We start from the raw sequence: 72,089 nt of genomic DNA on the forward strand, positions 1-72,089 counted from the left end.
GGACCATGTGTTATGTCACCTCCCTGCCTCTGCTTACTCTCATGGATCAGAGGTTGAAAAACGCCACCCTAGAGGATATTCCAGTTGTATTAAGCACCTTTGTGTGGGACAAAGACACAGGCAACACTTTTTAGAAATAAATATGTTTATTCTAAAATTAATGGAAATAATTGAAATTATAGGGGAGAATGTTAAAGAAAGATTATGAAAAAGAAGAAAGCACAAGTAGGGCAATTAAGACTCCAACGCAAGAAAAGGCTCTCAAACACTGGACTTTTGCTGACCCAGGCTCGAGTTGGTGGCTATCAAATTAGGCCTCCGTCATTACTTCCATCACTACTGGGTCTAGCTAAAATCAGCTCATTGCTACCGAGAATCCAGAGAAGGCAAAGGGGCTCCCAGCTGTAAGGAGTGGGTACCAGTATCCAGACACCACTTCTTCAATGGGCCAGGCCTCCTAACCAAGCATATCTGGCCCTTCTTTCTCTAGGGTTTACCCCAAAGCAGGTAGGTGCTCAGGAACTGAGTCATTTGGCAGAAACTATAGCAAAGGTGGCCTTCCTCGGCTTGATTCTGGCAAAGTCTGAATGGGCTGAAAGAATGAAAAGCTGGGTTATCTGAATGATGGCCTTCAGAACCCGAATAACCCTTTGGAAAGACTTCTCACTTCTTATTCCTAATGGAACGAGATGCCCAGCAGTGACATGTGCAAAGATAATCTGAGGGGTTCTACCAGCTCCCAAACCAAATGCAGGGCTTGAAGTCAGTGTCCTTTGGTTAGACAGAGCCACACTGCCCAGGTGGCTGGAGACTACCGCAGACAGCTCAATGCATTGTTAGGGTGTAAGCAGAAGTGGATGATGAAGATGACAGAAAACCTAAGGCAGGGCCCTGGCCCTGGGAAGCTAAAGACCTGAGTTCCAAACCACCTTAAAACAGGTATGACCGCCACTTCGGTGGAGCTGCCTATGAAAGTGCTTGGAACTGAGCCGGACTGCTGCTCCCCCTTGTCTGCCTATTGGCCCTAGTATCAGTGGTCACACACAACCATCTCGCCACAAGGGGGGGGGGGTCTCTCACCAGCAGGCAGTTCACGAGCTGCCACCACCGGATCTGGGATCTCACATGTGTGCCTAAATAAACAAATGAATGCAACCATCCACAATGATTAAGATTTGGGACATTTAATTATTTAATTGCTTTTTAAGAGATTATTGCTGCAATTAGGAAGGGAGCGTTGAGATGGGAAAAGGGAGGTTAAAGACAAAAGCTTTAAAAGAGGCAAGTACCATTTTCCAAATATAAAACTGGTAATATTAAAAGTGACATGGCAGTATATTCACACGACTATGTACTTCTAATGCAGAAACAAGACAGTATAGTTTTTGCAGAGGCCAGCGTGACATCTGCGAGCAACGTGATATCATTAAGACATCCCGCCCACCTCTGCCAGACTAGGTGTTACCACACGTACAGATACACGGAATGGAAAGCCCACAACTTTAAGTCAAACTCAGGCTCATGATCAGAAATTAAAGTGGCTACAGTAGGTCCCTTTGAAAAACACCACTGCCCCCCGTGGCAATGCTGCCACAGCACAGAAAAAGGTCCTGGGGAGACACTGGAAGCAACAGCACACTCTCTAGGGCATATGCTTCTCCATTTCAGCAGCTGACAAACCACAGTGGTGCCTGCTGGGTGGTTCTGGGTCCCTGGACTTCCTCCAACATAATGAATGCACTGGAGACCCAAGAGACAATTCATGCGCAGCTCCGACCACAGCTCCTCTCAGGAGGTAGCCACCAGTTCAGCAACTGGAGGAAATGACTCCCGTGTCCAGAGGATCTCAGCCTCTCCCCCTGCACACGCACACACTCACACCCCGCCCCCAAGCCCTGCAATGACGTAGCCAGCCAGTCACAGTTACTGTAGCAAGTACAGTGCTAGAGAACACTTCAGACAAACGTGCTAAGGAGCTTGGAAAGTCTGGTCGTCTTGGCTCTCCCAGCCAGCATTCTCAGTGAGGGAGGCTAGAGGATAGCAGCCTGAAGAGGCTGAATATTCAGGAGTCCCTGAGAAGGGTAATGGAACAGAGGAAAGTTTCTCCTGACTTATCCTCAATACTCCCCTACCCAAATAAAAACCTCAAAGACTGACCCATCTCCCCTAGGACCTAGTCAGGAACAGCCCACCACTGCTCACTGCTGAGGAAAAAGGCACACGATATGTCGTCATCAGAGTAGGACAGTGGCTCAGCCTAGATCAGGGCCCCATGCAGGGCAGACGAGGGTAGGAAGCAGGCGCAGGGTTTGGTCCTGTCCCTGCACCACCCTGAGCAACTAGTCTTATGAAGGGATCCCAGACCCTAGACCACAACTGACACTTGCCATCATGTTTTCCTATTCCAAAGTTTATCTCGTCCTAGACAGGGCTGAGAAGCGTCCAGTACCTGAGGCTAAGTTGCCAGAGTACCTTTGGGAGCTGAATAAAGGAGGAAGCGGCAGGAAGAACACACTAGTGGAGACAGAAAATTTTCCTTGCCTTGGGGGCTTTCTCAGGCCCTCCTCACACCCACCTAGGGTAAGTCAAGGCAACTTGTGAAGGTGCTTTGAGCTGTTCCTTCAAACAAACATATTCTCATACATGATGGCTTAAAGCAATGGGGGAGGAGGGGACCACCACCAACTTTGGTGACATTTATTTGAGTTTGGGTGCTCATCCTACTCTGATACTCAGAAAATTTTGCAAAAGGGTCTGGCTTGGCATCATCACTAGCCCAGGAAAGGGTTCAGGTGTGCTCTGAACACTGCCAATTCAGAGAGGCAGCACCAGGGCCACAAAGTCCTAGATTCTCTGGAAACCACGTTCTCTTCCTAGTCCATGGAATAAACCAGTGGGAGCATAATTTCAAACAAGAATCTCCAAAGATGGTAGCAACCAAGTATCAAATGGGGACTGTAATCACACAAGAGGACCAATGGACCACACCAAACCCTGCCTTGTAGACTGAGCAGATAAGCCTGACCAATCAAATCCTGCATAGTAGGCACAATGGCCTGGTCAATATGTGTCCTAGAAACACAAAACGAGTTGCAATAAAAGTGACTCTAAGAGAGACAACTAAGCTACTGAACAAGGAGGGCTGAAAACGCCTCCTGCTTGTACATCCCATGCCCACCCAGAAGACATCAGCCTCCTCGACGCTTCCTATCCGACCAGCCCATCTGCCTGAGATCACAAACAAAGCCTTTTTTGATCTCATAAACTGAACTCAGCTTCCCTAAGGAATCAGGTCAGGTCAGAGCTGCCCCACAATGACTAAGTGAAGTTGGAAGCTAGAGGTTAGAGAAGGAAATGGTTAAAACAGTTGCTAGGGTAATATTTAGAACAAGGGCAAAATAATTACGTAACGGAATCCTTCAGGGTTGTCACTTTAAAAACCACAAAAGGATGATAAAAACGAGGAACAAGAATCCTGAGGGTCAAGCTGTCTCATGGTCTGTCTCACTGTGCTCTGTGGAGCAAGACCAGATGTTGAAACTGTGTGTGGCCTGTCCCACACCCTGAGAACCTTCTGGAGGCCAGAAGCCCCTCAGAGCTAGAAAGGGTTTGGGTTCAGCGGGGTTTTGGAGAACCATTCATCTGGCTGCCCTGAGTTACAGTGTCTGTGCTGAAAAGGCTGTCCAAGAAGACCGAGGACAATTCTGCCACCAGGTTCCTGTCAACGGTTGTCTGGGCCATGCCGTAGATCGCACCCTACAAATCCAGTCAAAGCATGGTAATTAGTGACGAGGGGTACAGGAACAAAGACGAAGCTGGGGTTCTGTTCTCCTTCTCCCCTCGTCCTTGTCTCCCCTGTGCCCTCCTCTCCCCGACTCCATTCCCACCCAGGAACCAATCCATCAGAAGACAGCTGGCACAGTAAATTTTTCATGGGTACTTGCCATTCTGCCTTTCTGCCCAAAGGAACTATCCTATGGACTTTGCCATAGAAAATTCAAGAGAAAACTAGTTTATTGCCTTTCCTGTGTCAAAATTTTCCTTTCAAATGGACAACACCACCATCTGCCTTTACAGCACTTTCAAATTAACAAGGTGCCTTATATATAGTATATCTCATTTAAAATTAAAAAGCCCTGGGAATGGGTGAGGCAGAGGCCACCAGCTCCAATTAAATAAGGAAAGAGGTTTGTGGATACAGAGCAGAAGAAGGAACAGACTCGAGGTCATCTGATTCTTTCAAACTGTCACCCACACCTAAACTTGCAGAGGAAGGAAAAACCCAAAGTGTCCCTACCATTCCTGTGGTCTTCGCTTTAGGATTCTTCATGATTTGAGTGACAGATTCCCGGATGTCCTTTAAGAACTGTATGGCTACTCGCTTCCGGGTGTGTACTAACGTGATGCAGAAATGAATACTATGGGAGAAGAAAGAGACAGACAGAGATTAACCTCAGAAAAAGAAAAAAACATCCTAAAATAAAGCAGCCCCAAATACAGGAATTTATTGGTTGCTTCTTCATGTTATTTGTGACAAGTGTAGTCATGAAGTTGTTCCCAGTCCTGGGACCCAGGGCTCTCAAATACATGTGTTGTCAAGCATGGGCCAGCAGGAGGGCTTCTGAGCGTGATCAAGAACCATCTGGATACAATGACTACAGCTGCTGTTCTGTCCCACCCCTCCCCTCCAAAACTGTCAACTGCTAGTCCTTCAACCATGTGACCACCGAAAGGATGCTTTTATCTTAGATGATAAACCCTCGTGGGGACAGGGCTGTAAGGCTGGGGTCTTGAAGGACTTCAGGGCAAACAAGGAGCTCTAACTCCCCTGGAGGGAGACTGGGGCACAGAGGGACTGTGAAGAGGCAAGAGCCCAGCTGGGGCTGGCAATGCGCCAACATGTGACAGGGCACGGGTACATGGAGGACATGGGGAGACCTAGTCCACTGGAGTGCAGTGTTTATTTAGAGGCATCATGGAAAATTAGGTCAGAAAAGCATATTAAAGAAGACACTAGCGCCTGAATGATTAGAGTCCCTCTGGAAGGTTCTGAGCTGAATATCACTCAGGTACTGAGTCAGTTTATAAGAGCAATCTGATGGCTGTATACAAGATGGACTGGTGAGTATGGAGCCTAGAAAGAGTGGGGTGGGGGATCTCATGACCGACCCCACGTCTCAAGAGGCTGCCATCTTGATACTGTTCAGTATCAAGAACAACTCCAGGTGGCAAGACAGAAATCCTGCAGACACCACAGCTGCCACTAATGTGCTGGGCTCTAGGAGTCAATCTCTGTAGTTCAGGTCACCTTGCTACCCAAGTCGTTCACAAGTCATGCAGCAAAGGAAGGGAAAGAGGCTTCTTCAAGCTTACCTGGGTGGGAACTGCAAGTGGTTCAAGTTCCACCCCTTCGCAGTCATCAGGTTAAAGAGCCGGTAGATGTCAAAATCCCGGGAGCCCAGAGCAATGACTGACAACTGAGGATTCCCAAAAACAAAGATGCCTTTGATGTTTTCCAGTCTTAAACAAACAAAGGAACAAAAAGGAAATTCAGCCACAAATATTCCTCTGGTCATCATCTCTCTAACCTTTTGCCTCTGAGGCATAAAAGATGTACTTTAAAAAAAATCCTGGAAAAATAATTCCTCCATCTCTACAGTTTAAAAAGTCATCTATGTAATCCCTAAAGCAAGAAATGGTACAGCATTTCTCAACAGACAGATCCATCAGAACCCTATGCGGGCCTTTCTCAAATGAGAAGCACCTACTGGCCGCTTTCGTTCACCCTCGAGATTCTGAAAAAGCCTCCCCATCCCGGTGACAGGCAGAGAGACAGGCAGGTAATACATGAACAGATAGGCAAAATAAAGCATGCGGCCCAGTTCTAGCCTTAGCTTAACCCCAGATTTCATCACCCCCTCCTCCCCACCCCTTCTGCCCCATCTCCAATTCTTTTCTCATTCCAGTGACTCTCCAAGTGTGATTCCTAGACAGCAGCATCAGTATCTACAAGGAACTTCCTGGAAATGAAAATCCTCACACTCCTATTCCAGACCCAGTGAATCAGAATTCCAGGAGTGGGGCCCAGCAATCTGCATTTTAACAAGCCCTGCAGGTGAGCAGGATGCAGGCTCTAGTTTGAGAACCACCGTCTTAACCACTCACTACACTGTATATTAGTACTTGGTAAGAGCTGCAAGTTATTAAACACACCCTTGGAGACAATGTGGCCTACAAATAAAGCCCTGACCTGACCCTCCAAGTCACAGCAGAGCAAGGGAGTTTATCCTCCCAGGCCAGCACCACGCTGCTAAGCTGCTGTCCTAAACCCCTTGTTTCTCAGAGGATGGCAAATGGGCTGGGCTACAGGTGCGTGGCCAGGCAGATGCCTTGAGCCTACTCTACTAGCAGACAAAGCAAGAGACAAGGCAGATCCCGATCTTCCACACATACTCGGACTTGAGGAAGCGAGCGGTTTTGATGATCTGTTTGGTGGCTTCAACATAGCCGCTCTCACCGAAGTGCATCAACGCGGCCCAACAGGCAGCACTGATGCCACCAGGCCGTGAGCCCGCGATGGTCGGGGAAGCGTAGATGCCACCTTGCCAATCTGTGGCGACGAAGAACTGATAGCTCCGATACTTCTTGTCACTGTACAACACCACTGAGGAGCCTTTGGGGGCGTAGCCATACTAAGGGGAGAAGCAGATGGGTGAGTGCACCGTTCAAGACGCAGACCTGTCCAGAACTCTCATCATGCAGACTCCTCCTTCAAGTGTCAGCTTGTCTCTGTTTCCCACTCATGTCAAGAATTCAAACTTAGATTGTTAAAGGGTAAAGAGAACTTAAGGGATGGAGTTTAAATCTCTATTTTAGGGATGAGGATTCTGAGGCCCAGGAAGAACAACGTCTTGCCCAGTTAATGGCTTTACTTTCTTTCTCTCACGCAGCATGTGGTTTTCCTTATTTAAAACATTACTCCAGGGTAGTATGTCAGCATGGAAACAAAGATCAATTTCCACTGGAAGCCAGGAAAGGATGGAATTCAAGTCACCTGGAGCAACTAAAATCATGATTTGACTCCCTTCTCATCTTTTGTGGTTAGTATTACACTTCCTTTTTAAAAACATTGTGCTCAGAATCTAGAAGCCACTTAATCCAACTTTAAAATAAACTACATACTTCGTTTCCTTGCAGCAAATGTGCCCTCCTAGTTAACTCTCAGTGAGGCTAACACGGAACTAACCTCACTCCCCGACCCACACAAGGATGGCTGGTAAGAAAGAGGGCACAGGAGCTGTCTGGGTGCCCAGGCAAAATGAAGTCAGATCCCGACTGACGATCTGTTGCTGGTGATTCAGAGTTTGAAAAAGAAGTCTTTACTACATTCTAGTTTAAAGCAAGCTCTGAAAGTGCAATCAAAACAAGGCGCACATTCCTGAGGCTGCTGCTGCTTCCACATCTGGATACGTTTAAAAGGGTTCCCGACTGATCTAGACTTTGTCTCAGTTCACCAGGGGTGGCAGCCATGGACATTTCAAACATTACAAGCTGAACATTCCTGAGCATGTAAGTTCTTCCCTTTTTCCAAACATACACCTGTCACTGAGGTGCAGGAGCCAGTGGCACGGGAGCTGCAGCATTAACATAGCTCCGCTTAGGAATTCCAATATCAACCTCACCTCCACCATCCACCCCACATAACCTCAAGGCTTCAGGGAGCTTTTCTATAAAGGCCACTACACTAGCACGTCCCAGTTGCACATAGTCAGTGGATATAGAAATTCTCTTGGCCATATGACACACAGATAACAGGTTCCTTTTCACTACTGTTTGTCATCTCTATCACTATACCTTGTCACCTGAATCAGCTGTCCAGGTGAGAGCAAAGAGCCAGACTTAACTTTATATTTTGGGGGGAAGCTAATGCTTTAACCAATTTATTTTGTTGATAATAGTCAAAATAACCAACTGTCTACTCTGACTAACATCTGATCTCTGCCCTTGCTCACCTTATGAGTATCAGCTGAAATGCTGGTCACACCTTTCACCCGGAAATCGAATGGTTGCTCCAGTGGGTATCCTGCTTTCTCCATAAAGACGATGAGGAATCCCCCTAGACAAGCGTCTACATGAAGAGGTATTTTGTATTTGACAGCCAGCTAGTTCCAAAACAGAAAGACCATAAGAGAATTTCATTTATTGCCCTCTAACAAAAACTTTGCAAGATGTGGGTGGAGAGGTGGGCTATAACCACAAGGCCATTATATACTCTGTCTTCCATCTTTAAAAAAAACTGGCTATTTTTGACACTCCTAATAAAGCTCAACTTTCAAATGTAGTTAGCCTTCAAAATAATTCATCTGAAATGTGATACCTATTTCATATTTAAACATGCAGGCCCTCAAACTCACTGCAAAATCAGGCAGGATGTGAGCAGCACTCTGACTCAGGCTGCCTCTGGAGGGGGAAAGGTCCTGCTTTAATAATGGCGGGCGGGGAAGGAGGGAGGGCGTGCTATGGGGCAGCATGCTGAATACCACCCTCTGGTAGGCATGCTTCTAAATGCAGATTATTTCCTGATCTGAATCAAAAGTCAGCACTCTGTTAGAAAATCCAATTTAAAGAGTCTTCTTCCTTGTATTACCCCTCCCCCACAGCAGCAGCTAGTAACTTTCAGAGGCTCCAAACAGAGCTGCAGGGCTTAACACAGGGCTGCTGAGAGCTATTCATCACTACTGTGCTCGAATCTAAACTCCGAATCGCTTCTATCTGCCAAGCACTGCAACATTAGATTCTACTCTAAAATCTCAATTGATTGCCTAGTAGCCCGTTTCTCTCACGTACCTTGGCCACTTCAGGGACAGGATCTATCACACCATGAGGAAACTGTGGGGTAGAGCAGACGAGCATGGCAGTGTTCTTGGAGATGGCTCTTCTCATTGCCTAGGGGTTTAAAGTTTAAAGGAAAATGAGAAGCCACATTACAATTACTCTTCTCTTCCGCTGCCAAGAGCAATCTAGGCTACCATTCGAGTTTCAGTCCACTCGTGCGCCCTCCTTCACCTCTCCAACCTCGGAGAAAACCGCCTCCCCACCACGGTGGCAGAATTACAAACACGGCCAGATGGGTCCATTTGGGGAAAATAGTCTGAGAGCACAATACAAAAACAGCAAAATCATTGTGGGGGTAAAAAGAATATTGGGCTAAAAGGCAAAAGAGCCACACGTGAGGCCCAGCCCCACTCACCAGCAGTGGAACCTTGAGGCAACTACTTGACCTCACCCAGTCTATGTCCTCATCTGTGAACTGAAATAACACTAATAGCTCCTACGACCTCCCTGGGCTGTCATAAGGCTCAAATGTGATTCTACAGCACTCTGAAAACTGGAAAGTTCTACACAAATGCAAAGCATAAAAATAATTACTAAAGGGATATTATTCAGCCTTAAAAAAGAAAGAAATCCTGCCATTTGCAACAACACAGATGAACCTGGAGGACATTATGCTAAGTTAAATAAGCCAGGAATAGAAAGACAAATACTGCACGATCTCACTTATATGTGAAATCTATAACAGTCAAACTCACAGAAGCAGAGAGTAGACTGGTGGTTGCCAGGGGCTGGAGGATGAAGGAAATGAGGAGATGTTGGTCAAGGGGTAGTGAGTTTCAATTATGCAAGATGAATAAGTTCTGGAGATCTAACGTATGGCCACGTGACTATACCTAACCACGCTGCACTGTATACTTGAAGTCTGTGTAGAGATCTAGAAGGTAGTCTTAAGTACTCTAATCATGAAAGAAAAAGAAGACAGAAAACAGTAACTATGTAAGGTGATGGATATGTTAAACAACTCGATTGTGGTGATTATTTCCCAATGTATACGTATATCAAAACATCAAGTTGTACACCTTAAATATATGTAATTTTTTGTCAATTAATTAATCTATCAGTTAATACCTCAATAAAGATGGGGAGTGGAAATGCTAGTGCTAATAAATTGGATAGTTTACTTATGAAAAAAAAATTACTATTATAATGGCAACGGTACTCATCAGGCCAATCAAAACCAGAGCGGGAGTCTTGATGCTCATTTTACAAACAGAGAAGAGCACGCGATGGTGCTGAAGCAAAACTCAGGTCTTTAAAGTCTCAAGTTAGGGACCAGATCATCCTCCTACGAGAATTCCTGAGTCTGTGAAGAGACTGAAGCTGCAGTTCACCACCACTGCCAGTGGCAGTTTTCACAAGTTTGGCTGCTACCATCAAAGGCATTTCGAGCCCATCTGCGTGTGACACGGAAAAAGACGGTCAATCAGGTGCTCTTCTTGCTTTTCACAGCCCAAGGCAGGCAACGGCCCTTCAGAGGAACTCACCCGAACATCCACCTCCATCATTTTGTTCAGTGGAACCCGAATAATCTTCATCCCAAAATAATTGGCTGCTTTGTCAAATGCAGCATGGGCACTTTGGGGAGCCACACTAAACGACATGGAAGAAGAGAAGAGAGAAGAATGAAATTCAGATCAAAATAGGGCTCAAGAGAGAGCACAGCAGCAGCTAATCTAAATCACCAGAGTAAATGTCTCATTATTTTTCCTCAGATTTTTTTAAAGTGCTTCTATTGTTTTACTTTTCTTTTTAAGCACAAACAAAAAGAAGTCAACTGATTCTCTACAGAAATCTTCTCCCTACTATTTAGGAAATCATTTTGGCAACAGGAAGAACAACATGGAACTAATCCTACATTGGGGATCCACAGCATAAATCAGGGCTGACAGGCAAAGGATGAGGGGCAGGGATTTTGGATCAGATCAACACAAGGCAGAGCCTTCTACGGTTGGCTATCCAAAGACCGTCCCTCAACGGGGAACAAGCTTCCTGACACGTTCAAGCAGAAAACATAAGACTGCTTGGCAGGGATGTCAAAGTGATAGTCAAGCATCAGAATAGTGGTCCCCTCCATCTCTGAAAGACCATGATCCTATGAGAAACTAAAATCCCCATTTTTCCTACATACTTGGAAGCAGCACTTCAAATAGTAATGAAAAAGGAAACTTGTCACAGTTAAGTAATATTTGCTTCACAGTTAAGTAATATTTCCTTTCAGACTTCTCTCAATTACTCCACTCTTACAACTGATCTGTTCCCTTTAAGGGAGAAGACTCTCTATTACTGAGTAAGCACAAAGCCCAAGATTTACACACGAAGAAAGATGGCAGCCTGATTTATTCTCTTAGGCTAAGTAAGAAGCATAGCATGAGATCATGTGCAGCAAAACCCTTAGTCACCGACACTTGTGGGAAAAACATTAACCTAAAAGATGTGGTATAAACACACTGTACAGGGAGAGGGTCAAGAGAAAACAACACAACCAGATGCCAAAACTACGTCCATGGAGTGGCAATAGGGGTAAATCTCCAAAAGATTTTTGAAATTTTTCCTCCCAGAAAACACCCCTCATGCTGAAATGTTCTTAGGGAGCACCCTGACGCAGCCTATTATGTTTTAGTAACTTTCACTGAACTAAGACAAGTTGAGAGCTGTCCATAGGCTCCAGATAATTTATAATAAATATCACAGAATTCAGGGATGTAGTCCTGTAACTCTGTTACTTTTAGAAAAAGAATCTCGTTCTTGTTTACAGTATATACCATACATAAACTTGGAGGGTTGGGAAAGGGAATGATCTTTAAAATTAACTGGCTGATCCACCTAGGGTTTTGCTGAATGTCAAGGGATAAGGGTCCAGGGCACAAGACAGGAGCAAAGAAGACTGGCATTGCCAGAGGAAGAGAAGCAGTGGAAAACAGACTGTCAGGCTGTGTCACACAGCAGTACTCCCAACAGACAGATCCAAAAGGGGGAAAAGACAGCCACACATACATACATTTCAGGAGTTTTGATCCCGTTCTCGAAGGCCAGGTCCCGATAAGCTTTGCAGGCCATCAATATGCTTTCTGTCCCCCCAGAGGTCACCTGTAAAAAAGAAGAGGTGCCATCTGTGGAGGGGAGTTAGAGAGAGCTATCAGCATGCGCTTCCTGCCTTGATCTCGTTGGTGTCTGACGGAGAAACAGATGAGGTCTTGGATGAATGCTGCAGAGCAGACACTGCTACGTCTTCCAGAAGGAAAATCTGGCTTTGTTGCTAAGCCCAATCTCGGTTCAGGAAAAGAGGAGACGCTACTAAATAAGAATGAGCAGAAGCTCTGCACTGTATGCACAAACTCACATCCGCCCAGACCGCACCTGTGCACACTCCACTTACATTTCCGTACCCCATCCAGGTACAGATAGGACAGGGCATTTTACACCATTCAGAAGCATCAGGATTACTGACTCTGATGTAAATTTTCAATGTCCACTGAAGAATATGAAATTACAAAGTTACAATCCTAGTAAACTATGCAATACATTAGAAGACCAAGAGACATTCATACATTCCAAAGTGAACTCGTGGTTTTGACAAGTTTGAAAGACAAAAGTAGAAGCCTCTACTTAGATAAAGTTTGTTGTCTTACTTATCTGAAATCAAAACAAAAATCCTCATTTTTTAAATGAAGTAAAATGTTTTCCTGAAGCTAGGCCTAGCCCCTCTGATACAGGCGAATTCTTTACCAGAGTTGACACAAAAATACTCAGAGGTCGTTTCATTTGTCCTATTTTCCTCACTGGACCACAAACTCATGAAGGTGGAGATCAATCTGTTCATGACAACAGTCCTAGCACCTAGCCTAGTAGCTGACATCTAACAGATCTTCAATTAACATTTCTTAATGCCTGAGTTGACTCAGTACACCACGACCAACACAGCACACCATACCCATCTGGCTATCCTTTGATAACATCTAAGAATGAATCATTTCAAAATGAACAGAAAAAAGAAAGCTAGGTGAATATTTTCTTAGATTTATCATCTCCAAAGATTCATACAACCTTAGACAGTGTTTTCATTTTACAGGTGAGAATGGAGCCCCTAACAGACTAAAGTGATTCGCCCAATGTCGTCCATTAGCATCTGCTAAGAAGTAAAACTTTCTATGTTTTCATATTTAGTGTAACTTAATAAGAGATGGAATGAGAAAGTGATTACTGAAATTTAAAATAATATCCACATATAGGACAAAAATACTACTGGATACAAAATCCCAGTGGTCAGGAGTTATATGGCAGATTAGCTGAGAAAAGTTAGTTGTTTTTTGATTCAGGAAGTCTTCATGAAAATGTGACCATCATCCACATGGTAATGCAGTGTCTTGGGCACCGGACCCCTGTTTTGTAGGTCTCTGCATTTCTATGTTAGAGAAGACAAAATGCTCACAGTTGGTCAGCTCTGCAAATCAGCAGCATGTCCTGCGGTCTAGCATAAAACCTCAGAATGTCACATGAGCTGTGAAGAAAGTCAAGAAAGGACTAGCAAAGTCCAAGTCTGCAGTGCGTCAATCTCTTACTAAGGCCCAGTAATGACCTAAGCAAAAATGTTTCCAAATCCCCTAGTCACCCACTTCACGTGACCTATTTTTAGTCCTGTAACTAATCAAATCAACATCATTATTTATCAGGCAAACAACAGTGTACTTTTCACTGTAAAAGCAGGAACACCTAAATTCTACTCCTAATTTTTATTTCTGATTCCCACATTCTGTGTTTAAATATGCTGCTACTCTCCCATTTCCCTCCATCCTCCGTACCCAAAGAAAAACAGAAATTTACCTGTGAAGTAAGAAGATACAGGTCTCGTAACTACTTATGCGAGTCAACTTCTTTCAACAGGGCCCGCTGGCGTAGTGGTCAAGTTTGTGCGCTCTGCTGTGGTGCCCCGGGGTTCGTGGGTTCAGAACCCCAGGCACGGACCTATGCACCACTTATCAAGCCGTGCTGTGGCAGGTTGTCCCACATATAAAGTAGAGGAAGATGGGCACGGATGTTAGCCCAGGGCCAATCTTCCTCAGCAAAAAGAGGAGGATTGGCAACAGATGTTAGCTCAGGGCTAACTGTCCTCACCAAAACTAAATAAATTAATTAAATTTAAAAAAATTAGGGGCCGGCCCAGTGGCGCAAGCGGTTAAGTGCGCGCGCTCCGCTGCGGCGGCCCGGGGTTCGCTGGTTCGGATCCCGGGCGCGCACCGACGCACTGCTTGGTAAGCCATGCTGTGGCGGCGTTCCATATAAAGTGGAGGAAGATGGGCACCGATGTTAGCCCAGGGCTGTCTTCCTCAGCAAAAAAAAGAGGAGGATTGGCGGATGTTAGCTCAGGGCTGATCTCCTCACAAAAAAAAAAAAAAAAAAATTAAAAGAAAAAAACTCACTCTAATATAGGATATGTATGTCAGAAAACAAGAGTCGAACATGGCCTATTTGGAAAACTTTCTTTTAGATGCTGTTTGGATCCGATGGCATCTGCACAAGCCAAGACTCTTTTCTGCGGCAACCTAATTTCCTTCAGTATATGGAGGCACTTCTCATCCATTCTGAGGCAAATGAAGTTAACACAAGGAAAGCTAGTTTAAGGTTTAAGAACAATGAACGAGAATAGCTTAAGACCTTAGTTGGGAACAGGCTCAAGACTGCCCAGCCATTTGGCTTCGTCTTCTTGTTTCCCACATCTGAACTCAAGAGCGTTCTTCACCAAATGTGGCTCATCAAGAGAGACAGAGACTGAAGAGACAGAGAGAAACTCAAATAATCCCAGAGGTAATTAGTTCTCTTATAAAAATCTAAGTATTAGAAGAGACCGGGGACCTTAGACTCTACCCTCCTCCTGATCCTGACATAGCCACTAGAAAAGATCAGAATAGGAGAGGCATAGTTTAATTGTAGCAATGCAAAAAAACCCCCATGGGTTGGACTTCCAGATTAACAAAGACTGAAAGTACTTCACAGATTCTCTCTCCCCTAATAACTGTAAGAATGAAGAAAAAAAAGGAGTAATAACCTGCAATAACGACAACCAAACAAGGAAAGAGATAATCTAATGCAATAAACTTCAAACACTGACAATGAAAAAAAGAAACAAGTTTCGAAAGCACAGCAGAGAGCAAAACACAGTGCCTAACCCCTCTTTCAAGCCCTGGAGATTGTCCAGTGCATCAGCAAGATCCTGAGAATTCTCAGTAATACCCCCTAAATCTTCAGAGAAGCAAGTGGAGGGGGTTTCCTTATCTTCTTTCCTTATCTTCAGATCAGTGAGTGGTGGACATGGCTGGTAGGGAGAAATAAGCAAAATGGAGAGAGAGAACATCAGGACTGGCTCCTTATTTTAAGGGAAGACTTGAGGGATACAGGATGGGCTAAAGAAATCATCACAGCCCAAAGGGTATTATTCTCTCCCAACTAGGCAGAGTGAACTCTGGTAGGTAACTTTTAACAAACTCTCAGAAGAGACCTAGAGATTCTAATACAGGTGAAACAAAGCTTCAGCTGAGCCCTGCCCTCAACCAAATACTCTCAGACAAGAAATCACCCACCATGCATCAGAACAAATAGAATGTCTAGAGAGTCACCCAAGCATGAGCTGAGATGAAAGAAAATGACATGGTAACTACATAGACATATAAAAAGAAAACAAAGTAGTGTGCAAAATAAAGGCTCAATTCAGAAGGTAACAACCTAAGGACAGAAGGAAATTCCTCATGACTGTTTCTCCCTATTGGACAATATCATAAGAACATGAATTCAAGAAAACAAGAGTTGAAAGACTGGACACTGAAACAACAGAATGAGAATGCAGACCTGAAAAAACAAAGTACCAAACAGCATCAACAAAGAATTAATAAATATATTAGGAACAACAAGGAGCAGAATAAACACTGCTGAGAATAAAATACTAACTTCAAGGAGAGGTTAAGATAAGTTTAGTGAACCCAGGGCCGGCCCCGTGGCTCAGCGGTTAAGTGGGCGCACTCCGCCCGGGTTTGGATCTCGGGCATGCACCGATGCACCGCTTGTCGGGCCATGCTGAAGCTGCGTCCCACATACAGCAACTAGCAGGATGTGCAACTATAACATACAACTATCTACTGGGGCTTTGGGGAGAAAAGGGGAAAAAAAAAAAGGACGAGGATTGGCAATAGATGTTAGCTCAGGGCCAGTCTTCCTCAGCAAAAAGAGGAGGATTGGCATGGATGTTAGCTCAGGGCTGATCTTCCTCTCACACACACACACACACACACACACACAAAGTTTAGTGAACCCAGATAACAAAGAAAGAGATTGAAAGATAATGCCATTCCACCCTCGGAGAACTATGTCCATCTGGCTAGTCAAAGAAAAACCAAAAGGCATTCAGAAGAATTATGGGGATGGCTAGAAATCTGTGAAACTATATTCTCTAAGGAACAGCTGAGTATCCTAGGAAATACGTGGGAAAGAGAAGATTCAAGGGGAAAGGCTTTCTAGTACACAAAGGTCTCTCACATGGAAAAAAGACAATTATGGAACTTCTACTTCCAGCAATATAGATCACATACCTTATACAACCCTCCCATCTGCAACAACTAGAAAGCCTGAAAAAACATTTAAAAATTTTTTACCTCCACCACTACGCTAACATAAAGGAATATACCGAACCCCCAAACAAAGCAAAATCAAGAATCCTACTACATAAGGGAGTGCCAAAGCTGGCTTTAACTTTAAGGGCTGCTGCCAACCCCTAGAGCCCTCAGACTCCCACTCGGACAAATGAACAGGAGATAAATTCAGGGCCTGCCCAAGGGAAGGGGTCTAACAGGAGACGGCTAAAAAAACTGGGACTACCTCCACACTCTTAGCGGTACAAGAAATAAACCCCACTGTTGCAGAAGGGGACAGCAAGAAAAACTGCTTTTATCAACCCTGATGTGCAGGTAAAGAAAAATAAGAATCTCTCAAGAATGTATAAGAAGACAGCTTTTTTGTGAGTTTGTGGTCTGAATTCACACTACCTCTGTAGTACAAAACTACAAGCTGAGAATTGGACTTAAACTGGTTCCAGTGTAGCAGCACTTCCCAGCAACTCCCCAGCAACTGGCAGAAGTAATTACAAACCTCCTCTGGAAGAACTTAACCTCAATCTAGGCCTCACAGTTAAGTTCCCAGGAAAATAAGTGGCTCACAGTAACAAAAAAAAAAAAGACAAATATAAGGATACAAGACAACATGAGTGAAACCAGCAGAAATAGACAGGTAAGGCTCAGGAATAATGGAATTATCAGACAGACATATAAAATAATTATGTGCAATATATTTAAATAAACAAAATATAAGCCAAGGAAAGGAGCTATAAAGAACAAGACAGATTAAAAAAGAAATTCTCAAGAATGAAAAATAAAAAACAGTAAATGAAATTTAAAAACTCAATGGAAGAACTAAAGAGTAGATTAGACACAGCTCAAGGGGGAACTACCCCTCTACTTACCGCCTAGCTCCCACAATTATCAACTCACAGCTGATCATTCGTCTACCCAACCACTCCAGCCATGGCTGCTAGTGAGAATATCAGATGTTCCAACAGTTAGTTTACAGGTTACCTATTTTTTTCTGGCTGCTTTTAAACACCAATTAGATGTGTGGTTAGCCCTTCTCACTCTATGCTGCATGTCTCTTAACCTCTTTTGTATTTTCTATTAGTCTCTCTGGATTTTATTCTGGTTAATTTTTTTTTTTAATAATTTTATTTATTTATTTGTTTTCCCCCCAAAGCCCCAGTAGATAGTTGTACGTCATAGCTGCACATCCTTCTAGTTGCTGTATGTGGGACGCGGCCTCAGCATGGCTGGAGAAGCGGTGCATCGGTGCGCGCCCGGGATCCGAACCCGGGCTGCCAGCAGCGCAGCGCGCGCACTTAACCACTAAGCCACGGGGCCGGCCCTGGTTAATTTTTTTTTTTTTTTAATCTGCCGTATTCCATAAATTTGACTTATGAACCATGTAAATATTTTATATAGTTATAAAGGAACCAAGACTCCTTGGACAAATAGCTGATTCTGGGTCTGGAGCAGGAAATGTACAAGGTGAACCTGGAATATTTCATCAAATAAAAATATTTTGTCAAAAAAAAAGGAAAGAAAGGAAGCTTTCAAAGACTACTTGAGTCATGGAAAAGGACCCAGGAGCCAAAATTAAGAAGCTCCCACTGGCCAAAAATGGGGTAATTTGAGCATTACTGAGTAACAACTACAGTGGACTGAAGCATATACAGTATTCTACAATTGATCTACCCTACTGCTGACAGACATTTGAGGTACCAGTTTTTAGCCATCATGAACAGTGCTGATATCAATATACATCTATCCTGACACACACACGTGCTAGTTTTTCTAAGATATATCCTGAGTAGCAGAATTTCAGGGTCATAAGATTCGTGTATCTTCAACTTTACTGGATAAGGCCAAACTGTTTTGTGGTTAACCTATGGTCTCTTAAAAGTTCATAAAGAGTCTAATGGCACAAGAGAATACCTACGGACTGTCAGTATATTGTCATCTCCCCTCCACGTCACCCCATTCGTCTAAATGCCATAAGGGAATCCACTGCTAGATTATGGTTGGTTCAATTTTTAACACCTCTGGAATGTTTTTTGGAAAAATGAATGCCAGGAATACTGGTTTTGTCAGCTACTGAATATTTGAACATGCTGATTTTTCATGGTGCCAACATAAAAGTAAAAGAACACTGTTACTGGAAAAAACAAAAAAGCAACTATAAAATGTTCTTGTTTTTAGATGGGCCCTTTAATAATTAAATATGCAGACTTTATAATGATTATACAAAAGTATCTGATAGGATTAGCACCTCTAGGTTACCACTACAGCATAATGGGTCACATCTGACTATCCTGCACAAGCTGAGATTTAGTTTTTTCCAGAGAAGGCATTATCAGTTTGTAGTAACAAATCTAAGCAGAAGTTTATCAATCACACTTTAGGAAAACTAACAAACATCTACTGGAAAGAATAGTTGAAACAAGGAATCCTCATATGTGTTTTTAATTATAATGATACCCTCTTCCTTTATTCCTAAATCAACTAAATGAGATTCAGTTTATAGCAAAATAATCAAGTAAACTTCCAGCTCAAGTAAAATGAGAAGTATATCAAAAAAACTATAAGATGGTTTGACAAAACTATATAGATAAATGGGTAGTGAGGTGGGTGGGGGATAAAAGAGAGGGAGGGAGGGAGAGAAAGGAGCAAAGAGTGCAGATGCAGCAAAATATTTACATTTAGAGAATGAGGGTATTCTTTAAACTATTCTAGCAACTTTATGTCAGTTTAAAATTTTTCAAAATAAAAAACTGAAGAGAAAAAATATCTAGGAAACACATATTAAAATGTTGATACTCTAGATTACAAATTACAAGTAATTTTTAAATTGCTGTTAATCTGGATCCTTCTACAATAATCACATATTGTCTAATAAAATGTTAATAAAATCTCCTACATTAAGCTACAAAAATAAGATTATTGGATGCCACCTGCACATACTTACACATCCACAGGAGTCTGGTCCCCCATTGAAGAGGGAACAAGCTATCCTCACAATCTCTGCCTCGATCTTACGTAGTCCCGGGAAGATGTCTGGATGCAGTGGATTACTCCAGGCAAAATTGCCATAAGCCTGCAAAGAAATGCAAGCAGACAGGAAGTAAGACAATTACACCGTATAGGACAAAGAATCATGCACTAAACAAAAGTTTCTAGGTATCAGGCACAACACTAAAAACTGGGAAAATGGTAAGATATGTTCCCCAACCTAAAGAAGATCACAATATAGTGGAGGAGACAGACACAAATAAATTATTTTACAATGTGGTAAGAGAGGAAGTATAAATGTGGTTAAAAGCACAGACTAAAACATCAAACAGATCCAGTTTGAAATCTAGGCTTTGCTTATCACTTCTAGCTGTGTAACCTGGGGTCAAATAACCTCTCTGAGGCTCAGTTTCCTCATATGCTAAAGGGGATAATTATGGTACCTATCACATAGGGTTCCAGTGATGTCAATAACACGAGGCATGCAGAGCACTTAGTAGAGTGTCTGGCACAAAGCAGCTACTGTTCTAAGTGCAATACCAGATGTATGGACATGATAGTAAGGGGCCTTAAAGAGGGAATGACGGACATCCCAGGTGGTCTGGAGCTGTCTGCTGAGTGGAACCTTGAGCGATAAACAGGAATTCATCATTTAGAACAGGTGGAATGAAGGAGGGAAAGGAAGCCAACGTAAGAGCAAGGTGTGTACTCGGTGAAGACAAAAGGTGGAGTTAGTGTTTACGCAGGAAAGTAACAGGAGTGGTTGAAAAAATAAGTGAGAGCGGGCTCCTGGCCGGACTTGTATTTTCTCCTACATAAGCAGCTTGCCTTTTATCCTGGAGGTAATGGGAAGCTACTGAAAGATTTTTAAGCGTAGATGTAAGATCAGAGCATGATGCCAAGATATAACCAAGCAAAACCCGTAATATTCAGTAAGGTATGAGCAGTTTCATAGTTATAATAAAACACCAAGACCTTAGAGACCATCAGTCCAATGTTAATTTTATATGACAAAGTGGAGTGTAAAAACTAAATTTGATTAGAAATGGAAGAAGCTAAAGGCAATTCTAAAGTCAACAAAAAATGAGAACTATGTGAATTATAAGTGGGACTACTGCTCATTCTCAGATCATCTGATTTGAGACTCAGGTAGTATAAGAAATTATGACCAAGTTTCCATCCTTGTATCTTCTTTTTTGTGTGTGTGAGGAAGATCAGCCCTGAGCTAACATCCGTGCTAATCCTCCTCTTTTTGCTGAGGAAGACCGGCTCCGAGCTGACATCTATTGCCAATCCTCCTCCCTTTTTTTTTTCCCCCCAAAGCCCCAGTAGATAGTTGTATGTCATAGTTGTACATCCTTCTAGCTGCTGTATGTGGGACGCGGCCTGAGCATGGCTGGACAAGCAGTGCGTCGGTGCGCGCCCGGGATCCGAACCCGGGCCACCAGTAGCGGAGCACACGCACTTAACCGCTAAGCCACGGGGCCGGCCCCATCCTTGTATCTTCTTATCAAACAAAATTTTGTTTGTCATTAATAACCTCAAATTTCTTGTCATTAATAACCTCAAATGATGCAACTACCTTCCCTAGTAATCTGCCTTCTACACAGGGCATCTATAAGACCTGGAGACACAAGTAATATTTTACTTTTTTACAGACTGAAGATGTCTTTGACAATATTACACATACTCGTCTATGTTTGGATGAATAGAAACTTCCTAAACTTCTTTAGTTTTATTTTAAAAATAAACTTTCCTTAAGTAACTTTGTTTTTTAATTACAAAAGTAAGGAGGAAGAAGTGAGGTAATATAAACTGGCAGAGAACACACACACTCCCCTTTAGTACTGGACACTCACCTTCACGAGGAGTTTGGTGAGCTCCTCCTCCCCGTTGTACACTGCTCCGGAGGCCTTCCCTTCCTGCCACAAGACATCTGCAGAGAAAGTTAAGACCACCAGGTCAGTACGCAGGAACCTTTGGGAAGACAGGTTCTAATGAAGAAGAAATAGGAAGAAACCTCTCTGGGTACAAAAGAAAAAAAAAAGTTTGAGTGGAAACCCAAAGGCATGCATATATTAAATCAAGAAAAAGAATTCCAATAAAGAGCCATCACAGCTCTTCGAGAAGATAAACAAAATAGACAAACCCTTAGCCAGGCTAACTAAGAAAAAAAGAGAAAAGGCTCAAGTAAATAAAATTAGAAATGAAAGAGGAGAAATTACAACGGATACCATGGAAATACAGAGGATTATAAGAGCCATCACAGCAAAATAAAGATGAAAGATTAATTACTATCAATAACAGTGTGAAAGAGATTTTAACAGCATCTAGGACAATAAAGATAGCCCAATAATAACGTTGTCATCACCCCCAACCGTTTGCTAACGCAGAAAAATTTTCCTTGATCTATACTCGTTTCCTGTTCTCTGTACAGTTCAGCTAGACCTTATTCTGCAATTGCTTCCTTCTTCTCTCTCTCCCCATCCAGTCAAAGGAAGTGTGGGAACTGTTATCAGCAGAGTTAGCAGAAAAAAGCGAAACAACAGTGTGAAATTTCAGCATACCATCATCAGAGTTGGAGCCAGGGAACTGAATCCCTGACTAAACAAACCATGATGCGATATGAACCACCAGCATCCTGGTCTCAGGGGCCCCTCCTTCAGACGAGCCTGGAAACCTACACAGAATTAGCCATCTGCTTCCAGCGACACACGCTGCAGCACTCAGGATCAGGAACACAGTCACACGGGATAAAGCTCAGAGGAAACGTTCCCAACCAGAATTTAAGGCCCGACTCCACTTCCCGTCTGAGGTGTTCCCCCAGAGATATTCTACATCACGCCTACAAATCTAGTGATGTGAGTGTCTCGGGTCCTTTTGTACAGCATGGCTGTGCCCTATTGAAAGTGGGTAGTGAAAAAGCTATTACAGAAACACATTAACTGAAAACTACAGCCATGGGCCCTACAAATCTAAGACCTTCAGCTCCAACAAGAGAGCACAAGACTGAGTAGTGAATATCCAGACAAACCCCTCATTCTCACACAATCTGCCCAGCTGTGGCTTGCTGCCAGTTTTACTTTCCCTCTTTCCTTAAAGGACACTGGTCTGTACCATGCATGTCTTCAGACCAAGAGGTCTCCAGCCTTTCAAAAACAGGATACATGGTTTCATTTCCTGTTCTTTTACTGGTGCTACAGAGTATGGCAATGGACAGTGACTTAAAAACGGAAGGGAAGGAAATCTGGCGGCAGCAACCAGTCCTCATAATCACGGAAATCTTTAATATACACATCTCAGAGTGCTAATCCCTGCTTTATATCATCTACAAATCCTGGACTGTATCTAAATTTTGTACCATCCAATGTCAAAAACTCAACAGATGTCAATTAGAAATTTTAAAATGTATTTGTTGAAATGCAATGTGGCATCCCGAATTGGATCCTAGAACAGAAAAAAGGACACTAGTGGAAAAACTGGTGAAAGAGGAATAGAATTTGTAGTTAACAGTACTGTACCGACATTAATTTTTTAGTTTTGAGAAATATACCATGGTTATTTTAGATGTTAACATCAGGAGAAGCTGGGTAATGGGTATATAGGAAATCTCTGTATTACCTCTGCAAATTTTCTATAAATCGAAAATCATACCAAACTAAAAAGCCTATTTCAAAAAAGTATTTGTAATATGATCTTACTGTGTTTGTGTTAATAATTATAGCTAACATTTACTGAGCACTTACTGTAAGCCAGGTATTATATGTACATGTATGATCTCATTTAATCTCTATAATCATTCTTTTAGATAAGTACTATTATTATTATCCCCATTGTAGAGAGACAAAAACCAAGGCACAGAGAAGTAACTTACCCAAGGTCACACTTCAAGTGGCTAAACCAGGATGCGAATCCAGGCGATTCCATGGGCTGTACTCTTAAACATTAAGCTACCTGGTGCATTTATCCTTCTCATGCATATATGTACATGTGTATGTGTATTTATTACACAAAACACTATTAACATTCTGATATATACATACATATACCTCTCATCTATGTTTATCTTTTAATGATGGAATTATAGTGACTTTTTCTTTTCTTTTGTGCCTTTATGCAGATTTCACAATTTTTATAATGAATCTGTATTTCATTTGTTTTTTTGTGAGGAAGATCAGCCCTGAGCTAACATCCATACTAACCCTCCTCTTTTTTTTTTGCTGAGGAAAACCAGCTCTGAGCTAACATCTATTGCCAATCCTCCTCCTTTTTTTCCCCCAAAGCCCCAGTAGATAGTTGTATGTCATAGTTGCACATCCGTCTAGTTGCTGTATGTGGGACGCGGCCTCAGCATGGCTGGAGAAGCGGTGCGTTGGTTTGCGCCCGGGATCCGAACCCTGGCCGCCAGTAGCGGAGCGCATGCACTTAACCACTAAGCCATGGGGCCGGCCCTGTATTTCATTTTTATTACATATATTCTCTTTTAAAAAACAAATGTATGTTTTATTCAGACTTAGAAAAGGAAACAGAACCAAGTTCCACTGTCTCTGCAATTTGCTCTCTGAATGATGAATCTAAACATAATTTCTAAAATATGAAATTCAGCCTTTGAGACAGGGAGTGAGACCTCCTAAACATATACGTACCAAGGATGAACTACTCTTAACCTATGCAAACAGAAACAATGACCAAACGAGCCACAGGAAGGAAAGAGAGAGCACGCATTTGCCGAGAATCATACCCAGACAGCTGTAGTCCTTGAGCTTCTCCAGAACTGCAGACGTGCTCAGACCTCGAGAGGGCAGAGCTTTCACGTATTCTTTATCCACTTTCAGGAATGACATGTTCTTGCTAATATCATCCTTAGTCTTGTTCAACTTATCTTGGATCTGCAAAGGTAAGAAAGACAAAGTTAAAAAGGAGACGGAAGAATACAGTGGAGAGAGTAGAAGAACCAGTTATGACACCAAGTCAACTGCTCGAGGCTGGGCACCGCACAGATGCTACAGAACAAGGATGGTGTTTTTTCTTAAAGAGATAAGGTGACATTTTAACTGTTTAGCTATTTTCTGGCATGTGCAACAGTCTCTTAGAAGTGCAAAAAGTCAACCTTCTCTGAAGGTCAAAGATGCACTCAATCTGCCCCTGCCCTTTTCCTCTGCCATGCTGACATCACCAGGGCTTTACTTGGGTTTGCATCTGCTAAAGTCAGCACCTCTCGGAGGGCAGTATTTGGACCCTGTTCCTACCCCAGCAGCAGCTACAATGTGTGTGCTAAAGAAACAAAAGTAGAGCCATGAACAGCAGCCATAAAATAGGCCAAGCAGCAGTCAAATGGATTCTGGTGTTTGTGCAAGTGATGAGCTCCTTCAATAGACATGCACAGAGCACACCAGGAACTGGGCAACTCCCCACATACAAGCCCAGGCCATGCTGGGAAGTACCAGGAAGACTGCATTCTGTCTCCTCAGGTTGTCCACAGCTTGTCCTGTGTGATCTGTAAGTGCTAGAAGGAACTAAGGTCCTTTTTGCTACCTATTTATCAACTATGGTTATTCCTCTTTCCTCCTCACAGCAACAGCTTCTGAGACCTTTCCTTTCATACATTCACTTACTCACTAAACATCACAACACAAACATGTTGAACTACTACCGTGGGCCAGGAAAACACAGTGAATAAAACAAACTTAGGCAGTATACAGTGAAAACAACTCCTGTTGTCATGAAACTTATTTTTAGCAGCAGAGACAGAAAATAAAAGGTACTGAAAAGTGCCGGGGGAAGAAAACAAACCCAGAGCAGAGTTGGGAGGTGGAAAGGCAAGGGCTGCTGCTCGTGACAAGAGACTCTTGGGTGCTAGGTCTGGGGGAAAGTGGCGACGTGTCACAATTTGTGTGTGTAATAGTGATATGGTCTCAGCAATGTTTGTTAAAGTTTGATGCCCTAGATCTCACGCCAAACATTTAGATTTCCTCATCTCTAGCTGTGGATGATTAGCATACAGGAGGAGCTTCTTGGCTGTGGCCCTCAATGAAACCACAGGGAAGCCCCTCCTTTAAAACATGTCTCCAATAGGCTGACAGGCAGGCACTGGCAGGTAGCAGAGCCCACACGACTCTGAGTGGGCAATGCTGCAGCACGTGATGGACATGAAGATATTTTTAAAGTTGTAAATAAAGAATTATGCCGCATAAATGGTTACCACGCAACAGGAGCAAACTCTGAAAGCTGAGCTTCATGCACAGACTAAGCTGTTGGAATAAAATAAAACAGACAAAAAATGACAGTGAGAGGTATATTAGAAAAGCACAGCAAGTATGTCCCCATTCCCAATTCTTGCCTCAGAACCTCTATCACATTTTAATTTTTTCACAGCATTTATTTCAAAATGAAATTCTTATGTACCTGTTTATGTCTTTATTTTCTGTCTTTCCTATTAAAATATAAGTTGCAGAGAAGAAGCACTTGGTCTTGTTCCCCACTGTATCCCCAGCAGCCAGAACAGTACCTGACATGGAGCAGGTACTTAATAACCACGTGCTGAACACATGAGTGTAAGTGATGAATGAGAGAGGGATACACACACACACTCACTCAAAAAAAGGAACTTTTTGTCTCTCAGCCTCAAAATCTGCTTCTAAAAAATGAAAGGTGATTACATAGTTTCTAAGTACCTTCCAACTCTATTATTTTATAAATTTAAGAATGAGTTCTGGAACTCTAGCATTTATTTGTCTCAAAATCTCAAATTGAAGGAGAAAAGTGTGAAGCGTAAAGGCAGAAAAAACACAGGGAATGACAAGGGGAAATGCTATTATCCTTTGTGTCTTCCCTCTCCCTACCCCTCACTCTATAAGGACAAAAGGAGATTTAATGTTAGTAAGATTTCAGGTCAAATAAAAGCCTATCCACTCTCATTCCTCTTCTCCACAGGAAATGAACCTGAAAATCCACAGTTCTAGGAGGGTTAGCACAGTGGTCTGAATGGATTTTGGTCAAAGGCTAAAGATAACCGACATCTTTTCTGGTTTGGCCAGGAAAGGGAATTGAAAGCCAAAAGTGAAAGAGAACTTGCAGGGAAGTCGAGGGGCAGGGCAGGGATTGGGGGAGATGAAGACCTCAAGGACTCATGTGCTGTCTTTAGAGCTTGCAAGGCGGCCTGTTTATCTGCACTCGTGATAAAGAACTTGTGGGAAGGTCTTGGGGGTGACTGTCTTATCCTCAGTATGGGGGAGGGGAGAGTGAAGGGAACACATCCTATACTATAGCTGTACTATACTATAGTATATATTATCTATAGGTACAAAGGGCAAGAGAAGAGCTCTGTTATCTCTCTAAGTTTCTAAACCTGGGATCAGCAAACTACAGCCCAAATCTGGACTATGCCTGTTTTTGTAAAGAAAGTTTCACTGGAACACAGCCTCATCCCTTTACCTATTGTCCTGTCACTGCTTTCCCTCCACAAGGGCAGAGCTGAAGAGTGTGACAGACACAGTATGGCCTGCAAAGCCTAAAAAGTTCCATATCTAGCCCTTTACAGAAAAAGTGTGCCAACCCGGTCTAAACCATGTAAGCACCCAACCCCCAGATAAATATTTAAATTCAGCCGAGCCAATATGGCTCCAAAGCATCATGTCACTTCTGTCAGGTTTTCTAATTTCAAATTCTTCCTTAACAGACATCTCCTTTCTCCTTTGGTCAAATATGTTAGAGAAAGGGTTAGGTCAGGTTTCTCAGTCTTGGCACTTCTGACAATTTCAGCCAGATAATTCTTTGTTGTGGAGGCTGTCCTGTGCATTGTAGGATGTTTAGCAGCATCCCTGGCCACTATCTACTAATGTCAATAGCACTCCTCTCCAGTTGTAACAGAAATGTCCCCAAACACTGTCAGATGTTCCTTGGAGGTGGGGGACAAAATCACTCTTCCCCCTTGAGATTACTAGATTCAGTAAACAGAAAGAAAGAGGTACAATCATGGACAGGGGGCTCGGGGGAGGAAACGCTATACAGATTCCACTTACCTTGCGACCAACAATAGGCAGCTTCCTGATGAACTTAAAACATCTCTTTTTAAACCTTGACCATAAACCTAAAAGAAACAAATGGTTTTATTATCCCAACAAATCTCCACGAATATGACCCGCTAGTCATAACGTCTGAACTATTCAATGTGTCCTCTGCAATCTCATTTGCCTTCAGATCGCAAAGGCAGAGTTTCTTTCCTTTAAAAAAAAAACCTTTTGGGGCCAGCCCGGTGGCACAAGCGGTTCAGTGCACGTGCTCCTCTGCAGCGGCCCGGGGTTCGCAGGTTCAGATCCCGGGCGCACACCGACACACTGCTTGCTAAGCCATGCTGTGGCGGCGTCCCATATAAAGTAGAGGAAGATGGCCACGGATGTTAGCTCAGGGCCAATCTTCCTCAAAGAAAAAGGGGAGGACTGGCATCAGATATTAGCTCAGGGCTAGTCCTCCTCACAAAAAAAAAAAAAAAAAACCTTTTAAATTTAATTTTTTGAATAAGTAATATATTCACGTGGTCCAAAAAATAAACAAACACACACAGAGTTAAAAGTTCCTCTCTCATCTATCCCCCAGACCCTTATCCTATCCCCAGGTAAACACTACTATTAAGTTTCTGGAATACCCTGCTAGAATTTCTTTATGCATATAGAAGCAAGAATAAAGATATATTCTTATTTGTCTCTCCTTTTACACAAAAGGTAGCATACTCTAGCACTGTACTAGACCTTGTTTTTCTACTTGGGAATATTCTCTTAAACATCAGTGCTTCCTCATTCATTTTTACAGCTGTAGAATATTCCATTATGTGGATATACCATAATCTATTTAACTTGCTCCTTCCTGATGAACACATAGGTTATTTCTAATATTTGCTATTACAAACCATGCTGAAATAAATAACCTCATAACACACACCATACTGCATTCATGAGAGTATACTTACAGGATAAATTCCCAGCAACAGAATTGCCAGGTCAAATGACATGTATTCCACAGTTCTTTACCTTCCCAAGGTTTCCAGGTGTCCAACATTTCTCTTCTCTCCCCCAAAACAAATGACCAATCCATGCTTCTTTTCAAGATCTATGCTCCAGTCTCTCATTCAACACACATCCTAGCAACATTTTCTGGACCTAAAAAGGCCTTCAGTATCACAGATACCAATCAGACTATTCTGTCAGGCGGTACACAGGACAAATATGGAAGTCTGATCCTGTCAATCACAATAATTATAAATACACGGCACTAAATAGACCATTACACCTTTTAATGAATTCACATTCGATATATCTCAACTGACTCTGACAACAAGACTTTGATGCTGGCACAGAAGGTACTATATACTATCCTAAGGCAACTAAGGATCAAGCATTAACAACTTGCTCAATGTCACGGATCAAATCAGTGATGGAATAGGGATTTAACTGAAGTCTTTGTTTTTCTAGTCCTAGACTCCCAGGACTCTATGCTGCTTCAAATGCACAATAGGAATTTTCAGTTATCAGTCTATAAGGAATCCAGACTAGCTTTTACGAAGGTATGAACTGCATATGAACCTTTACTGCATTCCTAGGAGATCCGGGCACTCCAATTTCCCTGGCGAGAAGGAGCTCTCTCTCGACAAACACAGAATGTGTCTGGACCTTCTTTTGGTATTTATTATATGATGCTTGCGTCTTTACCAGTGATTTTTGCTTAGGTTGCATCCCTTTCTACTTCACTCTATAGTGCCTACTGCTGTAGTCAACACACTGTAAATGTCTGGGACAAAACCAGGTAATTGAGACAGACTGATAAGAAGACAAAGGGATTGAAACCACTTGTTCATAATTACTTTTTTGTTTAAATTTTGGGTATTTCCTTTCAGTCCTATGTTCTACACACTGTAATACACAGCTGAGATCTCGTATGTACAGTATTGTATGCTCTTCTCACTTACAGCATTTTCTACATTATTAAAAACTCTTCCTAAACATATTTTTAAATGTTACCACAATAGTCCATCAAATGAGTATAACTTAGTGTTGCATATTTAAGCTGCTTGTCATTTGACTATATCAAACAATGTAAAAGCTGTAAAGATTCAGAACCACTTCCTCATTTAATAGATAAAGTAATTAATTAATGAGGTAGAAAGGGATCTAAAAATCAGCAAACTGAGTCAGGTGTCCAAAAGAACAGTTATGTGACTAGGTAGAGGAGAAAAGAACAGACTAATTTTGTGCAAGTTGTGAGATAAAATGGTACAGGGTAAAACGAACAGAATACCAGATCAGAGATGGTAAAAATGAAAAGACTGTGTGGTCATGACCTAAAAAGATTATCTCAAAAGTAAAAGTCTCCAGAGGTACAGAAAGAAAAGTCATTAGAATGTTTTAAGGTAATAAAACAGGAAACACCAGAGTAAGAGCAACAATGCGTGGCTCTTTACAGTTCACAAATTCCTTTCACACAAATTACGCCACTCAAGCCTCACATCATCCTACGACTAGGTGAGGCAGGGTTATTATGCCCATTTTATTGTGACGAACACGCTAAAAGAGCTTAAGGGTGTTGCCCAAGGTGGGCATGAAACTGGAGTTTCATAGCTAGAAACTGGAGAGTTTACCACCTCTTCCTACCACGTAACTCTGATTTCTGTTAGTGAACTATGGACAGCCCCACAGTTAAAAATCAACGTCCAGTAGTAACGATATGAGCTGATGATCAGAGAGCAATATTAAGAGAACACCTTAGAGAACTGCTAACCCCTGCCCACCACCCCACCTCCATCCTCCTGCTGCTTCCAGTTCTTAACTACCCCAGTGTCCATCCAGTGTTCCAGATTTACCCTCTCTCCCTCCGAAGGGTAGTCAGAGTTTGAAGATCAGCAAAATTTATCACTAGTCCAGACTTTAGACTCCTAGGGGCAATGTACTAAAAATAACTCAATTGTTCAGTGATACACAGAATACTCCTACATGAGCAAGGTGCTGAAAAAATGGCAATTCCATCAAAATTATCTCCGATCTCTAGAGAGAAGACATTTTTACCTGTGTCTAAAATTCAAGTTGGAAGTTACAAAATAAAAAGTGTGTTATGTGTGTATATGTGATAAACTACATGAAACTGTGAATATTCAACAATTTTTGACCTAGAGAAACTACATTTTGTATAGTTCAACCTGATTCAGATATAAAAAGATAGATATGTAAATAGTGGTTATCTCTAGGTAGCAAGATTTTAATTTTGTTCTTATGGTTTATCTATATTGTCTGATTTTCTACAATGAACATGTACTACTTTTGTAATAAGAAAAAAATGTTATTAAAACAACTGAAATGGCCTGGAGTTCAGCTCACAGAGATTCAGATGGCACACACCATTAATACACTCCTACTACTAACTTCTCACAGAAGGCTCAGAGGCCAGCATGTTCTGTTTTGAACACTAAAGGCAGGTAAGTATGTACCAGGACCTAAGATGACTGTGCTTCTATTACCAGTTAAACAAAATGCACACGGGCACCAGGGGCTGCAGAACTGAAAATAGAAGTAAATACTTAAAGCTAACACTAATCATAGAAAAGAAATATAAATCTAACCTGAGTCTGGTTTTACAAACGCACCACCTTAAAAGGAAGGGCACATAGAATGGTGGCTGTCAGGAGTCGGGGGAGGGTGTAACAGGGCGTTAGTGTTTAACGGGGACAGAGTTCCAGTTTGGGATGATAAGAAAGTTCTAGAGATGGATGGTAGTGATGGTTGCACAAAAATGTGAATGTACTTAATGTCACTGAACTGCATACTTAAAAACGGTAAATTTTATGTCATGTATATTTTATCACAATAAAAAAAGAAAAGGAAAAGTACATTCATTGCTACTCCTTAAGAGTCCTCTGGAACAGGTCACTTCACCTGGAAGGACAGGAGGGTGAGCACCACTGAATCCAATGCTTCCCAGGAAAGGAATAAGCCTGAGCAGAAAGACAAGGGTTGCGTCCACTTCCAAACCACAGAGCAGGTGCAGCAGAAGGGTTAATCCGTCTAATTTGTGAGTTTATGAGAAAATCGTTCAACGTCTAGGAGCAGAAAATGAGGACAGGGTTTTTAAAGCTGGAGTGAACTCAAATTTGGACAGGGCAGGCATGTCTCATCTCCACTTTAAGTGCAATGTTTACTACGCTGTAACTCTGCAATGTTATTAAAACAGCTCACTGGCTATCTGCATGCAAAGAGATAAAACAGAATCTGGCTTCTAAGCTGACCTTCCTGGGGGAAGAGGAAGAAAAGCAGAAAAAGTACAGTGAAAGAGCCCCTTCAGACAGATGTTATCAGGGAAGCAAATAGTTACGGAAATTTTTAAACAAATGAGAAATGACAAGCAACTCTTTTCAATGTTACCGATTTCTTATCCCAAGGAAATGAACTCAGATATCCTACTGAGAGTGGGAAAGGGGTGCTGGGGAAATGAACTCAAGATACTCTACTGAGAGTGGGGAAGGGGTGCAGGGGAAATGAACTCAGATACCCTACTGAGAGTGGGGAAGGGGTGCAGAGGAGCATCACAGAACACCCACCACCCACCACCACGCCTACCATTTGTATTTAGGTGAAATCAAGCAGAACTTACCAAGCACAGCCTGCAGGAGGAAAAGAATTCACAAGGAGGTAACATGCAACCAGATCTCCAGGTTGGGGGAAGAGGGGTGGGCAGGAGAGGAGCTCAAACCTTAGGAAGGATGGAGGATTTATAAGCTAATCACTGAACGACTTCTCATCTTTTTCTGTATTCCCTGAGAAGTGGCCTCTTTCTTCCCCATGTCAATCTGGCTCCTTGAGTCACTACCCAGGAAGCTCAAAGTATACTGTTCCCTGACATTAGAAGTTCAACTCAAAGAGGACAGGGACCTTGTATTACTTGTGTAATATTCCCCAGAGCCCAGCACAGTGCCTGTCACATAGCAGGCACTCATATGGTCACTGCATGAGTCCTGTTCCAATTTCCCATAACCTTTATTGAAAAGGATGGCCTAAAATGAAAGAAATAAATTCCTGCTTGGGGAACTCCAAGTGAAACAATTATATTCTAGGCAAGAAACCAGAACTAAAGAAGATTAAGCCACACTCTGAGATATCTGTGGATCCTTAAAATGACTAATTTATCAGGAGTTTTTATGTAAGCTGCAAATCCAGAAAAATCAACAAAAGCAGTAATAGTTACACAAGACATAACTTTACCAGTTAGAAGACAATGTCCCACTTTCTATTTAAATAGATTTAAAAAATCAGAACCAAACCAAAAGGCAAGAAATTAGTCCAATCCGTCAGCCATGAATTCCAAGGCTAGTGAAACTCCACTCTGTCTTTATAGAGGGGACACTATACTTACTTTCAGGCTGGAAGACAAACTCATATACCCAGACTATCAGCAGCGTCCACACCACACTCCACGCAATCAGCTGCCAGGGCTCATACTTGGTGCAACGCCCATTCACATAATTCTTGGCTTTTGTGGAATATACTTCCAAAATCTCGAAGTAGGGCTCAAAGGCCTTCTAGAAATACAAGAGAAAAAAGAAATATTACATTCAGAGAGAGAAAGGAAGTCTGTTCTGAGTCTGTTCTTCAACTCTCATTTTTCAAGGGCAGGCCATTCACGATCTGGCCCTACCTCAACAATAATCTTATCATCCTCCAAAGCCCGCAAAGTGTCTGCTCCAGCCACTCCAGTGCACACTGCCCCTTACGAGTCATGTGGACTTTGACAAGATTTCTGATCTTCTGCCTATTCTGTAACATACAAGGTTAAGCTAGGTCATCATTTCAGCTCTACAGCCTCTATACAGCAGCATTCATTGCCCACTCTCTTAACTCAAACTACTCCTCTCAGTACGAACGTCTTTCTCTACTTTATCAGAATCTTTCCCATCCTCTAACCCAGGGGGGTCAGCAAACTGTTTCTGTAAAGGGCGAAAGAGCAAACATTTTAGGCACTGCAGGCCAAACGGTCTCTGTTAACAACTACTCCACACTGCTGTGGCAGCACACACACAGTTAGAGAGCGCCAGTCAGCCAATGAACGGGCTGTGCCCCAGTAAAACTTAATTATAGACGTTGACATTTGAATTTCATATAGCACAAAATATTATTCTTTTTTAACAATTTAAAAATGTAAAATATCATTCTTAGTTCACAGGCAGTACAAAAACAGGCAGCAGGCCAGATTTAGCCCATAGGCCAAAGTCCGCCCATCTCTGCTCAAAGGCCCTATTTGACTAAAAAACTCTTAAAGCCAGGCTTATCATTATGTGTATCCCTCACAATACCCGGCGCAAGCAAGAAAAAATCCTCTCATTTAAAAATTTACCAGAATATCTCACTCACAAGAATTAATCTCCCCCATTAAAATCTCCTCAAGTGTTCATCTGTGCCTCTACACAGAGCATATCACAACCTGCCCGCAGTTGGCTCATCTCCCTGACTACACAGTTAGGTCTCTGAACACAGACCAGATCTCAGTCATATTTACAAGCCCCACAGTGCCCTGCACAAAATAAGTTCATCTGATAGCTTGTTATTCATTCACTTATTCAACACTTATTAAGCATCCCAGTGTGTAAGGCATTAAGCTGGGGGAGCATTAAGGTAAATATCCTAAGTCTTGCCCCTACTGAGTCTCCAATCTAACGAAGTCTCTAAGGGTATGTGTGTGCCTATATATACACACACGCACATACACAGGCAGACACATATATGAACGAATAATTAAAACTCTTCAGGATAAACACTATAAAAAGGATGTAAGTGAAGTGTTAAGAGAGACCACTGAGGAAGGCTTATCTACCTTTACCTCAGGGGAGATGGGGAAGATATGACAGAGGATAAAATCTCAGCTGGTTAAAGGGTAAAAGAATGATCAAAGAAAATTCTGAAGGCAGAAAAGCTAAAAGAAAAAAAAGTCATACCAGGAAGAGAGAATGATAGCTGCAAATGCATAGAGTCTGGGAACGGCGGAAAGCGGCACGTCTAAGAGTGTGCGCTGGGTCAGGGCAGGGACCAAATCTGTCAGATCCAGTGCCACATCTCCAACACACAGCTGAGTGCCTGGCCCCACTTGTACTGAAATAAAACATGGAGAGTGGCTGACAGTGACCAAGGAAATGAGCGAACACGTCGATCTGAGAACCGAGGCTGGGAGAAGGGCACTAGGTCCAGATTAAAAATGGCTTTAAGGGCCGGCCCCGTGGCTTAGCGGTTAGGTGCATGTGCTCCGCTACTGGCGGCCCGTGTTCGGATCTGGGCACACACTGACGCGTCGCTTCTCCGGCCATGCTGAGGCCGCCTCCCACATACAGCAACTAGAAGGATGTGCAACCATGACATACAACTATCTACCGGGGTTTTAGGGGAAAAAAAAGAGGAGGATTGGCAATAGATGTTAGCTCAGAGCCGGTCTTCCTCAGCAAAAAGAGGAGGATTAGCATGGATGTTAGCTCAGGGCTGATTCTTCCTCACAAAAAAAAAAAAAAAAAAAAAAGGCTTCAAAAAAAAGAAAAAAAGCATGGCAAGTGGGAGTACAAATTGATAGGCACTTCCTGTAAAATGATTTACTGGTATCTATTAACATTTTAAATATATGTTCATTCTGACCTAGAAATTCTACTTTTTGGTGTCTACATACTTGTACATGTGTACAAAGAGACATGTTCAAGGGCAATCATTTCAGCATTCTTTGTAAAAAACAGCAAAAGAAAAAACAGAAATAACATAAATGTCCATTCATAAAGGAATGGTTAAATAAACTATAATATGCACATTTTATGTACCCATCCTATGCAGCATTAAAAAGAAGTCAGATCTATATGAACTACATGGAAAAACTTCCAGAACATGATGCTGACTTAAAAAAAAGCAAATTGCAGAACAACAACAAAACAACAGGCATGAGTTGTTCATGAGAAGAGTATTTTTTTTTTGCTGGATAATTTGGTGGGAGATGAATAGGAGGCAGACAGAGATTAGAAACAAAAATCTTAGTTAAGTGGATTGCTGGTAGTCCAGGGGAGAATAAACCGGGTTTGACCTTCAGCAGTATGACACTGGGGAAGAAAAAGCAATATGGATTCGAAAGACACTTTTGAAGGTGGAACAAACAGGGTTTGATAGCTTATTAGATACATGAAGAATGGAGTGGGAATAGTACAGATAATTCCAAATTTTCAAGTTCAAGTTTGAGAGACTGGGGAAGTGGTGTCACCATTAACCATGGTAGACTAGAAAAGGAAGAGAAGCTGAAGAAGGCAGAGGAGATTCTGAGAAAAAGATAATAATATTGGTTTGAATTATGTTCCTATTGGATATCTACATGCAATTTGCTAGCAGGAGCATGAAAGCTTAGAGGCAGGACAGGTGCTCAACAAATGTTTGCTGAAAACATTTATACCCTTAGCAATTAGGATGTGGTATAAGGTAATTAACATTAGGCAAGTATTGGGTTCCCTAGAGGGCTATCCAGGGAAACAGTCTGTCTGCAACCTTCTCATGGTTCTCGGCGGCCATTCCCCAGAGCCCACTGTTGCTGTCAACAACCTCAATCCTGCAGAGCAGTGCTAGTGCCGGACAAAAGCTGGGAAAGACCAGAGGAGTCTATTATCATCAAAGGTATGTCGTGATTTCCATCATTATTAAGACTCTTCTAGTGCTAAAGCTGTGATAAACCAAATGGTTGAACAGTGTGTATCAGTGGGATGATGGAAGAACAATCATTCTGATCAGCTTTTCCTCTGGTGATACTAGTTCCTAATTCACCCAGAAAATAGAGGTTACCACTATCAAAAGAGGACTGTAGATATTATCAGCTCTTCACAGCACGGAACAAAAAAGTCATAACCAGTATTAGAGAAAGAGCAAAGAATCAGCAAATCCAAACTAAAGTAATTTTTTAAAAGCCTATTAAGATATGAGGCATTCCTTGCTAACATTCACAAAATTATATTCAACAAGAATATATCTCCTTGGTAATTGCTATAGGAAGATAATGGGAGTCCCTGAATTCAAAGTCCTTGAATATTGCTCTTTAAGAGGAGATATGTTTCTATATTCTCTTACTCCAAAGACAGAATGATACTGTACTTCGATGGGTGCTAGCAAGCTTTTTGAGTAGGCAACTAGTTGGTTACATCTCCTGGCCTCATTCCAAAGTCCTTGTAGGTTACTGCAAACAACCCAGGCTCAGTCCCCAGTGAAGAAGCACCTCACAACACTGACAGCTCACTGCATTATTGGGCTCTGTGGGGTAATGTATGCTCTCTCCTTGGAAAAAAGGATGAGGCAGTTCCTCGGTGCCTTGCAAACACCACAAACCCCAGGCTGGGTCCTGATGCAATACTCCAGCCCTTGGGAAGCACAGAATCTAAATGCTGCAGGGAACTTTAGACACCAAGCCCACATTTTAACCTTACAAAGAGAGGCCCCAAAGTGAAACAGCACGCCTAAGCTCATACAGAGGGGCTTGTGTCAGAGTGCAGAGTAGGAACCCGGGCCTCCTGACTCAGCAATCAGTACTCTCTCAATTCTTCAGTCTCAGTGGTCACAGGCAGAGGGCCACTTAACACATTACAATCCAGTGCCATCCCAAGAGTTTTCTTTTGACAATTTATGTTCTTGGCAGAATCTACCTTGGATATATGGTACTGTTCGTAACAAACTAAAATTGTATAGCTAGGTCAGGACTACCGATAGACTTCTAGATAGAGACAGCACAAGAACTTAACATAACTATAATTATTCTTTCTCACTACTTCTTTTTGCTCACAGTAATACATTTTTGTCTCTATACACCTGCACATACACTTATGACTACAATATTTAGGCTTGTGTTTATTTCAACTTAATCTACATTTTGTGTCTCTGGAAACACAAGAACTATGAACAGTTATCTACGGAGGCCACTAGCTTACTGTGCAACCCCAGGCAAACTATCTCACCAATCTGCGCCTCCATTTCTTTATCTAGAAGAAAGGACACAGAATAATAGGGACAAAATAAACTGTGTATGTGTATACGTGTGCCTCTGGGTGTGTGTGGGTATTTATCTCCAGCCCTTGCTTAACAGAACATAGTTTTGGTAAAATTTCCACAAGTAAAGCATTCCTTACTTCACACTTTGTTATAAAAGTGGAAATGTATTCTTCTAGAGGAAAAAAACAGAAAAAACAAAATACTTTGCCCAATGAATGTATATAAAATGATAGTAAAGAACACCGTGAAGCTTTTTTTTTTTTTTTTGGTGAGGAAGATTGGCTCTAACTCTTAACATCTGTTGCCAATCCTCCTCTTTTTGCTGAGGAAGATTAGCCCTGAGCTAACATCTGTGCCCATCTTTCTCTATTTTACATGTGGGGATGCCACCACACATAGCTTGATGAGTGGTTCGTATGTCCTCGCCCAGGATTCAAACCTGTGAACCCTGGGCCGCTGAAGCAGAGCACACGAACTTAACCACTATGCCACTGGGCTGGCCCCCCGTGAATCTTTTAAAAGTATAATATTAAAGGAAAAAACAAGATAAACCTTCAAAGTATGAAGATTCAAAATATTAACTACTTCAAGAAGCTACTGTCAAATTATGATGAGTAAACCAACCAGGCAGAGCATCATTCCATTTCCAATCTAATGATTTAGGTTTTAGCTGATGCCTAAAAGACATCAAAATAGTTCTCAATAATCCTAAATGTTATTAGACACAAGGCAGCTGCTAGAATTTAAGGGAGTTTAGTAGCCTACTACTCCCAATCATATTGAACTCTTTCAGCCCCCAAATCACTTTAAGGGAGCAAGACACTTTCATGAATATAACATGATAGTGGAAGTCTATGAGTTTTGTAAATTTGGGGCATGTTACTTGTTAAACCAATGAGTTTCAAACTTTTCCAATACAGTCCCACAGAAATGTATTCTACAACACAATCTAGTACACACAGCAACAGAAAGACAGAAAACCAAAACAAAAGATTCCAAAATAACACCTCACACCTTATTACCTGTGATGCACTTACATTTCTTTTCTATTTCTTCCTTCTTTTTTTAAATATTTGACACACTAAATTGATTCGGCATCCCTCTAAATGGATCATGACCTTCAGGTTTAAAACCAGTGCCTGAGAGTGATTTTACTCCTGGCTTCCTTAAATTTAGGATGTGGTTGTGCAATGCAGTGAAGGAAGTTAACACTAACATTATTTTCCACTCTACACAATCTCAGTGCTTTTTATACTTAATGATTTGTTCTCTTAACATGTTTGTGAGGCCAGGATTATGATCTGCTGAAGCAACTAAGTCCAGGAGAGCCAAGATTCTTCAGTCTGAAGTTACTTTTCTATCAGTACTAGCCCACAGCTATCCCCAGTGACATGACACGTTTTTAGTCCCCAAATCACTTCAAGAGAAGCAAACTTCCCACAGTGGCACTATCCCCCCAAAACACAAAAAAACTTCTTTGAGAACTAGTACTGCACTTGACAAACTGCCAATAAGGTAGTGATATTTTTTCCCCATTAATTTCTTAATTACCAATTTATACCAGAAGAAACACCCTAAAAACAAATATCACTAAAAGAGAAAAGCCGTCTGGCAGACATTTCCAGACCCACACTGGACCCACTTCTTTCCTTGGAGCTAATACAAATAGTAACCATCCTTTCCCCATTATTTAACAGGGGCTCACCATCTGCACTTGTTTTATTCAAGAGCAGTGGCATCGCCATTCGGGCAGCCCCTAGAGCCGCCTACCACACCACCCCAGGAAGAGATCTGCCCTGCAATGCCGCCACTGCTCTAGACACGCCTCCTGCTGTTTAAGCGTCTCCACCATTCAATGACTGTTTTCTGAGTGCCTACTATGTGCACGGCACTATTTTATAGGGATCAGAGTTCACCTGTTCGTTTCACTTAAAACTTCCTCTTCCCTTTAAAACTCAAAGACTAGGTGACCACCTGACTACAGAGGGGCTAGAACTAATTAAGAAAGGGGCCCCAAAGGGGCCATGACAACATACACAGGAAAGGGTGAAGCACTTGAGCACAGACTTATTTGTAGAGAATACATGGTAATATTTATACAACTTAAAATTGTAAACATCTTTCATGTTATTTTATTTGTACTTTATAACCTTATGAGGTTCTTAGGTTAAGAATGAACAGTTTCACTTTACAGGTGGGGAAAACTGAAGTCAAGAAAGGTTAAGTGACTTGCTCTATGGCAAAGTAACAGTAAGTGGTGGAGTCAGGACCAAAACCCAGGACTGAACACTCAGAGCTGAATTCCAAGACGTCTGCAACATCTCTCCAGGCTTCACAACATTCTAAATATCTACACATTAACTGGAGGATATAACTAAGAATGCCAAAGAGTTGTAAAGCCAAGCAGAAGAACCCACAAGACATTCCAGCATCCTCTCTCCTTCCCGCTCCTCTCACTTCAAAGACAAACGTTCCTGCTGTCAGACTGATCCACTCCACTAATAACTTCTGAATTGCCACTGAGACACAGATTCCCTGCCAAAGAAAATGGAGTAATTCTGCTCAGCTGATTATTACACAGCACAAAGCCTGCTAAGGTTGTCTGGTCAAAACTAAGGTGTGTACAGGCTAGTCTGCTCCAGCTCCAATAACAACTTGTAGCTCTCACACCTCCTGCTTGTCCAAACGTGGACTGCTGGCCACAACACAGACGTGGGTCCCAAGTGTAAGTCTGTCACTCACTAGAGGAAAACTCAAGACAGCAATGCCTAATAATATCACTGTAGAGTCTTTGTAAAATCAGGATTCTGGGAAAGCTACTTTCCCTCAAAAGGTTCATCTTCATATAATAGCACAATGTCTTCTTTGCATTGCTAATATGCCAAATATCCAGTCTGCCTCAATTCAGGCTATTTCTCAAGAGTCCATCAGGGCCAAACTGCATTAGCCAACTGCATTGTGAGTTAATTTGTCCTAGAGGCACAGCACTCGATGTTGATGAGGGAGAATCACCGAATAATTGTTTTAACATCCAACAATGTTGAACATCTTTAACTCTCTTATGGTACCAGGTGCTGATAAGAATATAAACAAGAGAGAAGACATAATTTTTATATCTCCTACACCATGCTAAACAGCAACTTCAACAGGGTAAGAACTCAACATTTATCAACTAAAGTGAAATAATTACAATACGACATATACTTGTGACAGTTTGTTTTGTAAGATCCTAGGAAGTTTCTGCCTGCCTCCCCCTCTCCCACATCTCTCCTGGTGGCAGTGGCTTGAACCTGCAGAAGAGAATGGCTGGTTATTTGTAACCAACTCTGCACACACCGTCACCCTTTGGAGGAGCTCACAAGATACATCACATCATAAGCCATCAGAGCTGAAAGGGAAGTTAAAGATCAGTTCATGACTGCTCTCCATCCTTCACAGATGAAGACACTGAGGCCCAAAGGTCACACAGCTCAGAAATGGCAGAGCCAGGACTCAAACCTTCTGGCCCAAAATGCATTGCTTCTTCCACTAGATTTTCCACTGCCCAGTTTTCCAGAGCCAAACTATCAGTGGCACAAACTATCAGAAGACCAACAGGTTTAAAACAGACAATTCGCATCGCCACGTCGTCTAGTTTACTATAGGAGCCAAATTAAGAGCCCACAGCTTCACTACTCTCCCAACTAAGAAAGACAACATTGCCAAGTGATCTGAACCCAGTCCTACAGGGGCGAGTTCTTTCAGGCTGTGGACTGCTATTCTATGGCTTTCTCAAACTGCAAACCCCATTCTTGTCTAACCGGAGACTTACAAACACTCCTCATCTGCTTCCAAAAGAAAGACTGAAAGAAATCGTCTGTTTGAAAAGTACTTTAGGAGAGTTATCTTCAAAATCATAAAACGTTGCTGTTTGAAGGAACCTAAGAGACCACCTTGTCTAAACCATTTCAATGATGAAGAAATTGAGGCTCCAAGACTAATACAACTGTACCTTCCCTGGGGTCAAACTAGAGGCAGAGTCCCCATCAGAAACTAACTTCTTGTTCAGTACTGTTTCCATTTAACCAGTGGAGTGTTACAAAATCATCCAAGGAGCTTTTTCAGAATACCCCACCCAGAGGAAGTCTTCTGAAATAGAGTAGAGAAATAGAATAGAGCCCAGAAATACCTCCCCCAGGTGACTGATAGGTAGCCCAGAAATACCTCCCCCAGGTGACTGATAGGTATCCCTGATTAAGAACCAGTCTTCTACACTATAACATGCTCCCTCTCTCCCCATCCCCTTCTTGTATAAAATAATTACCCAATAGTTGACTGAACATATTACTGAGACCCAATCACCAAACTTAGTGGCTATCCATCTCTTAGCGGATAAAAAGACATCTGCTAAGCTTCCTTGAAGTGTCCAAGTCAGGGCCCAGCCATATCAATCAATGAGATCAACTCACTGTTCCTGGCTAATATTTATTCTTTGGCCAGATACTAATGAAAATCAAAATCCACCACCCTGCAATGCTGCAGAGAAGGAAGGATTTATTTTCTTCTTTCTTCCACTTTCTTCACCTCTAATACAACTGCGTGATTTAACACTCAGTAGTTTTTCCAGAAGAGCCAGAAATCTGAGCTTTCAAGCAGGAATGGGCTGTTGAGGAAAAGAAAAACCCGTTTTACCCAATTCACTCACCACTTTAACGTTTTTAAGAGCAAATATACTCTAAAGACTGAGACTCAGGCTAGCGAGTGAAGTTAAAACACAAAAGAGATCCAAAGAGTTAACGTATTTATTCTTACTCTACTTCCGCCCTAAAACACTGAAAACAAAGCTAATAGAATCTGCTTCTCTTTCACATCACAGTCTGCACCACTTCAAAGTGCAAAGTAAACAGGTAAGAAAACACTATTGTCTTTAGAGCCTCAAAAGGCATTAAAGTTTATCAGCAAAAACAGACCACAAGCCCAAAGGGAAAACTCCCTTGGGTCATTAAAGAAGTAAGAATTGAGCAACAAATCCAGACAGCGTTCCAACCAACCCATAATGACTGTGATACAGAAATTTTGCTGTTGCTGTTGTTTTCACTGAGGTAACTCTGGTTTATAACATTATATAAATTTCAGGTGTACATCATTATATTTTGATTTCTGCGTAGACTACATCACGTCTACCACCCAAAGTCTAATAACCATCCGTCACTGTACACGTGCCCTTTTACCCCTTTCACCCTTCCCCCTCCACCCTTCCCCTCCGGTAACCACCAAAATGTTCTCTGTATCTATGTGTGTGTTTGTTCTTGGGTTTTTTTTTAATCTTCCACATGAATCATCATTTCTTAGAGGGTAAAGAGCAAACCAAATACTTCCCCCAAAATTCCACCATGTGAGTCAAGAGATCTAGTATCTGAGAAGTTCATTTCAAAAAGCTTAACGGTCCAAGTTTTCCCTTCCAGCCATGCCTCAAGAGTCAGCTATACATGCTCAAGGCTATTCCACAAGCACTTACAAGCCTAATTGCTCTACACTCAGCACTGAGTATTCAGGCAAAGTACCTTACTATCACCGAGATACAATCTTGGCCTCAGAAAGGAGACAGACATGCAATATTCTCAAGTCATTAGTAGTGCACTCATGGAAAATCAAAGCTTCTGAGCTCATAAAAGCTGATGGCCCTAAACACTGCCAAATGGTCATTTAAAATATTGTATTTATTTACTTATATTTACATGCATAATCTGCCATGTCCGGTAAAGGTTCAAATGACTTCCCTCTCCACTATGGAAAACACTAGTTTTGCCTCCCTCTGCATATTCATTTTAATATTCCTGATCATATTATATGATTCCATTTATATGAAATGTTCTGAATAAGGAAATCTATAGACAAAAAGTAGTTTGATGTTTACCTAGGGCTGGAGAGGACCTAAGGAAGTGACTGCTAATGAGTATGGGGGATTTCTTCTGAAAATGTTCTAAAATTGATTGTGGTGATGGTTGCACAACTCTGTGAATATACTAAAAACCACTGAATTGTATACTTAAAAAAAAAAGCATTACGACCCAGCAATTCCATTTATGTTCACCAAATGTTCTCTCAGCTAAGACCAAACACCTAAAACACTTTGGATTCCCAGGCTTTAAAAAAAAAAGGCTTTTCTGAAAAAAGTTTCCAAATGGGCCAAAGACAGCAGAAATTTTGTAATTCCAGAAACAGTGAGTAAAGCTTTGGACTCCAAATGAAAGCAAGCAAAAGTATCTAAAAATAACTTAGAAATTTGTAGAGCAATTATGTATAAACTAGACATAGCAGGTCATTATTGTTTAAAGGCATATTTTTTTAAGAGTCTATAAACAGAATTACCAAGTGCTAAAATGATGAAACTTTTAAAAAACACTATTCTTCCTTTGACAATTCATAAACATGTACTCCAGCCACTACCCAGGATGTATGAAAAGGACAGCCCCCTCTGGGTGTTGTCCTGAACTGACAGCCCATGACTACTCCTGTGGACTCTGCAAGAGTCGTGTTAATGGTGTTCTACAGACTGCTGTGGTGTCCTAGAAAGTCTGGACTGGTAATCAAAGGCTTCAACTCTTAATTTCAGCTCTCACTTAGAACCTGTGTGACCTCTGGCACATTGCTTAACTTCTATACAACTGGATCTTTTGCTAATCTGCAGAAATAGATGTTATTGTTATAATTCAACAAAAAATTCACAAGAAAAAAAAAGATACCACCGTCCACACACAGGGTTGTTGTGAATATAAATGAGGTAAGGTAACAAGAAAATGACTGCAGATAATAAACACTAAATATTTGATAAATCTGAATTCTCTGATGATAAACATTTTCCTTTCCTCTTCAGCAAGATGCAAGGAAAAACAACCTTCACAATGTCCCAAGCAGAGTCACAAAGGTGGCGCTGGGAGAGGCTTTCAGTAGTCTGATTCCCACGCCTATGCTGTATTTTCTTACAGATAACGATAATAAAATACATGGTCATAGTGAGCTGCTCCTCAGTTTTCTAAGATGTTAAGTCAACTCTTAGCCCTCAACAATCTAATTCAGTCAGAAGGTTGCAAGTGCCCCCTAAACTACCTACAAAACAGGATTAAGTCACTTACCTACTAGGTTTACAGATCATAAACCTGATTTCAGTCACCCAGATAGATTGCTGTTGACTGCTATAGTCATGAGTCCTGGGAAAGCATTTGAAATCTTAAATTTATCCAAAAAGGATGGGTAATATAATCCCAGGCTTTCTTCCACCCTGGCTGCAATACAGCTACACAAGGAGCACGCCCACGGTGGCGCTCTCAGATCTGCCCCAGGTTCCTTCCTATTAGAGTTTGAAAACAGAATTTTCTATTTGCCTCAACTGTCTCAAAGACACAACACCATTAAGACTGGAACTCAAGACAGGACTGATGTGTTCCTTTTTAGACCCACCTGCCAAAATGCATTTCAAAGGAGTGAGGTTAAATGCTTTTGGAAAAAGCCTCCAGAGAAGAAAGTATCCCCAATCCTGAGTGCAAAGTGTAAATATACCACAGCAGCTACTCAGATTCCAGAGTTCCAGAGGACTTGGATTTTAGCCTTGGAACTAACTGCAACAAATGGTGTTTTACAGATCGAAACTCTGCCCTTAACAGAGCCCTCTTAATAGTCAGAAAGAACCAAGGCCATTCTGTTTCCCAAATGTTTAATAACACTTACAGACTAGATAAACAAGAATGCAGTAGGCTTGCACTTTCTAGGGAAATTACAGAAAAGGGCAGGCATTTCACATTTTAAAAAGTGCCTATACTACTTCAAGAAAGAAATCTCAATGCTCTCTCCAACGTTTTCCACGCAGAAATTTAAGATTTGTCACCCAAAGCTAAATCCACAAGTTATATATTAAGAAAACCCTATAGGAGTGTATATTGGTACTACCCCTTGGGAAACCTGTTCAGCAGGATACCTCATTCTAGCGATTCTATTTATGTTTGCCTAAAGACATGTTCGAGAACGCAGCAGTGTCACTCATAACAGCCAAACCCTGGAACGTAAATGTGCATCGACTGCAGAATGAATCTACTGCAATACTTCATACATTGTAAAACGACACTGCAGTTACTCAAAAACCTACTGCTGGGGCTAGCCCGGTGGCGTAGCGGTTAAGTTCGCACTCTCCACTTCGGTGGCCCAAGGTTCACAGGTTCAGATCCCAGGCGTGGATGGATACACCGCTTCTCAAGCCATGTGGTGGCATCCCATATAAAGCAGAGGAAGATGGGCGTGGATGTTAGCCCAGGGCCAATCTTCCTCAGCAAAAAAAGGAGGACTGGCAACAGATGTTAGCTCAGGGCTAATCTTTCTCACCAAAAAAACCCCTACTGCTACACAAGAGCATAAGCCAGACAGAGAAAAACAAATACTGTATGACTTCACTCATATGTGGCAGATAAACTAACACATGGACAGAGAGAACAGTTCGGTAGTTACCAGGGGGAAGGGGGTTGGGAGGTGGGCACAAGGGTTGAAGGGGCACATTTATATGGTGACTGACAAATAATAACGTACAACTGAAATTTCACATTATAAACTATTATGACCTCAATAAAAAAAAAAACCTACTGCTACACAAGGGCATGGCTGGATCTCACAACAAACTGCTGAGCAAAAAGGACATTCACAAAAGAAAATATACTGTATGTTTCCATTTATACAAAGTACAAAAATCAGCAAAACTAACCTCTAGTGCGAACGATAACCTTTGGTGGGTATCAGCTGGGAGAGATATGAGGAGCTTGCTGGGATGCTGGACATTTTTCATGTCAATCTGGGCAGTGAGTACAGTGTATCCATATGCAAATATTTATCGACTTGTACAATTAAGATTTGTGCCCTTTACTGTATGCAAGTTATCCAAAAAAAAAAAAAGCTATGTGCTTTTTTTTTAAACCCAAAGTGACTGATTCACTTCATGGGATAATGGGACACATAAATAACAGTGCACCAGAAGAACAGCCTAGGAGGACCATTCTGCCGTTTCTGCCTGTACAACAGGCAAGTCGTTCATTCATCAAACACTCACAGTTTGCCTATTTCATGACAAAAAGCTCATGTAGCTATATATATTAAGTCATAAAGCATTATTAAAAAGCACAACTTGCTAGGTAAGATATAACAATTTTAAATTTGTACAAACTTACTAACAAAATCTCAAAATATATATAACAAACTCTAATAGAACTATAAGGAGAAACAGATAAATAATTGATAAGGCAAAGACTTGAAGACTCAAGACCTCGTCAGTAATCAGAGAAATACTTACGGAAATAATTAGATTTCACCCCTACTGAGTTGGCAAAAAATAAAAAGCCTTATAAATATCAAGTTTGTCAACTTGTATAGGAACAAGAACTCTCATATACTGTTGCTAGCAGTATAAACCATATCAACCTCTTTAGTAAAGTCTGGCATTATCTAACGAAGTTAAGGATGTACACCCTTTACAATCTAGCATTTCCATACCTAAAAATAAATCCCAGAGAAACTCATACTTGTGATCACTTGTCACACACAAGAAAGCTCATAACTGTAATGTTCAAAAAAGCCCCAAAGTGGAAACAATCCAAATGCCCATCATCATAATGGATAAATTGTGGTAGTCACACAATGAAATACTATACAGCAATGAAAATGAGTGTACTAAACTACATGCAACAACAAGGATGAATCTTACAAATACTGAGCAACACAGGAAAAATCACAAAAAATATATAAATATCCATTTATATCACATTAAAAAATAAACAAAACTAAACTTAGGATTGCATACATAGGTGGTAACACAATTTTTTTTTAAACAGCAAGGGAGTAATTATTATTATTCCCGCTTTCCTTTAGACCAAAAGTCAGGAGAGTAGTTATCCCCAGAGGGAAGGAAAGGAGATGTAATCAGGGTGGGGCACATGGGGTTGAGGATAAATATTCTATTTCTTAACCTGGTGGTAGATACATGATTGTTTTCTTCATTACTATTCTTTAAAATGTAGATATGTGCTTTATACACTTTCTGTTTGTATAATAAATTTCACATGAAAATATTTTTAATTAAGAAGGCAGGTAAGCTCTTCTTCCTTTTTTTTTTTTTTTGTAAGGAAGATCAGCCCTGCGCTAACATCTGCCGATCCTCCTCTTTTTTTGCTGAGGAAGACTGGCCCTGGGCTAACATCTGTGCCCATCTTCCTCCACTTTATATGGGACGCTGCCACAGCATGGCTTGCCAAGCAGTGCGTCGGTGCGCAACCAGGATCCAAACCGGTGAACCCCGGGCCGCCGCAGCGGAGCACGCGCACTTAACCGTTTGCACCACCGGGCCGGCCCCTCCTTTTCTTTCCTCTTCCTGCTGAATGAAACATGAACCTGATAGCTAGAGCTCGAGGCAGCTACGCTGGTCCAGGAGGGGATGCACTGTGAGTGGTGGAACTTCCTCAAAGACCTAGGAATGGCCATATTCGCCAGGAACTGTCTGCTTTGGATTTCTTTTACTTTAGAGAAATATATTTCTATCTTTTAAAAATCTCTATTTCTTTAGATTTTTCTCTTATATACCGTTACGCATCACTTAACTGTATAATTCTGAGAAATGTGTCGTTAGGCGATTTTATCGTTGTATGAACATCAAAGAGTGTACTTACACAAGCTAGATGCAATGGCTTCCTACACACCTAGGTTATGACACTAATCTTATGGGTCCGCCGTCATATATGCAGTCTGTTGTTGAACAAACATCATTATGTGGTGCATGACTGTACAGCCAAACCCAATCCTAAGTGATACAGTCAGTGATTTGGACAAAAGAAAAACTTTCTAACAATTAAAGCTGTCCAACAAGGGAATGAACTCCCTGAGAAAGTATTCTGCACCCACTCCTGGTAGTGCATTGTGGAAAGGATTCCTACAGCAAGGGAAGCCAGACTGAGGGATTTCTGAAGGCCCTTCAGGCAATTAAGATATAAGGCTACTACAACAAAGCAGCTCTGGGCTTGCCAAGCTTCTGTGACACTTCTCCGCTGAATCTATCCTTCTGTTATCAGTGAGAACATTCCTTTTCTATAACATGCCATGTCCTATCCGTTCTTCCAGGCTCTGCTCAAACACTATCTTTTCGCTGTGCCTTTCAAAATGAACTTGACCTTGACTTCAGCATGCTGGGTCTCCTCCCTTTGCTCCTCCAGATCCTCCATCTACCCAACCATCTCCACCTCTGCTATGTGCCTCACCGGGCTGGTCTCCATGAATATCACCCAGGCTCCCTTATCCTCTGGTTTCCAGCTGGGTTTAACCAATGAGAGACTCCAGCAGGAGACCAGAGGGTGGGAAAAGAAAGAGTTGGAGGTATTTATTCCCCTTGATTCCCTTCCAGCGAAGCCACTGGTTGGCAGTGGCTGCATTCCTACCGGTTACCCACTTCTTCAGCTAAGCTCTCTCAAGATTCCAGAAACTACACCCTCTCTTACCCCTTCAGGCCTAAGAGTGATAATGGCTCTCAGCCCTGATGTGTTTCACCAACCCCCTGCTGGTCTTTCTTTATCCTGCCCAGCTTTGTAAATAGTCCCTTCATGCCTCAATCACACTGCTGGAGTGTGCCAGGAGATAACTGATATACCCAACAAACCGCTTTCTGCCTGCACTACTCCCACCTTCCCCGATGGCTCCTATCTCCCCTCACCCCATAGCACGGTTTTTCTCTCAGTAATTGGGTTCTATGTTTCCACATATGATCTAATGCACTGCAAATCAATTCCCTATGGAAAATTCTTAATCCCAGGCTGATTCCCAATTCTGCCACCAATGTGTACAAACTGTAATATTAGATTGGGCAAAGCCTAATTAAGAAGGTAAAGGTTACTAAAAATTCCTGACACATAGACTGCAAAGCCAAGCTAAATACTGGGATTTGGGGTTTATCTACTTATAACTCCACTTTCCTTTAGACCAAAGGCTAGAGAAATTATCATCCTTGTTATTATGGTTCTGCTTTACTTATAAGATTGGAACAATGCCAGATACAGTGTTCATCCTACAATCGCCACTCGAATTGTCAACAAAATTTTAAACATCCTATCAGTTCCAATGAATTTTACCTTTCTTCTAGACAATCCTACAAATAAGACACCAGATTCAAATAACAGAAATGAACTTTTAGCATTGATTTTTCAGTTTATTGCTTAAATCTCATTTGAGATTCAGAAGGAAAGCCTCCTTGAAAAAGATTCAAGGTTCAAAGATAAAGCTCTAAGATCTTGAAAGATTCAATTTTTGAACCCGAAAAACAAAACTGAGAGAGGTTTGCTATATCCAAATCGAGAAAAGAGTGCTGCAGAACTGTTGCAAAAGAAAGCACTTCTTAAGAATGTTACCATGTGGCAGAAGATCCTGCTGTACAATCTCCAAGATATATTCCAAAGCAGCAGGACCTGCTCTATGGGCCTAACAACCCCAAGGAACACTATAACAGACCCAGTAACTCAAAGAAAAGACTCATTCCCCCCCTACACGAATGCATGGGCTACACAGATACCATTACCTATGTTACAGGGTTTCTCAACCCGGGCACTACTGACATTTAGGCCTGATAACTCTTGGTTGGGGGTACTGTGTGCATAGTAGGATGTTTAGTTGCACCCCTGACCTCTAATACTCTAGTGTGACAATCAAAAATGTCTCCAGACATTGCCAAATGTCCCCAGGGGGCAAAATCACCCCTGGTTGAGAACCACAGCCTTAGATAAACAATCTTCACTCAAACCCCACCCAGCACTACCACAGTACCTATGGTAACCCTGATTCACCTATTTGGATGGGAAACGAGGAAAGCCACCTCAGGAGGAGACTTGGCGTCACAAAATACCTTTTTCTTAAAAGCTCCATTTGGCAACTTGCAAAGTGAGATCACGCCCTGGCACTGGAGGGGACAAGAATATGGATGGAAAGAACGGTTGCCAAAAATGGAAAAGGGTTGCCAAAAAACTGCCCGACTTGAATCCCCTCTGAAGCATCGCAATTCTCAGATGAACACACTCAGTCATCTTATTCTCTGTGTGACACAGGCAGAAAGTCTTACAGTCCATGACATGTCATATATGAGCAAATGAAAAAAGGCAAGCAAACCGCCCTAATCAAATGAGGGCAAAATTAAGGGCAGGAACACATTGAGGGCCGACAGCCCAAGCTCGTTAGTCTGGAATACGAGGTTTGTCATATATGGACTCCAGTTGATCTTCAAGTGTTATTTTCATAGCATGCTACCAACACAAATGGTTTTCAACCTTATCAGACCAAATGCCCTGTTTTTATAACAAATATTTTGCAATTTCACTTTATTATTCTTTATTATTATTTCACTGTATTATTCTGAAGTGAAGTTTAAAGATTATAACATTATACCCAAAGATATAACTTTTTAAATTTCAATATAACACGTTAACTGCAATGTAAGGGAAAACTAACAAGATTTGTATAATAAAACATGTATTTTCAGACAAGACTACACTAGAAGACAAAAGTGCACACACACACACATTTCCAAAGTGCTCCCAGAGGGCGGAGCTATTCCACCCCCTCTGCTCTACACAAAGCCTCTCCCATCGGTCATGGAGGTCAGCAACCTCTGTCCCTTATGGTGAACATGACCCAGAGGCAGAGCCACAAAGTAGGTAAGAGAGAGAGATCTGAAGTCACCAACCGTGGTTAAAAGGTAGCTCCACGACTTCACTGCAGTGGTACCCTCTCTAAGCCTAGTTTTTCACCTATAAAAGAAGGATGCTGGCACACTTTTCAACAGGTTTTTGTGAAAATCAAATCAGTACATAGAGTATCTATTTCTGCACCTACCATGTAATACACGCTCAATAAATGTCAGCCATCAGACAACGCAGCTATCCCGAATCCACCTTATACTGTCCTAGCTTGTGCCCATCTTATCCTCCTAGCAGAAAGGATGGATGACTGGACTTGCATTTATCAGAGATATTCCAAGAAGGATTCATGCACAACATAAGCAAGAAGTTGCATCATATGACTTCTAAGATTGTTTCTAGTTCTGAGATTATAAGACACGCTGCCCTGCCTTGAGGTTATTTTTTATTAACTGGGGTCCTTTCTTCCCCGTTAGAGGGCCAAGAACATGTCTTACACATCATATAAAGTAGCTAGAGAAACAAACACCTGGAACTCAAATCATGACAGCTGAGTGCCCCCACTAAACACCCAGGCCTGGTCACTGGCTCTCTGCCGCTCAGCCTCAAATCGCATAGGTAAAGTCAAGGAAGGAATGACAACTCATCCAGTGAAAATACCTCAAGCAACACATATAGTGTCTTCAGAGAGTGATTCTCAAGGGCCAGTCGTTATCCATGTGAATTAATTTGAGGAAGTGAAAAGTAGTGGCAACAGCTAGAGAAATATTTCAAAACAAAACTGATTCCAAAGTTAACATTCTGAATAAAAGCACTCACTGCTCAAACTGTTGAAGGGAACGCATAAGCCCAAGAAGCAATGAGCACATCTCTGGGTGTTAGAGGTACAGCCTACTTGCATATAGGAAGCTTAATTTAAATAAACATACTGATCTATAAGAGGAAAACCAGAAATTGCCAGTTGTTACAAATCATTCCGCACTAACCTTTCAAGGTGCAAACAAGTGCTTATCTCTGAGAAGGAGAATTATTGGGCATTGCTTCCTTTTGCTTATAGTTTCCAATTTTTCTAACATATTGCTCTTGTAATAAAAATTTTAAATTAAATAAGGCTATTTATTATCTACTGACAATCCATGAAATTTGAGGCAGGAAACTTTTAGGTGAACTCTTCACCATGATCTGTGGATAAACCAAGGATTTGTCTATGTCTCTAAAATCATCCTTGCTCCTCGTCTCAAACCAGAACTAATCACGACTTAGTTCCCCTCTGTATCCTTCCCACAGACCTCACGGGTTCTACCACTATAGGAAGTCAGCACTGGGTATAAGAAAACCTCACTATTAGTTTTTACCAATTTCCCAGTGACAGCTACCAACTCTCTGGGACAGTGAAATAAAGAGAGGGAAAGGAGTTGTTTTTAAATCAATATTTTTGCACAAAGAGACATCAAACTCAGAGAAGTGACTTATTAAAAACTAAACGCAGACACTTTTTCTATATAGCTATTTGAAAACCGTGGGCTCCCCACAATTCTCACATTAAAGAGCCTCTTTGGAATCATAAATGTCCCAAGAATAAAACGTCCTTTTAGGAAACACTCACTTGGCATGCTATTCCCTCTGCTCAGTGAAAAACAACACAGAAAGATCTCAGAAGGAGAGGAAAAAACAGCCTCTACCAGAGCAGGCATACACCTCGGCCCAAAAAAAGAACTCAAACTACTTCAAATCGGCAAGCCTCTGCTAAGCACTTGCTGTTTACAAAGCACGATAGGTATTTATTCATCTCTAAACAAATATGGCATGATATGTGCCTTCTGGGGAATCATAACTCTAGTGTGGGAGACATACACTTATAAATTAATACATGGCAGACCCAGATAAAATGTAACAGAAGTTTTAAAACTGCTCTGGTAGTATGGGAAGGGAGAGATTAAAATCAACTGCAAGAATTTTGAAAACGATTCTTCATATATATTAAATATCTATATTCATATATTTAATTCAGTCATTTATCCATCTTAATCATTAAACCCAAAATAAAACGTGGCAGAAATGCTCAGCTACCGAAAGCAAGCATCAGAGGTGAAATCTACACACTCAGACCCTTTGGACTAAAAATAAAACTTCAGGGGCAAGTGCCTTATAACCAGGAGGCCGTCTGGGAAAGACTCACCAAGATCAGAAAGTCCGTACCCGGCATCTTCGCCTTCTAGCCCTCCTTTCAGCGCCTCCTCGCTGCAAAAGGGAACCAGGTTTGTTTACTTCTAAAGCTTTAAACTGTCTCTTCGGCCCGCCTAGACTCGACAGAGCAGTCAAGAAATGGTTTTCTCCCTCCTTTGAGGGCTCAGATTTCACACTCCACCCCCCGCACCCCAAACCAGCGAATCAGATCCTGCTGGCACCATGCTTCCCTCCCACAGCTAACCACATACATCCAGACCCAGCCTCCCACAAAGCAATCCACCCAGGTAGATACCAGGGGAGACGCCCAGCCCGCCCCCGACCAGGCCCGGGGCCCCGAAGCCCGGCCCATTTAACCCAACCCGGCGGAGGATCGGACACTACAGGCAGCCCAGTGCCAGGGTGAGGAGTCCCTTTAGAAGCAGGCTGGCCTCGGTCGACTTCATCTCTCCCTGCCCAGAACCCTCTCTGCCCCGGAGAAGGGTCGGCAAGTCCTGCCTGCCCCGAGTGCACTCCCACCCCGCCACGAGTGGAGCTTCAGATCCCGCTCCATCTCCGCCCTGCGCCCTCCCCCACCCACTCGCGAACCTTCCACTCACTCAGACCTCAGGGGTCGGCGCCCCCACCTCAGCCTGAGCCCCCCCGCATCCGCTAGCCCCTCCGTCCCGCCCGGCCCTTCCTCCTCTCCTCACCGCTCTCCACCCAGGACCCCCGCCCCCCGTGCGGACCCGCCTCCCACTCAGTCCCGACTGTCCCCCGCCCCGACGCCCCCGCCCAGACCCTTCTCCCTCCTCCGGAGCCGCGGCGCCCCCTCCACCTCCTCAGCCCGGAACCAGCTTCCCCGCTCCTTTCCTCGTGCACTGTCTCTCGCCCGCCCGGCTCGCCCTCACCGCGCGACAGACTCGCGCGCAGCAGGGCGCGAGCTCCCCCTGCCGCCGCAGCCACCGAGATTGGAAGTCCGACCGCCGCGGCCCCGCCCCTCCCCTCTCCTCCCGCCCGGAAATGGCTTCCCCGACGCGGCGTACGCGGCCCCGCCGCCGGCGGCGCGCACGCCCCGACCCGGGCGCTGGGCCGCCTCTCCACCGCGCCCCACGGCGCGTGCGCGCCGCCTGCTGGCCTGGCAGGGGCCGGCACCCGGGCCCTCCGAGGAAGGGTGATCCCGCTTACCGTGACGGTCACCAGCTTCTCCTTCAGGCTGCCTTTTTAAAAACCAGCTTACGGGTCCCGTTTGGTCACTTGGAGCTCCTGAGAGAGTCGGTCTGCAGAGCACTGTACAAAGTGATCCACAGTAACGACTCAAGATGGGTCTCTAGAGAGCCTTGTGGGATTTTAATAGGTGACTCAGAGATTTGCCTCTTGTCTCTTTCCTGGAAACTTCCATTGAGGTCAGTGATGCTTGAAGAAAAGCGATGTGAAAACTCCCTTAATGGAAATACACCCCCACCTCCCCTCCTCCCACAAAAATGGAGAACAGAGACTACTCTTGGTGTTGGTGTTGGTTTTGGGCAAAAATGTTACCAATCCTACTTTATTTTCTTGGGCAGTGTTGGGAATCATCTAGTATTCAAATGAAAGTGTCCACCGGGATCATAAAGGTCACCCTTCATTTCCAGATGAAATAACCAAATCTCAAAGACATTTTTCATGACGTGCCCCCGTTGTCATGACACTAATTCAGCAGAAGCAGAAGGCAGCATAGTTACATGTAACTGATCAGTGACCTACATACAGTTTTTTTTTCCAACATATTTTTAAAATGACACCTCGATGGAATCTTGAAATCTTAACAAAAATGACGCTAATGAGAGTACCGAATTCCATCTCCTTGCAAAATGTTATCATGACACTAATTGAGGGTGTCATCACTACCATCATTATCCTCATCTAGTGCTCCTAGGATGGAATTCCTTGTTATCACAACTGCCCTCCTCTGCACACACACTCAGCACTTCCCAATTTCCCAGCCAAAATGATTAGACCCTAAAAGAGTCGAGGAGGTTGTCTCTGGGCTTCCTCACCCTCACCCCCACCCCATCAGAAGTCCCAGACATCTCTACCATCCAGAGCTCCTGAATTAGACACTGACACCCCTATACCCTTACCTTCTTGCTGCTGTCCCCACAGACAGGCATTCTCAGCATTGAAGGGTTAGAAAATGTTCTGGGGCCTCCTGCCAATGCCTACTCATCAAGAGTTACTTTGGGATGCCAAGCGTGTCCTCCCCCCTCCCCATCCTCACCCCCCTGCTTTATTTCTTCTTCAGATCCTAGGATCTGTTCTCCCTAGTCTCCTTCTTAGCTGCCACCTCCCATCCTTTAATCTAGAATCTCTGTGCCAGCTGAATGGAGAGCAGGGTCCATGTCTGATTCCTCCCTATACCTCTGTGGTACAACTTCACTGCTTCTCACAAATACAGCAGGAGTCTGTTCATTCTTCCCAGATGAACGAACCAATTCAACCATATTGGCTAATCCTAATTGTTATAAACTGAATTTTTGTTCCCTCCAAAATTCATATGTTGAAGCCCTAACCCCAAATATGATGGTGGGGCCTCTGGAAAGTAATTAGGTTTAGATGAGGTCATGAGGATGGAGCCCCCATAATAGGATTAGTGTCCTTACAAGAAGAGAGAGATCAGAGCTCTTGCTCTCTCCTCACATGCACGAAGGGGAGGTCATGTGAGCATATAATAAAATGGTGGCTATTTGCAAGCCAGGAAGAGGACCCTCACCACAAAACAAATCTGCCAGAACCTTGATCTTGGACTTCCCAGCCTGCAGAACTGTGATAAACAGATGTCTTTTGTTTAAGCCACTCAGTCTATGGTATTTTGTTATAGCAGTCCAAGCTGACTAAGATACTTACTTTGCCAAGAACTATGCTAGGCACCTTTACATCCAAGACCCTATTTATGTCCTAACTTGCCCAGATTAGGTGAGTCTCATCATCTCCTAACTTGTAAACAAGGGCACTAAGAGCCAGAGAAGGTAAATGATCATCCCAAAGACACAAAGGAGGTTGGAGTGGAGTTCGGATGGGAAGGTAAGGCTTCAGATTTTGTAGGGAGGACCTAAAATATGCTTCTTGATTACTTAGAATCAAAGAATCTCAGAACTAGAGGCGTCTTCAGCTATTTACCAGCTCAACTCCTTAGTATATGCAGGAAGAAACCAAGGCCCAGAGAGGAACATGACTCCTGGCGGTTCCTGGCGGAGCCCACAGGCTGAGTGAGTGTGTGTGTGTGTGTGTGTGTGACTTCAGGCCCCTCTGCTCCTCTGCCTCACACTCCTTCTGACTGCTGAATAACATCAGGGATTGCAAGCGGGGCGCCAAGCGGAAAGCAGCCAGAGATAAAGGATGCGTGAGGATTAAGGGAGAAAACTTCAGCCCTCACAGGGGAATCACATTGTACCAAAATGAAACAAAATCCCCACTGACTCTGGGTACTGCATGTCCTGGCTATATTGGTGGGCCCTTGGGAGAAAGCAAGAGAGAAGAGAACAAAGGGGATATAAATAAAAGAGAGAATTTTAGTTCAGAGAGAAGAGGGATATGAAAAAGCAAGAAGAGATGGCTAACAAGGCCCATGCCGTCCTCCTTCTCCTCTCCCCTAGACGCTCCCACAGTAGGGGCTTCAGAAGTTCTAGGAAGGAGGGGCTCAGCTGGCCAGTGGGGTGCAGAGGTGGGGTTGCCTAGGGCTTCCATAGGCGGAATGTGGTTTCCCAGTGGGCAGTGCTGGCATCGCCTGGGAGCATGTTAGAAATGCAGGTTCTTGGAGCCCCACCTCAGACCTGCTGAATCCGAATCTATGTTTTAACAAAATCCCTGGGTGATGTATATGCACAATAACGTTGAGAAGTGCTTCCCTGGACACCCTGCTTGCAGAGAAAGCACAGTGTTTGTATAAGATTGTGTGTGTGTGTTGGGATGGTTTAAGGGAGTTGATGAATAAAACTATCGGGGGGTGAGGAGGAGAACTAATGATCCCCCAATGGCCTTTGGTGCTATCATGGTGCCTTCCAGGATAACAAAAGATTGGGAGGGATTGGAAATGCTGTGAGGAACCAATGAGGGACTGAAATTCCTGCTGATGACAAAGGGCTTGGGGTCGCAGGGGGCACAGTGCAGAGGACGATGGGCTGGGACTTTTTCCCCATGTGGCTTCTTTTAAAACAATTCATGCCAACAAATCTGGTTCTGCTTAAAATGGCAGCTCTCCTTGGCCAAGTTACTGACACCCCTCCCCCATACACAAGCACACACTCCCCAGTCTAAAAAGCAGGAACACGCCACCCACGCCTCCCCTCCTGTCCCTGACACCCCCACCCAACTGGGGCCCTTCTGTGGAAGTTCACCTCAGGGCAGAGCTGTGGGCAGATCTTAAGGAGTTTGTAGCTTCTGAACCCCTCCTAGAAAGGAATGTCCCACAGGAAAGCCCCCCGCAGGACCTCCGCTCATGGAGCCTAGAATGCCCTGCCCAAGGAGGGGCAGGAAACCATCCAAGAGCAGCAGGCTGGGATGGTCACAACAGAATGGCCACCAGGGAAGGAGAGTTAAGGGCCAGCCAGACATGGGAGCACCCGGGGCAGGGAGCATGTGCCACCCAGAGATGAACAGCAAGACACAGTGGGTGACTGAGGTACATGTTCCAGGTACCAATTCAGCCAAAAGTCAGAGTGGACAAGCCCTGAGAAACAAGAGTTATTTCCCGAGGAAGCCCCCCGTTGCTATCCAGGCTGCAGGATCACTCCCAGCAAAGCATCAAAACCAGAGAGTGGCTGCTTATCAAAAACCAAATAAATACAAACTTCCTTGGACAGAAGAAAACCAGCTGGGGCCGGCAATGACAGAACAGCTTTGAAGGCAGACAGACCAGCCTCCACCTAGAGATCACTGGGTGGACTCAGGCAAATTGGTTTAACTGTCTGAGCCTGGGCTTCCTCGGTTATAAAACAAAGGTTAGTAGCATCTACGCTAGGACTGTGGTGGCAACTGTGGGAAACGGATACGTGTACCAAACATAGTGCACAGTAGGCACTCAGAACTGTTAGTCTAACCCCTCCATGCACGTCCAGGGTGAGCCCAGATAAGACTCCAGTCTGTGCTCTGTGACTGGCGAAACCAAGTCCAGCCCTCTCACCTTGTTGCTCTAGGCCTAGTTTTAATCCCCATCAGGCCCTGATCCAGACAAGTTGATTAGTCCTTCCATTGTGCCCCTTGCCCCATCTAGGGCACTCTAGGCCTTTTCAAGGCCTCTCCAAGAGCTACAGATCCACTGTTTTCCTGCAGGTTTTGTTGTTTGTGCATCAGTAAGTCCCAACCAACCCCAATACCCGATATTCAAACCAGACCCAACACCCCCTGTTCATAGCAAATATATTTTGTAACTCCCTTTTAGTATTCTGAAATCAAATTCTTATGCACCTACCTACACATGTAATTCTTTTATAAATATAATGCCCTAACTTTGAAAGTGAAAAGCATGATAATAAAATCGTACATAAAGTTGGCAGATGCATGAACTTAAAATGGGGTAAGTATGCCTTTAAGAGAAGGCAATATTTGTCTTTTTCCTCTATATTTGACATTTTGAAGCAAAGGCTAAATTAGGATCTTTACAGAGCTACATAAAATCATCATGAATGGGAAAGCTACAAATGCAGACAGGTGTAGAGATGTTGTCTTGGTGACTCAAATATTATGTTAGCAACATTGCCAAAGGTGATGTGATTTTCCAAAACAGTGGATTAAGAGTTGATGAGATTCCAAACAAAATGGAGGATAACTTACATGCAACTTTCAACATAGTAGTTGCACTCCAGGAAGGGTATATAATAGAACCATATTTTTAAAGAAACCTACTACTTGTATGTTAAGTGAAATTGAGTTTTTGACTCATGTGCCTATGAACTGGCTTTTCACCCACATGAATGTTCTGGCAGGACATTCAAAAGACGTGCAGGACTCAGGACAATTCCTCATTGTGAAGGGCTGCCCTTGCAATATCTGCATTGTAAGACATCTAACATCCATCACTGAATGCCACAGGAACTACCCCCATCACTGTGACAACGAAAACTTTTTAAATTTTCAGGATGCCCCCAGGGAGCCTAACTGTCCCACTGAGACCCGATATTGGACTGATAACAGGAATGCACTCTAGCACAAGCCTCATTTTAATATCTGTAGTTAAATATTTGTCAAGCTAGAAGGGACTTGAGCATCATCCAGGCCAGTGCTTCCCACCTACCATTAAACATCAGAATCTCCAAGGAGCATTTCAAAATCCATGTCAGGGCTCTCCTACAGACCTAGTGAGTGAGGAGTGGGGCCCAGACATCTGTATTTTGAACACTCCTGGATCAGAGCTGCTAAATTCTGTCCATTTTCACCCATTTCTATGCCTTGGTCCAACAGCTAGTGGAGGGAGACTGAACCTAGAATTCCTGACATTCCAGCCCAGAAGCCCAGGCCCAGAAAATGCAGTGAAACCTTTGGGTTCTTGTGCTGGCTTTGGGACTCATGTGCTGTGTGGCTCTGAATGCACCATTTACTCTCTCTGGGTCTCAATTTCTTCACCTCAAAATTGAGTAGAGAGGGGAAGCTCCAGCTCTGTCAGTCCAGAATTCTCTATGCCCCACTTGAGTTACACTTCCCAGAAGCCTCTGTTTGGAAACTCTAGGTTCCCAGGAAGGGCCACTGATCAAGTGGTTATTTGACTGGGGAGAGTGTTGTTGGTCCTGCTCTGAGGACGAGCAGCATGGCCAGAATGCCGTGGGAGACCAGGCCCCCTCTCTCCCTGCCCCTCAGTGTTGACCCAGATAGGGCACAATGAAAAGGCCCATGTAATATAAGTTGTGGGTAAACAGAGGACCAAAAAGGTAATTATGAACCTTGGCTCATGGTTACTCCCTACCCGGCCACACAGCACCGGTTTCCAGGGCTGCCTCACTCGGAGGGGCTGGGCTTTGGACAGCTGGGCAGCACCTGTACCCCAAGCTCAGGAGTCAGGGTAGGAGGAGAGGGCCTCCATCTCCACAAGGGGTGAAAAAGCGTTCATGTCTTTAAAAATGCAGCTAAATAATTTTTCTCTAAGAGGTTTTTTAAAAACTAAGGGCAGTTATTCTCCATGCTCAGGGTAACTGCGGCAGGCAAAGGGATCAAGGACGGCTCGAGCTGGGAGTGCAGAATGAGCAGGAGTTAACCAGGCAGAGAGGGGCAGGAAGAGTGTTCTGGCTGAGGGAACTGCATATGCCAAGGCCCAGTGTTCAGTGCAGGAAGCCAGTGTGGCCCAAGAGACAAGATTAAGGGGGAGGAGAGGGAGAGGCTGGTGTGCAGGTCAGATGTGTGGGGCAGGTGTGCAAATGCACATGCCTTCAGGGACCCAGGCAGGTAATGTGGCTGCTACCGTTTGGGAATGCAGGCCTTAGGTTCATTCGTTCAATCAACTGTTACATGCTAGGTTGCAAATCCTGGGCAGGGAATACATCATTGAGCAAAGATCCCTGCCTTCATGCAACTTACATTCTAGTGGGAAAAGACAGACAAATAAACATAATAAGTAAACTACATGGTAACTTAGAAGGTGCCAAAAGCTCTGGATAAAGAAGCAAAGCTGAGTATGGGATATGGAGTGTGGGGCCTGGGGCAGGATGTCATGGGTGCTGCAATTTTCAATAGAATGGTAGAGTAGCCCTAACATTTCAATTTTCCAAATAAAGTCAGAAATCCCGACTTTTTGGTAAAATCTTTCAATTTTAAAATTGTGATATCCTGGGAGCCTGGCAGAGTCAGGGATTATTCTTGTTCTCTTTGCTAGGACTACTTTAGTTCTTTATGGTAAATAATGAGAATAGTTTCAGTAGCAAGAGGCAGAGCCCAGCAAAAGGGCTTGTCACTGCCCCATAGAAGCAACCTTCAGGTATTACCAGCAGTGCCTCCGGCCGTCTGGGGGAGCTCTTCCTTTCTTCCATTCGCCCAAGCTGTTCAGAACTACCACTTCCTTGGGGCAGACATGGAGGGGTTGCCCACAGCCCTCTGCTTGCCCATGTTCTGTTAGGAGGACAGGGTCATTGCTTCAGAGGGGAGCGATGCCCTCCCTAGAGCAGAAATGATGTGTAGTGCTGACCCCCAATCACATATCCTCACATCCTCTGGGCACTGGGAGGCAGAAGCAATGTGCTGATGACTCTCTATTCTTAGTTAGCAACAGAAAACAGCAAGCCAGCACAATTTCGACAAAAAGAGCTCAAAAATATTGTAGGACCATGTTGTTTTCTTGTCACAATCTGCATAATTAATCTTGTGACCATGACATAACTTGCTGAATCACCCCTTTTTGTTAATTCCATCTTTTTTTCTCCAAGATAGAGTAAAAAATCTCTACTTGTATGGTGATTGTCAAGAGATCTAAAAGGTCATATAGGGGAATATGACTACGGAACTCCCAGAACTTTGAATAACTCATTCAATTGTTTTGAAGTTTTGTTTTTTAATGGAAATATATCATACAGACAGACAAGTCCACAAATTCAGCACCAGATCAAGAAACAGAGCATCGCCAGTTCGATTTTACTTTTTAAATAAATGCAACTGAGGACCTCAGGGCCTTGTAGGATATAGTATTTTGATCTTTATCCAAAGAGCAGCAAGCAGCCATTGAGGTCGTTTTCATCAAGAGGCTGACTGTATCACATCTGTGTTTTAAAACAATCCCTCTTCATAGTGTGGAGAATGGCTAGGAAAAGATCCAAATGGACAGACAGGTTACAAGGCTTCTGCGTTCAACTAGGAAAGAACAAAGATAACTGATTCTAGGGTAGAATAATGCCATAAGCTTGATGATGGACTCTTGGAAAGTCAGATAACAGATTAAAACAAGATTCTCAGAGCCACAGGCTACCCTGTTCCCTGGCGAGCATGCTGCCATGTGTGCCCTCAGGTTAGGAGCCTTAGGGGAGAAGTCACATTAAAATCTCAAGGCAAACTGACCCATATCTAGTGGGCTATACTTTTAACTTGTTACAGCAGGATTGGGGTACCTCTCCCTTAGCCATGGGATTCTGACTTAATGGTTTCCCAAAAAATAGAGTTGGTTGCAGTAGTAATCAATAGAGTGGTTGCATACGTGCTGATGCTGTTTCTATCTACTCTAGTCTTACAGGTTGAATTGTGTCCTCCAACAATTCATATGTTGAAGCACTGACCCCCAGTACCTCAGAATGTGACTTTATTTGGAAATGGGGTCACTGAAGCTGTAATTAGTTAAGATGAGGTGATACTGGAGTAGAAGAGGTCCTTAATCCAATGTAACTGGTGTCCTTATAAAAAAAGAAAATTTGGACACAGACATGCGCACAGGGAGAAGGCCATGCGAAGATGAAGGCAGAGATCGGAGTGAGACTTTTACAAGCCAAAGAACACCAAGATTGCCAGGAAATCACCGGTCTAGGGGAGAGGCATGGAGCAGATTCTCCCTCACAGCTCTCAGAAGGAATCAGTCCTGCCGACACCTTGATCTCAGACTTCTAGTCTCCAGAGCTGTGAGAAAATAAATTTCTGTTGTTCAGGCTATGCAGTTTGTGGTACCTCGTTTCAGCAGCCCTAGCAAATTTATATACTTAGATTCCCAAACTAGCCCCAAACTTCAATAGGCTGACAAAGGAGGAAAGGGAAGGGTGGGTTGACTCATGTCCCCTCTCAGCATCCAAGTGTGGTTAGGGTGGCGGAACTTCCAGAAGCCCTGGGATCCACTGCCAACTGGCTTCCTGGGGGACAAAAGCAGCCTGAAGCTAGTCCTTGTAGACCTGCTTGAGGGGATTGCTACATTCCGTTTTGGGGTACAAATCAACACCTGCCACTTAGGGACAGATGTCACGGGGGCACGACAGAGGAAACCACTCACTTGGACATATTTCAAATGCCCATTCTTATTATCTACTTTCCATGTAATTCAAGTATTTCAAGTATTTAAACCATTTCCACTGGCTGCCCATTCAAACATCTAACTCCACACTCCCTGGTTACTGCATCATCATAGAGCCAATTAAACTCATTCATCTGAATATTCTTACAAGTCCCTCCAATACACAAACCATGCCAGTCCTTTAAAGCAAGTTGTTTATAGCTAATAGGCCTGCTCCTGACCCCAGCTATCCCCCTCCAGGGAAGCCTTAACGAGTTTCTAGTTGGGAACAGAAGGCCCAGAGGGGATTGCCTGATGTTGTCTCTAAAGATCGGACCTCACAACCATAAAAACAAGTCAAAATCAAGGCCTAGTGGCAGACGAGCAGTTACAGGACATACCTGAAGCAGGGTCAGCAGACAGTCAGCTGACCGCACCCCAGACTACATGGAAAGCATTTACCTGGTAAGTCTTACATAAATGGTAACCCATAGCAACAATCGTCTTCAACAGATGTACTGATCTATCTATGAATTAGATTATACCTGGAGAAAAGACCTCAAAGAGAAGACACCATATGAAGCCCAGTTAACTAAATGCTCTGGTCCAGAAGGCTCCTTATAATCAGCCTCTGCCTCTCTCCACCGTCATCTCCCCCATTTCCACTTCACCCTCAGACGTTATGCCCCAGGAATACTTAGAGTGACCATATAATTTATTATCCAATGTAGGCCACTTTTGAGACTGAGGACATATTAAATGCTTTTTGGGACAGCAGGCACAAACTGGACTGTTCTGCGCAACATGGGACTTCTGGTCTCCCTAGCCAAATGGAACTACTTAGAGTTCTCTTTCCATGCCCTGGACTCTTACATCTCCAGACTGTCGCGTATGCTCTTCCTTCCTCCTGGAACATCCTCTCCTCCCTGGTCTGCTTGGAGCACATTCTATAGCTCGCTCCTCTGTGGAGCCTTCCACAAGTCTCCTAGGTGGGCTTGGGGTCTCCTTCCCCTGCGTCTCCACCATCCCCAGCACTTATCACATTCTCTCTTAATTTCTCTGGCTCCCCAAGACTGGTGACCTCAGGACAGGTATTATGTCTTTTCATCTTTGTGTTCTCTAGCCTATTCCTTGCTGCAGGTACTCAATAAATATGTGTCTGATTAATGATTTTGTGATTAGCTTGGAGAAGAGGTGGGTGTAAGAATTAACTTCAAATGTCTAAAAGGTTGTTATCACAAAGAAGGCCTAGGCTTGATTTATGTGACCATAAAGATAGAACAAGAAACTGACTGGAAGCCTCAAGGAGATATAGTTTCAGCTCCATATTAAGAAGAACTTTTTAGCCAACAGGACTACACAGAAAACAAACAGGCAGCCTTGGGCAGTAGAGAGCTCCTTGTCACTAGGGTTGTTTTGCTGAGAAATACTAGCGTACACTTGGTAGGAGTTTTGAGGAAAGGATTCAGGCATGTAGTGGGTGAATGGCCTAGATAACTACCTAAGACTCTGTGATTCATTCATGCATTCAATGAATATTTACTGGGCACCAGGCATTGCGCCAGGAGCTCGATGAATTAGCACAAAACAAGCACGCCCATGTAACCACCACGTAGAGCAAGGCCTTATGGTTGTCGATGAACAAGACAGATGCAGCTTCTGATCTCTTGGAGCTTATAGGCTTGCGGGAGAGATATATGTCAGTGTCAGAATGATCAGATATTAAAAGAGAGTGTGAGGGGAAAACTTGGGGTGCGGGTCAGAGAAGACACATTTGAATTGAAAAGGCGTGAATGTAGGAAGCTTTTTTGGTTCCACAACCTTAGACTTCTTTGGAGACCTCAGGCTTCTTCTCTGTTCTCTGATGCCTGCCTTTCCAGTTGGGTGACCTTCCTAGTGCTGGCTTAGACCAGTCTATACCTGTCAGCTCCAGAGCTGTGAATCAATGGTAACCAGGTAACTTTGAACATCCTAGGGGAGACAGGTGGGTGAGCCATGTGGGGTCTTTAGTCACTCCCCTTTCTTTCCTCCCCTCTTCTCTGAAAGACCATCAGAAAGCTAGTCACACAGAGTTTGGGACAATAGAGGCACAGACAATGCCACAGTAGGTGTACTCCAACGGCCCGGCAGAGACTCAAACTCTCAGAGCAGCCAATCCTCATCAAAGCACCCAATGGTGCTGGCCACAACCCAGAACTCCATGTACAAAGCAGAAAAGGCAAAGCAGGTGAGCCAAGGGCCACGTGATCACAGGCTTTTCTCCTGTACACTAATGGGGAATAGCAACAGGATAATACAGGAGCCATTCATGAAATGTTTGCTTGATTTGGGTAAACAATAAAAAAAATACTATGCATCAAGCCTTCACTATGCATCAGGCACTGTGCTGGGTGATTATATATGCATTATCTTATTTAATCATCAAATAGCCCCATAAAGTTGGCAGAATTTTTATCCTTATTTTATGGATTAGGAAACTGAGGCCTAGAAGTTATCAAAACTTCTCTAAGGTCACATAGCTAGAGAATGGCAGGCCGGAGTGTCTCCAAAGCCTGTGCTTCTGGCCTGCGTTGTGTGGAAACTTTCATGGGGTTAAAAGAAAGCCCAAAAAAGCAGAGTGGGTTGAAATAGCTACCATCTCCGAACTCCAAAGGTAGGTGAGTAAGCCCTCAGCAGAGTAGCAGTTTAGCAGGAGAGGAATCTAAAATCTGAGTTCACAGCATAGACAAAGTCAGAAGAAAAATAATGAACTAGAAAACATTTTTTTATTACTCATATTACCAAGGGATAATCTAATATACAAATCCAAACGTCCATATAAGAAGGACTAACAAACCAACAGAAAAATAGGCAAAAGATATGAAGAAAGATCACAAAAAAATATACAAATAGTTCTTAAACATATGAAAAGATGCTCACTCATTAAACAAATGCAAATTAAAGCTATACTAAGGTAGGATTTATCTCCTATAAACTTGTAATACTTGTGGGATGCAGTGATTATAGCCTTAAACATATAATACATTTGAAAAGAAGGAAACTGAAAGTCAATGACTTAGGTATCCATTTCAAGAAATTATAAGAAGAACAGCAAACTAAACCCAAAGAAAGTGGAAGAAACGAAATGAGAGGACCAGAAAAACTAAAAATTGGTTCTTTGGGGAAAAAACCAAGAGATTGATCAAGAAAAAAGAGAAAGAGAGAGAAAATGAACAAATTCAGGCTAATATCAGGAATGAAAAAGAAAATATCAGTACAGTGCCTAGAGACAATACAAAGATATGGTCAATGTGATAAACTTGAAAATGTAGATGATATGGAAAGTTTTCTAGAAAAAAACAATAGATGCCAACACCACAATGACAGAGATATTAGAATTATCTGACAAAGATTTTATAACAGCAGTGAAAAAATATGCTTCTGTGAGCAATTAGGGACACACTTGAAATAAATGGGGAAAAAAACAGAAAGCCTTAGCAAAGAAATAGAAGATAAAAAGAACCAAATGGAAATTTTAGAACTGAAAAATACAATAACTAAAATAAAAGCCTCAGTAGTGGGGCTCAACAGCATAATAGAGATGGAGGAGTAAAGAATCAGTGAACTGGAAGATAGAACAATAGAAATTACCTAGTCTGGGGCCAGCCCCATGGCTGAGTGGTTAAAGTTCCATGCACTCTGCTACGGCAGCCTGGGTTTGCGGGTTCGGATCCCAGGCACAGACCTACATCATTCACTAGCCATGCTGTGGTAGCGTCCCACATACAAAGTAGATGAAGACTGGCACAAATGTTAGCTCAGGGCTAATCCTCCTCAAGCAGAAAAAGAGGAAGATTGGCAATGGATGTTAGCACAGGGCAAATCTTCCTCAGCAAAAAAAAAAGAAGTTACCCAGTCTGAAAAACAGAGAAAAACTAGACCAAAAAAAAAAAAAAAAAATGGACGGGACCTTGCCCTACATACTTCTTCATCTGGCTGTTCTTCTGTATCCTCTATAATATCCTTTATAATAAACTGCTTTAGCAAATTATTGAACCCAGGGAGGGGTTTGTGGGAAGCCCAATTTATAACTGGTCAGTCAGAAGTACAGGTAACAAGCTGGACTTGTGACTGGTGTCTGAAGTAGGAGCAGTCTTGTGGGACTGGGCCCTTACCCTGTGGGATCTGATGCTATCTTCAGGTAGAGAGTATCAGAATTAAGTTAAACTCAGAGAGTGGAGGATAAAAATAGTTTTCCCTGACAAAGTCTTATACTAGATATCAAAATTATTTAAAACTACAGTTATTGGGGCCGGCCCAGTGGCATAATGGTTAAATTCGTGCATTCCACTTCGGTGGCCCAGGGTTCACAGGTTCAGATCCCGGGCACAGACCTACACACCGCTCATCAAGCCATGCTGTGGCAGCGTCCCACATACAAAATAGAGGAAGAGTGGCACAGATGTTAGCTCATGGCCAATCTTCCTCACCGAAAAAAAAACACAACTACGGTTATTAAGAGAGTGTAGTGTTGATGCAAATAACCAATAACCATTCTATAGATAACAGTAACAAGGTGAATTTTACTTGAGCCAGGCTGAGGACGATAATCTGGAAAGGCAGTCTCTACAAAGAAAGAAAGCATTCTGGAGATGCATGGTTTTCAGTACATTTTTATATCTTTTTAGAACAAAACACTTACATCAAACACACCCAGGATGCGTATTCATCAAAGTTTCAAAGAGATATTCAGTTGCAAGTTAGCAGGTCAACATGACCCTGACGTCCAGGAAAGGAAATTTATCTTCAGGAGTGCTGACGCTGGCGTTACTGGCGTCGTAGGAAAGGAAGTATGCATCCTTATCTTCAAAGAGTGCATTCTTTCACTTTGAGATAGTGTTGAATGCTTTCCTTACTTTAATGGTTAAAGCAGATGTACAGCATATGTTTTAAAGGCCATAAGTCAGGCTTCTTTAGTTCAGGCCAAATCAGGTTTAAACCAGAATATGTGAACTTATGAATATTTCTTGTCAGTAGCCCGGGTGGAATGGTAGACCAACGGAGCACTGGAGAAGAACAGAGTCCAGAGACAGCCCCACACATATATAGACACTTGAATTTTGATAAAGATCATAGTACAGAAAGGCAGCACAAGGACAGCGTTTTAAATAATGGTGCTGGGTCAAATGGATATTGACGTGGGAAAAGTATATGACTCTTGACCCCTACCTTACACCACACACAGAAATCAATTTCCCATTGATCACAGATCTAAATGGGAAAGGTAAAACAACAAACCTAGAAAATAATATAGGAGAATATCTTCACAACCTTGGGTAGCCAAAGATGCCTTAAATAGGACACGAACACCACTCATCATCAAGGACAAGATTAATAAGTGGGCTAAGTTAAAATTAGGAATTTCCCTCCATCAAAAGACTACATTTGGATACAGAAGAGCAAGACACAGAGGGGAGAATATATTTGCAACGCATATAACTAAGGAGCTCTGGGATCATCAATTTCCTCATCTATAGGGTTAACCGAGATTATATACATATTTTGTGTGTGTGAAGATTAGCCCTGAGCTAACATCTGATGCCAATCCTCATCTTTTTGCTGAGGAAGATTGGGCCTGGGCTAACATCTGTGCCCATCTTTTTCTGTTTTACATGTGGGACACCGCCTCAGCATGGCTTGATGAGCAGCACGTAGATCCGCGCCTGGGATCTGAACCTGCAAACACCAGGTCGCTGAAGTAGAGCATGTGAAATTAACCACTACACCACCGGCCCGGCCCCACAGCGATAATATATTTAAAAGAGTGGGCACAGTGCCTGGTACATAGGAAGTGTTCCACAAAATTTTATGTTGCTTCTCTTAGAACCAAGGCATCCAGGCAGGAGGACTGTACTTCAAACCATTTCCAGGCAGAGAGAATCTCTCTCCTATTTTTGATGCTCCACAAAGAAAGAAGTCAGCAGTTCCTTTATAAACCTTACAAACCAGTGTTGAGGGCATTCCCTAAAGTATCCCCTTCATCCCCCCAGCTGCAATCTGCATACAGACCCAGTGTTCAGTTCTAAAAATAGCATGAAAGGGTTAAGAGGTGCAGTGAGGAGAGTGATGGTGGGTTTACTCTTGGCTGTGTCAGGTCACAGTGTGGGAAACTCCCCAGGGAGCTGAGAGCAGCAGGGGGCCTGGTCAGGAGGGAAGAAAGCCCTCTCTTCTTTCAAACATAGTGTTTTTTATCATAGTAGTCATCAGCATACCCATAAGCGTGGAAGAGGGGGATTTCAGAATGGTTTGTAATGTTCACTTGTCTGAGCGTACCACAGCTTATTTATCCATTCTTCTGATTTTGAGCATTTGGGTTGTCACTAGGTTTTTGCTAATTTGAACAATGTGAGTTTGTTTGTCTTACACACAGCCCCAGTTGCACATCTGAAAGAGTCTGTCTTGGGTATATATCTGGGAGAGGAATTGCTGGATCATACGGCACGCATATGTTCAATTTGACAAGATATTGCCAATTTTCTTCCCCCAAAGTGTTTGTTCCCGTTTATACTCCCACTGCCAGCCTACGAGAGTTCCTGTTTTCCATCTTCAACACTAGTATTAAGTGTACTGGCCTTTATTCCATTAGAAACCCTACAATGGCTATGGAGGTGAGGACCCAACTGGCTGACGATCCACTGATGAGGTAAGGCCCCAGTGCCTACCCTGCTGACCGAGGAGGAGGTGAGGGTGGGGCAGGGAGGATGGTGTGGGGGTGGAATCCAAGAGAGGCAGTACTTGCTCACCTTCTGCTGCTGTCAGTCAGGCCTGCAATGGGTTCTCAGGCCTGCGTTAGCACAGGTCACAGGCTGGGCCCCTCCCTGGTGGCATGGGCAGGAACATTAAGCACAGAAATTCCAGGGGTTTTCAAAGGATGACTTCTTCTGTTAGTTGGGGACAGGGGAGGCCGGCTAACTGTGACTTTCAGAGAAAGTTTGCTTTAATTTCTTCAAGTCCCAGATCACTTAGAGATGAGTCAAAGACAGAACAGGAAACTCAGGGGCCTGGTCAGCGAAATCCTCAGAGGGTCCCAGGGCAGAACGCCTTGCTTAGCACATCCAAAGTCCATCTATACTCTAGGACTCCCTTCAGCCAGGGCCGCCAGGAGAAGGGAATGCAGACAGCGAGCAGGCAGGTGGTCCCACTAAGCCTCAGGCAGAGAGTAGACCACCTTCAGATCCTTGCTGGACCGACCTCAACCTCTTCCTCCAGGGGCAGAGGCACAGAGTCCTCAGGAGAGGGAAGGGGTGCAGGGCAGAGGACAGAGAACCTGAGACGGCTTGTCTCCAGCAAAGCGAAGCAAAGCTTGAAGCTTCCCTGCAGCGTTGCAGCCCTGATAGCTGCCCCATCAGCTCTACATCTCCTGGGAGGGGCCCCCATGGGAAAAGGACTTGGATGCTGACTCTGGGCCAAAACTGCTCCTGAGGGCATTAGGGGGAGGGTAACAGCTGATAGCTGGCTTCTCCTGAGCTGCCAACAGTTTGGCTTGGGGAGAGGCCCTTGCTTGGGTTAGCCCCCGGCCCTAGAGGTGTATATAATGTGCCTTTGCTCCAAGTCAGGTATTTGGATGTGTAGGTGGGTCCATGGCTTCTCTTTCTGGCTTTAGAGACAGTTTGATTCCATCTGAGTTCTCTCAAATGGATCCCAGCTCCCTGCTAAGGCACCTCAGAAAGACAGAAGACTCCTGGGACTAGATTGCACCAATGGGAAAAGACCCTGGGGGAGGCCCAGCTTTGGGTGTCATGGGGGTGGTGGTGAAATCCTGGAAACCAGATTTCAGAGTCTCAGGAATGGACTCTATCACAAGCGCTGAGCTCTGAGCTAAGCTGGGCACCCCTGCCAGAAGGCTCCATAAGCTTCTCCTTGACCCTCTCCTTCAGGCCAAGGGCTGAGCTGAAGCCTGAGAAGAAGTCAGGGCACAGGCCAAGGAGCCACGGGGACAGCGGGCCACAGAAAGAACCGATGATCCCAGGGATCGTGGATTTTGAGCTGATCCGGGAGGCACTGAAGACCCCCAAGCCCCAAACCCCTGGCGCCTACCACTTTGGCCGCCTCAGCCACCACTCCTTCTTCTCCAGACACCACCCCCACCCCCAGCACGTGACCCACATCCAAGGTAGGGCAGGGGAGGCCAGCGCCTCCCTGGCAGTGGTGGAGGGGGGTCTGGAAAATTGGAAAGGGAGGACCCAGCCTCTACTTCTAGGCTGAGGTCCAGAGAGGATGGGGACTTGGCCAGGGTCACAGAGCTGCTTGGTCACTTGCAAGCACTTGGCCAAGCCAAGACTCGACTTGGGGAGCAGCCTCCAAGGGCAGGCTGCACATCCCTACAGGATTTCTCTCATTGCCCAATCTCCCATTTTACAAATCAGAAAAAGGGATGAACATTCTGCCCTAGAGCTGTGCTCTGTTCTCTGACTCAGGCCATTTCATCCACTCAGCCACTCATCCATCAAATATCTACTGAGTGTGAACTATGGGTAAGATACGTTTTTAGACCTTGAGGATATGCCAATGACCAAGACAGGCAGTCCCTGCCCTCGTGGAGCCGACTCTCTGGTGGGGAAAGATAGGAAACAGATAAAGTGTCAGAGGTGGTAGGAAGAGAGGGTGTGAACCATGCGGCTATCAGGGGAAAGGATGTCCCAGGCAGAGAGCACAGCAAGTACAAAGACCCTGAGGCAGCATCCTGGCCCTGCTGGAGGAACAGCAAGGTAGCCAGTGTGGCTGGAGCAGAGTGAGGAGG

The 72,089-nt window shown here is 43.2% G+C and overlaps 2 protein-coding genes across 3 annotated transcripts in view; one reads left to right on the forward strand and one right to left on the reverse strand.

The window, feature by feature from the left end:
- Positions 1-1,168: 1,168 nt before the first annotated feature.
- Positions 1,169-54,313, reverse strand: SGPL1 (sphingosine-1-phosphate lyase 1). 2 transcript variants are annotated; one of them, XM_058543249.1, is made up of 15 exons: positions 54,224-54,313; positions 53,399-53,460; positions 32,907-33,072; positions 27,536-27,603; positions 24,256-24,403; positions 21,374-21,450; positions 19,471-19,599; positions 11,894-11,982; positions 10,380-10,485; positions 8,848-8,946; positions 8,013-8,162; positions 6,454-6,692; positions 5,374-5,520; positions 4,298-4,418; positions 1,169-3,756 (listed from the first exon to the last, which is right to left on the reverse strand). In XM_058543249.1, the coding sequence occupies exons 2-15, from the start codon at positions 53,423-53,425 to the stop codon at positions 3,616-3,618; spliced, it is 1,707 nt and encodes a 568-aa protein (XP_058399232.1). In that variant the 5' UTR covers positions 53,426-53,460; positions 54,224-54,313; the 3' UTR covers positions 1,169-3,615. The 2 variants fall into 2 exon arrangements, with proteins under 2 accessions (XP_058399232.1, XP_058399233.1); XM_058543250.1 differs by lacking the exon at positions 54,224-54,313 and adding an exon at positions 54,187-54,205.
- A 15,632-nt stretch (positions 54,314-69,945) lies between these two features.
- Positions 69,946-72,089, forward strand: part of TBATA (thymus, brain and testes associated) — a 12,967-nt gene continuing 10,823 nt past the window's right edge. The window contains exons 1-2 of the mRNA XM_058542661.1: positions 69,946-69,992; positions 71,227-71,462. Of these exons, the coding sequence (XP_058398644.1) occupies positions 69,946-69,992; positions 71,227-71,462 (283 nt within the window). The remainder of the gene's footprint in view (positions 69,993-71,226; positions 71,463-72,089) is intronic.

This window comes from Diceros bicornis, chromosome 6, assembly GCF_020826845.1.
Source record: "Diceros bicornis minor isolate mBicDic1 chromosome 6, mDicBic1.mat.cur, whole genome shotgun sequence".
Lineage (NCBI taxonomy): Eukaryota > Metazoa > Chordata > Mammalia > Perissodactyla > Rhinocerotidae > Diceros > Diceros bicornis.

Bases quoted from the DNA above. Each gene is read 5' to 3' on its own strand.
- SGPL1 (XM_058543249.1), bottom strand. From the start codon at position 53,425: ATGCCGGGTACGGACTTTCTGATCTTG. The intron at 8,163-8,847 runs GTACGTGAGAGA...TTTTGGAACTAG, and splicing joins CTGTCCCTGAAGTGGCCAAG to CTGGCTGTCAAATACAAAAT. The intron at 5,521-6,453 runs GTATGTGTGGAA...TGTTTGTTTAAG, and splicing joins GCTCGCTTCCTCAAGTCCGA to ACTGGAAAACATCAAAGGCA.